Source organism: Lynx canadensis, chromosome D1 (genome assembly GCF_007474595.2).
Source record: "Lynx canadensis isolate LIC74 chromosome D1, mLynCan4.pri.v2, whole genome shotgun sequence".
NCBI classification, from domain to species: Eukaryota; Metazoa; Chordata; class Mammalia; order Carnivora; family Felidae; genus Lynx; species Lynx canadensis.
In genome coordinates this window covers 61,911,894-61,981,451 of record NC_044312.2, presented here as the reverse complement: position 1 = coordinate 61,981,451, position 69,558 = coordinate 61,911,894, and the positions used below count along the sequence as shown (strand labels likewise).

At 40.2% G+C, this 69,558-nt stretch overlaps 5 protein-coding genes and 1 pseudogene across 6 annotated transcripts in view; 3 read left to right on the top strand and 3 right to left on the bottom strand.

The window, feature by feature from the left end:
- Positions 1-6,933: 6,933 nt before the first annotated feature.
- Positions 6,934-7,898, bottom strand: LOC115526290 (olfactory receptor 51M1-like). The gene is given in 2 exon segments (XM_030333740.1): positions 6,934-7,283; positions 7,286-7,898. Coding segments are annotated over 2 exon segments (957 nt in total). The 5' UTR covers positions 7,893-7,898.
- Positions 7,899-28,617: 20,719 nt separating this feature from the next.
- Positions 28,618-29,565, top strand: LOC115525904 (olfactory receptor 51Q1-like). Its single transcript, XM_030333315.1, has one exon. The coding sequence runs from the start codon at positions 28,618-28,620 to the stop codon at positions 29,563-29,565; it is 948 nt and encodes a 315-aa protein (XP_030189175.1).
- A 2,081-nt stretch (positions 29,566-31,646) lies between these two features.
- LOC115525908 (olfactory receptor 51B5-like) lies at positions 31,647-62,413 on the top strand. Of its 2 annotated transcripts, none has more exons than XM_030333319.1 (3): positions 31,647-31,711; positions 47,548-47,628; positions 61,362-62,413. In XM_030333319.1, exons 2-3 carry the CDS (start codon positions 47,605-47,607, stop codon positions 61,767-61,769), a joined length of 432 nt encoding a protein of 143 aa, XP_030189179.1. In that variant the 5' UTR covers positions 31,647-31,711; positions 47,548-47,604; the 3' UTR covers positions 61,770-62,413. The 2 variants fall into 2 exon arrangements, 1 of the variants encoding a protein (XP_030189179.1); XR_003972488.1 differs by lacking the exon at positions 31,647-31,711 and adding an exon at positions 58,450-58,549 and having other exon boundaries at positions 47,546-47,628; positions 61,362-61,443.
- Positions 35,185-36,157, bottom strand: LOC115526289 (annotated as a pseudogene).
- LOC115525905 (olfactory receptor 51B6) lies at positions 42,839-43,777 on the bottom strand. The gene has a single exon (XM_030333317.1). The coding sequence runs from the start codon at positions 43,775-43,777 to the stop codon at positions 42,839-42,841; it is 939 nt and encodes a 312-aa protein (XP_030189177.1).
- A 6,242-nt stretch (positions 62,414-68,655) lies between the features above and the next one.
- LOC115525907 (olfactory receptor 51B2-like) overlaps positions 68,656-69,558 on the top strand; it is a 3,632-nt gene continuing 2,729 nt past the window's right edge. Inside the window, exon 1 of the mRNA XM_030333318.1 lies at positions 68,656-69,558. This exon is cut by the window's right edge and continues 20 nt beyond it. Within this exon, the coding sequence (XP_030189178.1) occupies positions 68,656-69,558 (903 nt within the window).

Below are 69,558 nucleotides of genomic sequence, written 5' to 3'. Positions count from 1 at the left end.
AGGGGAAAATATCATGGAACAGTAGCTCTAACCACAGACTGGCCATAATCCTGGAAGCTGCCCTATCCCATAACCCTCCTTGTAGACTTGCTAGATAAGAGGTACTAGAAAGGTCACTGGGTTGGCTGCCTCTATCCACCTTCAACACCTTACTGGTCCCTTGTTGTCTGTGGCTTCTTTCCCCAACCCTGTAGTTCTTCTCACTTCCTGTCCCAGCCTCTTCTGATTAAATCAGGATGCTCTGCTGCAATGGCACTTATATGCCTCTCTGTCCTCCCTTGGGTCTTAGGCCCTCAGAGGAAACTATTTAGATGGCTGTAGACCTGCAGACACCGAAGAGGGATCAGTATCTTCCCAGAACTTAGTCGTTGGGCACACCATTTTTCTTTCATGGAAACTTAGCAACTCGCAAGTACCACCATGAGATATTTCGGCAGATCAGATGATTCTTCATTCTCTTCTCCCACTAGCTGCTATTGTTACAAGAAAATTTACTGGTTGACCCTTCTGTGGTTTTTTTTCCCAGTCTAGCTTCCCTTTGAGACTCTCTTTCCTGCTAGGTAGTTATTCCTGCTCATTCATTCAGCAAATATATAGACACTGAAATCTTTGGGACATATACTTAGATGCAACGATCAATAATACATAATCTCTGTCTGCTTTTGAGAAAATGATTGTGTTTTGTAGGAGGCGGACTTGAAAAGGACTAACTCTTTATGACAGAGTAACAAACCAAAAAGATCCACAGGAAATATAAGTATTTAACAGATATTCTTTACTCTTTCACTGGATCCAGCATTCCAGATAGGGAAGGAAACATACAAAGGCTCAGAATTGTCACAAAACAAGATATTATAAAATTATGTGAATCTCAATGACCTGAAAAATGTGTTTCAGTTATATGAAAAATATGTATTTTACAAATAGAATGCTAGCTCTAAAGTCTTAAGAAGGCATTAGGATATTAAATAACATGATTGTAAAGAAATTTTTTGCACATGGGAGCATAGAATTGGTGCTGGTAAATGGGTTGTGCAATTTATTGTCATTAGCATGAATATAACTTTGATGAGTCTTGTTTTGTTGGTTGGTTCTCATTTTTTATTGAAGAGGAAGGCATGGTAGCTGAAAACATAGACACTACACAGGTATAGAAATTCTATGTATAAACTTAGTACTAAAGAAGTTCATATCTATAGCATAGACGTTAAGGAAGAACTAAGTAATTTTTTTTTACTTGAACTTCCTTCAGCAAAACAGGCCCTTGTCCCAAATAGACTGACCCAATCTGGAGAGAAGGTCTGCCATAACCATCTAGGAAAATTATACAGAGTTGTAATTGGGTCTTGGTCTAGGATGCAGGAGATATTTAACTAAGGAATGTTCCTTTCCTCTGGGAACCTCAAGCTCCTCATTTTAAAATGTCAAACACAAGAACATGTACTTCATAGCTTTGGTGTGAGAATTAAATAAAACACTGAGCATAAAAACTGTTAGCTTTCGGGGCATCTGGGTTTCTCAGTCGGTTAAGCATCTGCCTTTGGCTCAGGTCACGACCTCACAGTTCATGGGTTCAAGCCCTGTGTCAGGCTCTGTGCTGAGGGAATCCTGAGGGATTCTCTGTCTCCCTCTCTGTCTGCCCCTCCCCTGCTCACACTCTGTCTCTTTCTCAAAAATAAATAAAATACATTGTTAGCTTTTATCATCATTGCCATCATCAACATAATCACACATACATGCTCTTGTACTCTTTGTAAGACATTCTTTTCAGTTATAAAACTCAAATGTGTTTTTTTTTTGGAAACTTTGGGTAATAAAAAGATGGAGAAGTGCATAGAAAAAACACATATATCATAGCTTTTTTCCTATGGGTATAAATAGTTGTTGCACAGCAATTGCTTTTTACAGAAATATTTTAAATTTCTTAAATTTCATATTATGTTGAAAATAGTCCTCTCAGTATTTATGTATACTTTTTAATAGCCAACTAATATTTTATCAAATGAATATACTATAATTTATATAACATCCTCTTCCTAGATACTTGGGATGCTGTGAGGTTTTTTTTTTTCTCAAAATGAACAATGACACAATTAACGTGTAATATTCATTTATTTATTAATACAACAGATATTTATTGAGCACCAGTGTAGGTTCTAAAGATAGCTCTGTGACCACACAGAAAAATAGGTCCTTGTCCTCAGGGAATGCAAATTTCATTTACAATTATTTCAGTAGGATAGGTTTCTAGAAGGGGTGCTTCTGAGACACAGAGTATGAATGCATTTAAGTCTTTCAAGGCATCTTGCTTTCTGTAAAAGACAAATCAATTTATGCTCTCACACCAGTGTATGAAAATCCCTTCTTTCCCATGTGCTTGTCAGCACAGATCTTGATTATGAACTCTTTAATATTTGCTTATTAACAAGATTAAAATATGTTAATTTGAGTTTTAAGTTCCTATAAGATAGAAGTTTTCAACAATGTCATTATCTATATTTATTTCCTAATTGCAAAAAGAAGAAATTTAGTGGCCTGTTTGTTCATAAGTGGCAAAAATGGGACTCAAAGTCTAATCCAAATCCAAATCCTATGTTTTTTACACCTCATTCTGCTAACAGGATCCAGAGAAAACAAGTTTCCATTCCATATGGGGAAGCCCATTCTGAGTGTCAGAGCCAACATTCAGTAGTGTGGCCTCCCATGGAGACTTCAGTTAAAGCTCAGAATGGAACCTATGTTTAAGGAGCACTTGACTTTAGGACTGGAAAGACTCTAGTGCTCCATAGGGTCTCCCACGCCCAAACCACTGGGATTCCAATGGCCCTCTACTCACACACACACATGCACACATACAACACTACACAAACACAAGAGCTTTTACATCCAGTTTAGAGTTTGGTTCTTTTTGAAATTTCATTTTGTATTTTTGTTTGTATTTAAATAGGACACATTTTAATTTTAAAATATAAAGAATGATATAATAGCACCTGGGTGGCTCAGTTGGTTAAGCATCTGACTCTTGATTTTTGGCTCAGGTCATATCTCAGGGTTGTGGGTTCTAATCTCACATCAGGCTCTGTGATGAGTGTGGAGACTGCTCGGAATTTCTCTCTCTCCCTCTCTCTCTGTGCCTTCCTCACTTGTGCTGTCTCTCTCTCTCTCCCTCAAAATAAATAAGTAAATAATTTTTTTAAAAAAGAATGATATAATAACCACCTGAGTAAATATACATCTATATGCATACTTGTTTTTTTTTTAATGTTTATTTATTTTTGAGAGAGAGAGATACAGTGTGAGTGGGGGAGGAGCAGAGAGAGAAGGATACACAGAATCTGAAGCAGGCTCCAGGTTCTGAGCTGTCAGCTCAGAGCCCATCGTGGGGCTGGAACTCATGGACCATGAGACCATGACCTGAGCCGAAGTTGGAAGTTTAACCCATTGAGCCACCGAGGCTCCCCTATGTGTACCTGGTTTTAACAAATCTTAACATTTTGCTTATTTGCCTCACGTTCTTTTTCTAGATCGAATTAAAACCTTCCATGTAACACAGCTTACTTGATTTACTTCTTTCTTTTCCTGGAGCTGTTTTCTAGCATTTCCTATTTATCAATCTCAGCATAGTTTTTAATGCTTTTCCTGTGTACAGATATATACAGGATATACATTTGGTATTATCAAGTTTTTTTTCCCAATTTTGCTAACTTTATTGATAAAATATGGTGTTTTTTGTTATTTATTTTATTTTTCAAATTTCTTATGAAGATGAACATGTTTTCATATGTTTATTGGCATATTTGTTTTTTTTAATGTTTATTTATTTTTGAGAGAGAGAAAGCACAAGTGAGGAAGGGGCAGAGAGAGAGGGATTCAGGACCGGAAGCAGGCTCGAGGCTCTGCAATGACAGCAGAAAGCCTGATGTGGGGCTTGAACTCCAGAAGCACGAGATCATGATCTGAGCTGACATCAGACGCTTAATAGACTGAACTACCCAGGCGCCCCTGTCATATTCATTTTTTGTGTATATGCATTGCCGATTCATATCTTTGCTTAATTTCTTGTTGGATTCTCTGTTTTTTAAAATTTTTGCTAATTTATGGAGATTCTTTATATATTCTGAACCTTAAGCATCAGTTGCTCATATAGATATACATTGCAGATGAATCTCCTAGTTTGGTTTGTGTTGTCTCTTTGTTTCTGGTATATTCTGTTTTACTGTATTTTCATTGTTTGTCTATCTGTATATGTGTATCTACTTATCTATTCTCTTGTATTTTTTTTAAAAAGCTTCAAATTTTCCTTTTAACATTTATCTTTAATTGGATACATTTTTTATGTGTACTATAAGGTAAAGATCAAATTGTATCTTCCACATGGATAACAAATTTGGGTAGCACTGCTTATTAAATAACCCAAATTTACCTATTTTTATTTTTTAACATTATTTCAAGTGTTTATTTATTTTGGGAGGAGGGGCAGAGAGAGAGGGAGCGAATTTCAAGTAGGTTCTGCACTGTTAGCTCAGAGCCTGACATGGGGCTTGATCTCGCGAACCGTGAGATCATGACCTGAGCCAAAATCAAGAGTCAGACGGTTAACTGACTAAGTTACTCAGGTTCCCCCCCCCCAACTGTTTTTAATTTTAACTTTATCAAGTGCCATCATATCTGAGGTCTTTGTCTGGTCTGCTGCTATCACCATCTCTCCCATTTTGGCCAAGCAAACAGAAAAAAAAAAAAATTAATCGGAAACCAGTCTGACAGATATCAACCATGTGTGTACCATCCAAAGGAATGGTATAAACTAAAGAAAAAAAAGTGAAGAGGTAGGGGATGCTGTAATTTAAGGGCAGGAAAAATTACCTTGTGCGGAGGCAAGAATATGGGAAACTCTAGACTCTTAAGTCCATGGAAAGAAAGAGAAAATTGAGTTTATAATTTTTTTAATATTTTTTTTTTTTTAATGTTTTTATTTATTTTTGAGAGAGAGAGAGACAGAGTGTGAGCTGGGGAGGGGCAGAGAGAGATGGGAGAGAGGGAGACGCAGAATCCATAACAAGTTCAGCACAGAATCCACCCGTAGGGCTTGATCTCGTGAACCACAAGATCATGACCTGGCCTGAGGTTGGTTGGAAGCTCAACCGACTGAGCCACCCAGGCAACCCTTTAATGTTTATTTTTGAGAGGGAGAGAGAGAGAGAGAGAGAGAGAGAAAGCGCTTGCGCAAATGGGGGAGGGGCAGAGAGAGGGAGACACAGAATCTGAAGCAGGCTTCAGGCTCTGAGCTGTCAGCACAGAGCCCAACACAGACTCGAACCCACGACCATGAGATCATGACCTGAACCAAAGTCGGACACTTAACCAACTGAGCCACCCAGGCACCCCGAGAGAATTTAGTTTATTAAACAGACTCAGCAAGGTATCTGTTCAGGCCGTTCAGGAAGGAGGGGTGGTGGACTATATACAAGGTTTTCCATGCCTCAGGACTGTGAAGAGTAACTCTCAGTAAGCACTTCCAGGTCATGGTAACCTGTGGCATAGGAGGCTGGAGGCCCAGAGGGCCTGAATTGAGTGAAGCAGAGCTAGGATACTGATGAGGAACACCCTTTGATAAATGCCATCTAAGGGAATCCTCTTGGTCTTCCCGGGTGTGAAGAGAAACAGTTTCCCTAGAAAAGAAGTTCTCTTTCTCAGTTTCGAAACTCTGCTTATGCATTTATGTATCCAAAAATTAATGGTATTTTTTCATTGAGCATCTGTTCTCTGCCATTCATTGTATTTATGGAGATGTACTGGTTAACAAGACATGCATAATTCCTCCAGGGAGCTTAATTTAGAAATCCATTCTGGAAAAAGACAAAAAAAAAAAAAAAAAAAGGAAAAAAAAGAAAAAGAGAGAGATGGGGGAGGAGAAGGAGGAGGAACTAAGCTGGAGCATGAAGGAGCACATTATTATGTGACAGATGTTATGCTGGGAAATGCAGGGTTCTGAGGGAGCAGACACATGGAGCATCTACTTTGATGTTGGAGAGAGGGCCCTCAGGGAAATATCCATGAGGAAGCAACCCCAATGCTGAGACTCCAACATGAATCTCATTTAGTCAACGGTATGGGCAATCTTCTCTGCCAGTTTTAGGTTCACAATCTCCTGAGCGATGGGATCATGACTTACAAATGTTTGCGGTATTTTCCTTCATTGAAATTTTGCCGCATGTCATGTCATTGTGCAAGATCTCACAACCAAAGTGCCTAGGAACAAACACTGACTTCTGATTCCTGACAGTAAGTCCACAGGAAAGGTAAAATCAGAGATGTGAGGAGTCAGGAGTGGAGTCAAGGGCTTTTACTAGATGAACAGGATGAGGAGGGAGCACATCCACAGAAAGATTTGGAGGTGTTTTACCTAAATCAGCCATTAGGGAAGAGTGACAGGTTCTGATTCTTCCAATGTGACTAAAGAGTCCAAAGGACATGGCTTAACCAGTATAGAAAGTGAAGAGAAGGACTTTGACCAGGTAGAGAAGAGGGAAGCAGTCCCAAGGAACCATTAATGAAAGGTACTTTTCTTGAGGTTAATTTATCTCTTCTTTTCCAGGTTCTGTTCTGGATGCTTTTTAATGTACTTTTCCTTTTTAATTTTTGTTCTGTTTCATTTTTGTTTTAATATTTGTACATTGTTGATGACCCTCAACAGAATCTTCTGGGCCGTTTTTGGTGCTACCAAAACAGCAAGGTCTCATACGTAGGAGGAATTATAATTTAAGCAAGAGAACATCAGCACTCGTAACCCATAACTCAGGAAAGAAATCCATACGTATTTTAATTAGGGCAGTGGAAAAAAAACTTGGGGAACATGTGGGGTGATGGTAGGTTCTCAATGCTGTAAATCTTTGGCCTGATTTGGGAACTTCCCCTGGGCACCCTCTGGAATCTTTAGCTCCAAGACTTAGTACTGACCTTCCTAAGACTGAGGAGTTTGCTGATGACATGGCGGATCTCCTTGGTCTTAATACTGTATATGATTGGATTAAGCATGGGAGGCACAAAGAGATAGACATTGGCCATGAGAAGGTGGACAGCAAGTGGGACGTGCTTCCCAAAGCGGTGCACGAGGGACAGCCCCACCATAGGCACAAAGAATATCAGTACAGCACAGAGGTGTGAGGTACATGTTTGGAAGGCTCGGAGCTGCTCCTCTTGGGAGGCCAGTCTTGCCACGGTGTGCAGGATGACCCCATAAGACAGTGCGATGAGCACCAGGTCCAGCATCATAGTGAACACACCACTGCCAGCCCATACAGGTTGTTGAAGGTGGTATCTGTGCAAGCCAAGTGTATCACTTCCTGGTGTAGGCAGAAAGAATGGGAAAGGACTCGAGGCCCACAGTAGGGAAAAGTCTTCAGGAGGAGGACAAGGGGAACTAGGGCCACAGGTCCCCGGAAGATGACAGCCAGACCTGCCCTGATCACTCGCTGGCTAGTGATAATGACCGAGTACCTAAGGGGGTGGCAGATAGCCAAAAAGCGGTCAAAGGACATAATAAGGAGCACTGAGGACTCCATGAAGGAAAATGAGTGGATACAGAACATCTGGATCTGACAAGCCACAAAGTAGATACCATGAGATTTGAACCAAAAGATTCCCATAGTGGTGGGCAAGGTAGACACTGACAGTCCCAGGTCAGTGAAGGCCAGAAAAGAGAGTAGATAGTACATGGGTCTGTGCAGACGAGGGTTGGTCTTAATAACTATCAGAATGAAACAATTGCCTGAGATGGCCACAAGGTACATAAGGAAAAAGGGGATGAAAATCCAGTGTTCGATGGTGTCCAGTCCAGGAAAGCCAGTGAGGTAGAACATGGGACTAAACTGAGTAATGTTGGATAAGAGCATGAATTGAGGACTGAAGAGAGCTATCATTCCTCAGGGATGGAGCTGAAAATAAATGGATATTTCTGGTTATTAGTTCTTCCAGTCTCACTAACAATCACACAGAAGGAGAATCATGACCATCATCTTCTTTGCTATCATCTAGTTCACTATTATCAATTCTACCATTCTACTACCTTTAGTCTTTGATAGCACCACCTTCACCAGATTTTCTTCAGTATTTCTGCAATTTCTATTCCTTCTCAGCCTCCTTTGCTGGCTTCTCTTCATTGCTCATGCTTGAAATATAACCATTCCTATTCTGAGCAATTTTCTGGCCATACTCTATTGTTTCTCCTGGCAATATCATCACTCACATGATTTTATTTACTATCCATACATTGATAAATATCAAATATATAACCCAATAATTTTTATTTTTTATTTCTAGGCTCCTATCTAGCAGCATGTTGAGTGAGCATCTACATCTAGTTGTTTCAAAAGCATGCCAAAAATTCAACTTATAATCACTTCCCCCAGTAGGGTTTTCATTCATTATGTTTTCATTAACTCAGTATAGGAAATGTAGACTTCAGAAATAAGTTGAGGAAGAGACATATATTTGAGAGATATTAGTAAATAGGCTGGACAAAACCTAAGAAGTGAGTGTAGAGAGAAGTTTCTAGTATTGAGCCCTGGGCAAATCTGGCATTTAGAAGTAGAGGAGAGAGACTTCACTAAAATATTCTGAGGGAAAATAAAATCCCAGTTGCATCAGGCAAAAAACAGGAGATGGTGGTTTTGGGTGTAAGTTTCATGAGGGATTAATCAATTAAATATAATATCACTAAGGGGTCAAGGTAATAAGGACTGAGAAGTGACCAGAGGATTTAGGGACGAGGAAGTCATGGTTGATTGTGAGAGAGCATTTCCATGGAGTGGTTGGGAATCAAATCTGATTCTAGTGTTCAGATGAAGGAGGCAGTGTAGGATTCCAGGCAGAGATGAGACCCATTGGTTGTTCATAAATTCAAAGTGGAACTGGTCAGCATTCTTGTGTGTTTTTGACCACTGTGTTTATCTGCTCAAATGCAGAAGAGAAGTATGTGGAGAGTTGAAGTTAGGGTAGGCTTGTATGATGACAGTTCAGGGTCTATTAAAGGAGTAATTATGATGATGTGCTGTGGACACTGCACTGCGTAAAATGAAAAGTGAAGACATGAAGGAGTGAGAGATGGTGAAAAAGGACCAGCGATCTAGAGTGTGGGACGGGGTTGAGCTGCCAATTTAAGGTAAAGGACGCAATCGTTAAGAGGAGGTCAGGGCGCTGAAAGTGTGGCTGCTGATTGCATTAGGGGAGGGAATATTGGAACCATAAGAATTTAGTCTGGATCAGTAGTGGAAAGAGCAAAGTGAGTCAGTACTAAAATTTTAGCCAATAAAATGGGACTGGAAAGGGCTGTGGATGCAACCAGGAGGGGTTAGCGATGATGGTGCATGCTGCCAACCAGTGGAAAGAGTGCAGAGGAGGTGGTGAGAAGGAAACATGTTCTAGAAGACCAATGCCAGCCTTTCATCACTTTGACAAGGGGTGAAAGGATTATCCACGTGTATCCTCTCCATTGCTTCACCCCTAAGTTCACGACTCAACCAACCGTCCAACGGCTTTTTTTTTTTTTTAATTTAGCTAAAGCAAAGCTTTTAAAACTCCCAACGACCTCTAGGGGTGGAATTCAATGGCAACTTAGTCACACCTGATCTCTAGAGCTATTCTTCTTTTAAAGGCTCTCTCTTGGAATTCTTGATGACAGGATCTGCTGGTTCTCTTCTAATTTTTATGACAGCTCCTGTTCAGTCCCTCCCATCCATTGCACAAATGTTCATTTGTTCATGTTACTCAGGCTCCTGACGTTAAATACTTTCTCATTCGTTATGTAAGCTATTATTATTTTACTTATAGACTGATACCCCTAACTATTTATCTCTAGTCCGGACAGCTCTGCTACGCATCAGGCTCGAACTTCGGCCTTCCTGCTAGTCTCAAAATGGATGCCAGTTAAATCCAATACATCTAATCTTGAGCCCATCCTCTACCCTCTCCACACGTGATTCTCCTCCCATTTATACATTTTTGACAATATTGTTTAACACTTTCTAATCATCCAAGACAACATTTTGGAATGTATACTTTCCTTGGCCCTTTGCTTCTTCCCAGATCTATTTTTCTAACTATGTTAAGTAATTTTTACCTCCTAAATATCCCAGCAGTCTGTTGCTTTGTCTCCACGCCTGTGCTCACTGACATAGTTCTTAGTTCTCACCTCACCTGCTCACCTGACCTCTCTGTCGCTTAACTTGCATGCCTAACACCGACTCCCCTTGATCCATTCCCCGCTGGGGAATTGTCCTGGGGCTTGTTCAGAGAATGCTAACTCTCTGAGCTTCTGCACTGTTCCCAGTTCTTCCCAGCCCCCTTTCACCAGAATGCGGTTCACACTTGTGAAGAGCTATGGCGAGGGCTGCGGTTTGGTGAGTCTGTGCCCCAGTCAGACTCTGGGGGAGACTTAGCATCATCACATACATTTCTCATAACCATGAAATGTTCTGTCCCCACTACACAGAGAAAGGAACTAGAGCAAAGGTAAATGACTTCTCCAAGGCTTCCAGGTGAGCTAATGTCTGAGTGAGCATCTGAGCCCCTGTCTGCCGAATTCCAAGATGTGTGGTCTGAATATGTTAGAATATTCTGTAGCCGGGTCCTTCTGGCTTCGGCATCTTTCTCAACCGATCTTTTTTCTCTTGCAGTTGACAAATCCATGCAACTCTTTCTACAATTCTCTACAATTCCTTATTTGTATTTTTCTAGTTGCATTATTTAAAAAAATTTTTTAATGTTTATTTATTTTTGAGAGAGAGAGACAGAGCGTGTGGAGGGGAGGAGCAGAGAGAGAGAGGGAGACAGAGAATCCAAAGCAGGCACCAGACTCTGAGCTGTCAGCACAGAGCCTGACACGGGGCTTGAACCTACCAACGGTGAGATCAGGACCTAAGCCAGAGTCAAAGCTCAACTGACTGAGCCACCCAGGCACCCCTCTTGTTGATATTATTTACATTGCCGTATATCTTGCTTTCCTGAAAAAAAAATCTTGTTTTTATGGCCAGTGAACATTGGCTGATTCTTTAAAACAGCACAAATATCATTTCTCTGACAAATCTCTCTTGACTTTCTTGTGTAGAGTTAGGCAAATCTTTCTCGGTACTGACATAATACCTTTGCTACAGCACTGAAAGTGTAAATCACAGGGGCACCTGGGTGCCCTATTTTTTTAGGTTTATTTATTTATTTTGAGGGGGGAGGTAGGGGCAGAGAGAGGGGGAGAGAAAATCCCAAGCAGGCTCCTCACATCAGTGCAGAGCCTGATCCAGAGCATGATCTCATGAACTGCTCTTGAACCAGGAGGTCATGACCTGAGCCGAAATCCAGAGTTGGATGCTCAACTAACTGAGACATCCAGGTGCCCCGAGTGACAGATTCTTACTAATTTCATCTCAGCTCATGATCTCATGATCATGGTTCGTGAGATTGAGCCCCTGCCTGGACTCTGTGCTGGCAGAGTGGAGGCAGCTTGGAATTCTCTTTGCCTCTCTCTCTGCCCTTTTCTCTCTCTCTCTCTCTTAAAAATATATAAATAAACATTTAAAAAAGTGTAAATCACACACATACTTCCTTTATATATATATACATACATATATAACACACACTTATTTATACTTATCCTTATATATCCTTTATATATACATATATATTAAAGATAAGTATATACATGCTTATAAATACACTTATTTATACTATATGTAATATCTACTTATATGTTATGTATAAGTATATACAATTACAAATATGTATACTATAAATAACAGGGGTGACTGAGTGGCTCAGTCAGTTAAGCATTCGACTTCAGCTCAGATGATAATCTCATGGTTTCATGGGTTCGAGCCCCACATTGGGCTCTGTGCTGACAGCTCCAAGCCTGGAGCCTGCTTTGGATTCTGTCTCCTTTCTTAGTCCCTTCCCCACCCGCACTCATGCTCTGTCTCTCAAAAATAATTAAACGTTAAAGAAATTTTTTAAGTGTAAATTCCACACATACATCCTATATATATATATATATATATATATACACACACATATATTTATATACAAAAACAGAAACAAGTATATAGATACACTTATTTATACTTATATATAGTATCTACTTATATGTTACACATAAGTAACAATTACAATTACAAATATGTATACTATAACAAAAATAAGTATATTTACCTATACATATATACCTATATATACATACATATATAATAGGATATATTTTCTTCATAGATATATTCTTTATATATAAGTATACTTACAGATATTTATACTTACACCTACATACACATATTTCTTATATACCCTATATATGAAATATGTTATTTGTATCTTATATATACTCCTATATGTGTGCTGTTTGTGTGTGTTTAGAATTTATGACTCACTTTTTATACTGATGAGAGTGGAACTCTAAGAAAGACCCCAGGAGTGCAGAACAGTGCCTAACACATAGTAGGCACTGCTATATGCTTTTGCGTGAAAAACTAAATGAATAAGTGAATGAATTGAGTGCTCACCGCTTGTCCTGATTAGCTGTGCCTGGAGTTTGGTGTTGAGTGCTATTTTCACTGACTTCAGAATGATAAGGACAGGAAGGAGGCTCTGGGAGAAAGGAGGTCTATAGACAATGATAGGGCTGGGGTTATTTCTCCTGGAAAGGAAGTTCTGAGGAGTTTCTCTGAAAATGAAAGATAATTGTCCATGTTAAGAGAGAAACAGGTGTTTCTCCTTTAAAAAAATCTCCCCAAATTGCCACCTTCCTAAAGTGGCCCCCATTTCCATCTTGGCCTGAAAAGACCCAGGCCAGAGAGCCAACCGCATCCCCGTCCCCAGCCTACTCAAAAGAACTGGCAGGACTTCTGTCCTGAGGAAACAGATAAGCCCCTCTTGGCTTCTGTCCCAGCTCCCTGAACCAGATAGAGAGGTGGCCACTTGCTTCCCTGAGACTCACCCCACCCTCTTCCAGAGTGAGGAGAAACCAGAGCCCAAACTTTGATCCTCCCTTGGAGTGGGCCAAATCTTCCCATCTGAGGTGAGCACTCAGAGGCCCGAGGCTGCCTCCCACCCTGGCTTTGGCCTCCAGCCTGCATCCCTTCGGGGAAGAGAAATCCTGCTTTGTCCTGCGTGAAAGGGGTAACATCAGAGCCACTCTGGAAATTGAGGCCACCCCCACCCCAAAACAGAACCATGTGTCTGATAAAGGTTTTCGAGTAACTAAGGTTTTAAAAGACAAAAACAGAAACAACAAACAAAAGAACCCAGGAAGCCCATCTGTCAGCATACAGCCGTGGCTACTGACAATGTAACTATAGTATTCACAGCAGAGGCCGAAAGAAGAAATTCCTGAAAAGAGATTTTTCACTATGCAATGAACAGGTAGATCTCCACCTTACCTTTGTGTTCGAAATATTCTTTTGTTTCAACCTAATATTTGCTATGTAAAAAAACTGAGTTAGTTGTAGAGGCTACTGTTTCTTATGAGTAGGAGAATACCCAGATGGACTTGGACCTTATTTTTGAAGATACCTCACTTTTGAGCATTCCCACAAGGGTCAAATTCAATGTGTCAACGTGCCTTTTGTGACCAGGGTGGATGAGGACTTTGGAGGGGAGTGGGCGTATTCTGGATACTGGGGAAGCCATAAGTGTGTCTGTGTTAATAGAAAAGACTAGGGGCAAGATCCTTCTTGCCATGTTCACTGGTCCGGCACACAAAATGTACTTCAATCGGCACACATGTACAAAATGTACAAAATCTGAACTGAAGAAGCTAATGGCTGCTTGGTTGATGAGAAGACAGGGAGGAGTCTGTGGAGACCAGAGGGTTTATGATATCCATGATTTCCAGAAATAATCCAAGAAGGGCCTGGCCTGGGCACATCTGGGGAGCCAGGCAGCCCTTTCTCGTGGCCTCAGTAACATAATATTTATTGTAGATGGGCTTTCCTTTTCTCTAGAGAGGGCAGTCTCTGTTCCTTTCTCTGGCCCTGGTTCTTTGCCAAGGCTTTTGCTAGTGTCAGGAGTGGAAGAGTTTCTGGGAGATCATGGAGTCCAAGACTTCATTTTACAAATGCAAAACACTAAGGCCCAGTGTGCTGAACATACTTGTCTAAGGTCATTCAAGGATTCGGTGCAGGAGCTGGAATTAGAACTTAGGCCACATTTTCCCAGGGTCTCTGCTTTCCTGGACAACTCTACATCCCCGACTCCTTGCATTCTCTCTTTCTTCTCATATGACCCTCACCCCCACTGAAACCCTGGCTTAGGGCAGCAGTGGAGACTAACCTGCAGATGCTCGTTTTAAAAAAGTGAAGCTCAGGTGATCTGTACCGGGAGAGGAAGCGGGTAGGCAGAATGGCACCAGCATCAGTGTGACGCATCAGGCTGTACTGCCAGGGAAGGATTTATCCTCCTTCTTTCTCTGTGCATGTGAAGCACCATGGCACCAGCTGGGAGAAGCTGAGGACAAACAAAGAGTCCCCAGGGCTGGAAGCCCTGTGGGCAAGAGCCGACGCGACTCTCTCCCCTCTACCTCCCTCTCCTTCCATGAGTTCACCTGAGGCTGAAGAGCCCTCACTTTATAGGACTTAATCTCCAGGCTGCTGGATCTCCGCTGGCAGAAAAATGGTACAGCTTCATCCCCTTTTCCTGCTTTATGAAGAAACTGATCCCAGCCACCTGCTACCTCATCTGATCCCTCCCTGTGTTCATCAGAATGGTCCCACAGTTTGCCAGAGAGGCCGGACGTGGTGTATGAAGGCCACCCACGCAGCTGCCACATTGGCTCACATTGCTCACCTTCCTGGAAGCACCAGAGCCCCTAGCACTCCCATGTCCTCCCATTCTCGAAGTCATTTTCAGGCCCATTTACCTATTTCCTTTGATGAGATCATTCCTTCACTCTTTGTCTCTGCCGGACACTGCACCTTTGAGCCTAGAGGCTGGCCAGAGAAAAACCTTCCATACACACTCCCATCCCAAATGCATGCTCCAGCCCGTTTCTCAGGCTTTCCTGAGGCTCTCCACTCAAATCTGAATATGCGGACCCTACTTCAACAAGCCCTGACGCAAGGAGTCTTTTCCCCAACGTTCCCTCTCTTCTTGCCTTCTTCCCTCTTCTGGTAACAAATACCATCGTCTCAGAAAAGTCAGTTTGTGTTTCTTCCTCAGTCCAAGCTACAAAACCTGAATTGATTGATGTGGTCAGGTCGTATGCACACTTCTATTCCCATGGAACACACACACACACACACACACACACACACACACTTGGAGATTGGCATGAACAAGGTATTATAATAATGTAATCATAAGCAGGAGATGGTTGATCAGGTTTGCATGAGTGTGAACCCCCCAAATGGGACATATAGACCCAAAGTGAGGACAGAGACCCCTGAAGTTTATGACATGCCAGTGTGATCAGAATACACCTAGATAGAAGATGGCATCACCTCAGACGAGGTAAATAGCCAGTAGTTATGGACAGACTGTAGGCAGGCAGAGTTAGGGTGACAGGACAGGATGCAGAGAGCAGGTCATCTTTTGAAATTGTAGTTGATGAAGAGAGTTCTGGCTCAGACAACAGAGGGAGAGAGTTGAAAATCCTCAATTAGGTTTGTAGGAAATAAAATTCTTACCAGAAAAATTTGAGAATATTCTGCCTTTATTGAGAACATAATTTTGGTCATGTCCTAGAGGGAGCCAAGTTAGGGAACAATTGCTTCTGTTATTACCATCAGCAGCAACTATTGCTATTATTTGGGGGCCCCTATGACATATGAAATGATACAACAATCATATGGACAACCAAAGACATGGACGTAGCAATTATGGGAGTTTGGGTGCATAGCAACTAGCCCAACTGGGAGGCACAGGGAAGGCACTCCAACTGAGTTATGAAGACTAAGTAAGAATTAATCATGAGACAGGACTTTATAGCAAGGGAATGGCAGGAAGGAGGGGTATACGCTAAGGCATAGAGGTGAGGAAATTTTTCTGAGAACCATAAAATTCTCTAAAACTCAAATATAAAATTTGAGAGAAGTAATACCTTGGAATGAGACAGTAGATGTAGGCAGAGATAAGAGTCTGGAAGAATGTATGCATATTGATGATTGAGTTTAACAAAGCAAGGAATGACCTTGTATTTTTTTTTATGGAAGATATTGTTAGCAATATGTATAAAGTATTTAAAATCTGCACTGGCAACAGACATTATTTGGTGCACGGTGCTAGGTGAGAATAACTCCTAGCTTTTCACATGGTTAAATGATACTATGGAATGGATGGATAACCTTCCACTTATCTGGAGGCTTGCAATACTATTTGCCTTATATTTCTTGCTAGCATCTATATAATAGCTTTCTACTCTGCTTCCCTGAATTATACATAAATGAAGGACTAGCGCCCAAGGAATTGTCATTTTAAGAAATACAAAATGTTCTTAGGTCTTTTGTTTTATTTTTTTATATCACAGAAAAATCCTTTAGAATGAAGATTGAAATGACATTAACCATTCTTATCAATTTTCATTTGCTATGCATCTATTAAGTGTCTGCTCTGAAAAACCCTGAGCAAGGCCTTGCAGATACATAAGTTGACATGACATAGTTTTCTCTTTATGAAGATCGTATTTGGTAAAGAAAACAGATTGTGTTAAACACAGTTTACTGAACAGTTTGTCCCAGGCTGGGAAGGCAGAATTTGTTTCTGAAGGCTGGTGGCACCGAACAACAAAGGAATAGTTCTTGGGCAATCTCTGTCCCCTTGGGTAATGATGGTGTAGGGAGGCAAAATTTGCTGCCCCAAAATGTGTCTCTTTGGCGTGTGGATTATTTTAGGCTAATTATTTTTAAGAAACAGAAGGCTAAGGTTTCTTTTTGCTTCCCATTGACTGCCTAAAAGAATTTAGATAGGACACCTGTTCCAGGAAGAGAACTATTACCATAGACAACTACAGTATAATATGAACTAGGTGTGGTAGACAGGGAGGAACCTAGCAAAATCTGCTTGTTAAAATTATTCTGTCTCATTGTTTCTCTGAGGCCCAGCAAACATTTGTTTACCAAATTTTTACTCTTTTCATCTTCTTGTGAATTATCTCTCTCTCCTTTAAAGTCCCAAATCCCTGTCCCCTTCTCCATAGTTCTTGATGGTATAGTCCTCAATTGCTTGACTGACTCTCTATGGGTCTTTTATGCTTATGGAGCCCCCGTATATATGTAGTTAAATTTGAATTTCTTCTGTTTCATGATTTATTAATGATTAATCTGTTTCATGTCAGTTTAATTCTTAGACTAGCTAGAAGAATCTTGAATAGTAGAGTAAAATTTTTCCCCTCCCCAACAATGAAATCTTATGAATATAAAGTGAAGTGAATGTAGGTAGGTGATTCTTAGGGACGTGGTATATCAATATGTTGGTATGAGTCTAATCTTGAATGTATTTAGAATCCATTACTAAAGTATTGGGGCACCTGCGTGGCTCAGTAGGTTAAGAGGCTGACTCTTGGTTTTGGCTCAGGTCATGTTCTCACAGTTTGTGAGTTTGAGCCCCATGTTTGGCTCCACACTGACAACAGAGAGTCTGCTTGAGATTCCTTCTCTCTCCCTCTCTCTCTGCACCTCCCCTGCTCACTCTGTCTGTCTCTCTCTCAAAATAAATAAATAAACTTAAAAAAAAAGAAACCCTTACTAGAGTATCTAAATCCATTACTAAAAGTATCAATGTAAGAGTGTACCTATTTGTATGTGTGCTAGTGTGGCTTTCAGTGCATATAATATTATTTTCACATGTGCCTGTGTGTGTGTGTGTATGTGTGTGCATGTGTGAAAGATACAGAGACAGCTGTGTGTGTGTGTGTGTGTGTGTGCATGTGTGAAAGATACAGACAGAGACAGCTGTGTGTATGTGATAATATGACTGTCTTAGCTCACTCCCTATCCACAAGGAGAACAAGTAAGCCTACTCTGTACCAGAGATTGAGAAAGCCTGTGGGAGAGACAGGGATATATTGGATCCTAGCATGCTTTTCGGGATCCCAGTTATATTTAGGGGAGGTTCTACCCAGTATCAATACCTAGCTAACTGAGTCAGGCTTGGCGGGGTATGAGATTACTGTAGAACAGCCAGGTCAATATGCATCTTGTGGTTTTCCAATACAACCACCAGGGGGAGCCTTCAACCCCAAATGGGTTTAAATTCAAACCTTCCTTTCCCAACAGGTTAAGAAAATACATCTTCCAACTTCATTTTCCCACATCCTGTTGATCTCCCACAAAGTTCTGAGAAATGCCAGCTGGTGCATTCCTCCTCTGTCTCATGCATACAGACAACAGACATACCCAAACCCTATAACACACATAAAATCGTGAAAGTAATGGAGAGATATATTTTCTCTACTTTCTCAGATATTAAAGATAACCTCATAGGATGCAGATGTGTCTGAGTGCCTTTAGTCCCAGTTACATTGACCAAGCTTTGAATCCCCAGTCAGACCAGACACAGAACTAAAGGAAATCCTTTCTCAAGGTTTTTGGTTTCTCCAGACTCAGACTCACTTGGGTTGGGGGAGGGGTCTCTGTTGCAGAAAATGGCTGTAGCCTGAAGGGGAGCAGAATTTGTGGCTCCAAAATATTCCTCTTTGGCATAAGGCTTATTTTAAGCTGATCATTTTTAAGAAACAGCAAGGCTCAAGGGAGCTCTGAAAACCAACCAAGCAGAAGTTACCCTTTTGTAAGAGACATTTACATTTGTAAGGAAATCTCCATTTGTAAGGATGTCTCCCTCCATTACCAGGATGAGGAAAAGGACTAAACCTCTGGAAACTGGTCGTTGGGAAAGGCAAAGACCTAAATCTGAATAACAACCTTACCCTTGATCACTGTGCTTTTCCACTAGCCTCCCATAACTGGCTTCCCACCTCCCAACATCTTTTGTCTTTAGATGGATCTGGGATTTTAAATGGTGGCTTGAGACATTTTGGAGAGTTGCTCAGTTTTCCTAAGTCTTTCCCACGTATACGGGAGGTATGCATGTTATTAAACTTGTTTGTTTTTCTGTAGTTAATCTGCCTTTTATCATGGGGGAAGGAGGTGGTCCCAGCCATGAACCTAGAAGGGTAGAAAGAAAATTATTTTTCTGACCACACAAAGCACACCTTTTTCTGATCCAAGGTCCAGGCCTGGTGAGCAAGGCCCTCCTTAGATAAACATTTTTTGGTATGTGATTGGTAAGGGCTTTCCAGGCTGGAAAGACCTATGCATGTTGGGATTGTCAAAGGGATCCTGCAGTCTGGTCTGAGCCCATGAGAAAGCTTCTTGTTGGAATTTATATTTCCCATTGCCTTGCCTCCCTGGATGTCTGCATCTATGCAAGCATAGAAAGTCTAGAATGTTTTCATAGACGAAGGCTCCACATCTTCCTGTAGCAATCTTTTTAGTAAGTTCTTCTTTCCTCATATCCTGCCTCTCACCAGTCATTCCAAAGAAGAACGAATTTTCATCTTCACTGTGACAAATTTTTGGTGAGACCCCTGTTGAAAAGCCAAAAATCAATCCTTCTACCCTCACCCCTAGTTTGGGTTAAGGTCTACCTGGTATTTTTGTTTGTTTGTTTGTTTGGTCTGTCTCTGCTCATAGCCCATCTAGCTCAGGTAACTCAAACACTTGTCTCACCAAAACAAGCCTGACATTTCCCAAACTTTTCTCTAGGCCACTCTAATGAGAAAGCATAAGGCAAGCTCAGGGGTTAAGTACAAGCTAGCACTCCCTTCTCCCTGCCAGGTGGAATGTGTGTTATACTCCTGGGACACTCCTGGCTATCCAAGAACAACGGTAAGGGGTTTAAGGGCTTGCCATGGTGATGTGGGAAACAAAGGCAAATGAAAATTCCCTTACTGCCTACAGCCCATTGACAAGTCCTTGAAATAGGCAGAGTGACCTCCCTCTAGTAGCTCAGCTGCCTCCATGATGACACTTTGCTAAGGACAAAAAGGAATCTTGGCCCTGGTTTACTGACTTAGGGCCTTAACCTTGGTGATGCCACTTTGGGCCTCTGGTTTTCTTTTTAGCGTGCTAAAGGCAGTGAAGCTGGAAAAGATTAAATCACTTGCTTTTTGTCACATGGCTGGCATTAAATGAAGTGATGTGACTGAATTTCAAAGTCCTAAGAACTTTCATTTCTTCATGCCAACTTCCAAGAGGATGAGTTCATCCTCATTGGAAAACAGTCCAGTGGCTAGGACTGTTTGGAAAAAACAATATCAATTTCAGTCTCTCCCAGAAATGTAGTCTTGACAGGTCAGTCAGGAATTTTCTAATGGGCACCAAGAAGTCTGTCACATAGCACTCCCAACTCCCCAAAGGAAGCTGAGGTCAGCTGCGTGAGGAGACTACTCTACTCTTCCTCCTAAAGGAAAATGGCCTTGCCTGGAATAATTCTTTCTTTTCTTTTGCTTATGACTCTCCTTCCTATAAAAACCTTCCATTTTATTCACATCCTAGGAGCTCCCCTCTACTTGCTGGAGGGGGTGCTGCTGGATTCATGAATTATTTAATAAAGCTAATTAGATCTTCAAAATCACTCAGGTTTATAATTTTGTTTTTTAGCAAGTAAAATGTTTATAGTATACATCATTTTGGCAGCTGTTGTGACAATAATGTGTAACAAAGTGGTAATTTCTTTTTCTTTTTAAATGTTTATTTTTTGAGGGGAGAGAGAGAGCAGGGGAGGGGCAGAGAGAGAGGGGACAGAGGATCTGAAGCAGGCTCTGCACTGACAGCAGAGAGCCCAATATGGGGCTCAGACTCATGAACCATGAGATCATGATCTGAGCCTAAGTCAGATGCTTAACCAACTGAGCCACCCAGGTGCCCATGATAATTTCTGGAAAAAATAAAGTAGCTCTTCGTATCCTGAATTAACGCGAACTGCTCTACATATACTTTCTTATGGAGACTGAGAAAGAGTCAAACTCTTGCTGTCTCTGTGCTTCCTCATTCACAGCAATGAGGAAGGCTAAGGGCTAAATTTTCTTATCTATGTCATGCAGGTTTTATGCTATGTAGTCAGTGGGATGGTTACTAGTAGGCAAATGAGGAAGGAGGTGGACTATCTACTGGTGACAAAGGACCGGGCTGTGGCTCTGCTTCTTTGTAAGCACACATTATCACAGTATTGTCTAATAGGCTTTGCATTACCCCTCCTCCCACTTTTGAGGCTCAACTTCTAGGCTGATTTCAAAGTAACAGCATACTGCTTATTGGGGCCCTGCCTTTATCCAGGACCCCTCTGCTCCGATTTCTTCAGCTGGCCTCTGCCAGCAGCTTCACGTGGACTCTGATCCCAAGATTTACTCATCTTGGGATTAGATTTACTCATCGCTTAGTAACAACCATCACCACCTACCTGTGACCTTGAGTACTCACTTCAGGTAAGGTGCCTGATATGCTCCAAGAAGAATACTAGTTGTCAAAGTTGGAGAATAAAAGTATCTCTTTAGTCAAACTAGGGAAGTTGAACAGAGCACATTCATACACCCAGAAACATGCAGGCTTCCGTAGAGACATTCACGGAGACCCACAATTATGCATTTATCCTCCAAATATTTATTAAGAACCTACTATGTGCCAGGCACAAGGCTTTAGGACAGAGCAGTGGATAAATGGTAGGGTCTCTACTCTCATGAGCCTCAAAGTCTACAGAGGTATTTTTGTTACATCATCCCTGTTTAGACGCATTGAGTATAAAGCAAAGCTATGGAAACAAGAGAGTGGCCTTCTTTGAACTACTCAGCAGACTGACAGTTCTTATGAGAGCTTCCTAGCAGTAGATGGTCAGACCAAGCCTTCTCTGGTTTCTGGTCTACCCACATCTCTCTACTTGTAATTCCAGTACATAAAGAATATCCTCTCGTTCCAACAACCAGAATAGGAGAGGAGACACAAGACCTTTCAAAACCTATTTATTCTGTAGACACCAAAGGACAACAGAGAAAAGAGATGCCACAAGTGGCCTCCAATAGAATCTTGGAATGGTGACCATCTGTTCTTTTCAGTTTTGATGGGCTATATCCAGTTGTGCTCTCTGCCTCTAGCTTCAACCCAGAAGAGAGTCATTTTGAATGGTATTTGAAGAATATTCTTGAGTTTTCTCCTAGCTTAGAAGTGTTCTCTCAAAAAGTTTGACTGAAATTTACCCTTCATCTTCCATTAAGCTAACGCTGTTTGTCTTTTTCCCAATGTACCTCCACTTTGGATAAGACAAGATGAGGAATTTAGATGTGGATGAGATTAGAAATTTCAGGAAATATTTGGAAAGTATGAAAAAAATAAATGAGAATCCAACTAGAGAAAAATAAAATACTAAAATCAAAATATTATTGGATGGGATCCAGAGCAGATTGGACAGCATAGGAGAAAGGGTAACTGAACTCAAAGATGCATCAATATTAATTATCCAAACAGAAGCACTGAATGAAACAAAAAGATTTTTTTTTTTAATTAAAAGACTCCCAGAGATGGTAGATCAAGATGTCGACCACATGTGCAATTGGTGTATTAGAAGGGAAGAAGAGAGGAAAAAAAGATCAAAAATTTTTGAAGAATTATTGCCTGAAGTTTTTAAATATTATAACATAAAGGATACCCATGAATTCAGATGCTCAGCAAATATGGAGCAAGGTCAATTAAAGAAAACATACAGGTGAATGAATATTAAAAAACATACATTGCATACAAAGAAACTATGAAAAGAATGTTGTACAACTTTTCTTCAGAAAAAACAGGGGTCAAAGGAAAAAATGTGCGATTTCATTTGTGATGTGGTGGAGATAAAATCTCTTCATGTAGATTTTTAGTGAAAATTTACCTCAAAACCTAATGTAAAATAAACATTTTTAGGCTAAATAACAATTGAGATTAAGACTGTTTTCTCTCTATTGAATTCCTTAAAACACAATTGATATTAAACCAAAATAATAACAAAATATTGTGTAATTATCATATAAGTAGAGGTAAAGCATATCTGAACAGTGGTACAAAGATTAAATTAGGCTATACATGAAATTACATTATCATAGATAAAAAAGAAACATACCAACACTGGGTCAACACATTTCTGATTCTAAAACAGTGCAAAGATTTTGCTGAGGAAAGAAAATTACTACCTTATATTTTCCATCCATGAACAGTTTTTGTTTGTTTGTTTGTTTTGTTTGTTTGTTTTTAAGGTCTTAACAAATAATAGTAAGTGAATCCAGTAACAATAAAAAAAAGAATAAGACCTTAGCACATTCATTTGGAAGGTAGGGGGAAAAATTCTTAGCATTTTTTTTGTAGAATTCCATAGATTTTTCACATTTTTTTATAGAAATGCAAAAGATCTGGATTAGCTAAACACCTTACAAATAAAGAACAGTTTTGTACAGCTCATATACTACCTAATTTCAATACTTACTGTAAATCTTCAGTAAAAGAGTGCCAAATAATCATAATGAGAGACAAGCACATCAATAAAACAGATGAGAGAGTTCACAAAGAGATCTTCACATAACTCAATTATTGATATTTGACAAAGTCACCAACTATTTTTGTAAGAAAAAATAATATTTCAATAAATGGTGCTGGTCCATCTATATTTATACAAAAATAAAATTAGCTTTGACCTTATCTCATACCTTACACAAAAGTTCATTTAACACAGCAAAGACCTAGGTGTACATAATAAAATATATCCAAACTGTAAAACATCGAGGAGAAAATATAGGAAAAAAATCTTTATGATCTATTTTAAGAAAAAAAATGAATTAATAAATTAAACTTCATTAAAATTAACAAAATCTGCCCTTCACAAGACTCTGTTAAGGAAATAAAGTCAATCCAGAGATTGAAAAAAAAAATTATGTACATTTGAAAAAGGCTTGGATCCAGATTGAATACAGAATTCTTATACCTCAATAATGAGAAGACAGTCCAATGAAAGCAGGCAAACTTTTAATGTAAGTATTTTCACAGAAGATATGCTAATGTCTAAGAAGCATATGAAAAGATGATCAAATTATTAGTCATTAAGGAAATGCCAATTTAAACCACCATAAAATGACTTCTAGACACCAGGATGACTACAGTTAAGACAACTGATAGTATCATATGTTGTTATGGATGTGGAACACTTGGAACTCCCAGATGTTGCTTGTGGAAGAGTAAAATTCTTCAACAGTTTGGGAAACACTTGAGAGTTGGGGTGTGGAAGGACAGTGTGTTTCACTAAATAGCTCAAGATCTCTAGCTGGTGGATGAGAGTCCGAATTTGAATAAAGAGGTTTAGTGTCAGAGCTCACCTCTTTTCTAAAATGCAAGTCAATGGCATACTAGTCAAAATGTGTATTATTCAGTCTTTCGTAGTATCTGTTGGGAGAGAACTTATTTTGAAATAATACTATGGATTTGAAATATCATTAGAAATATATATCTCATCTTTCTTTGCTCCCTTTGCTTAAAAGTACTGATAACACATTTCCTTTGGCTTCCTTCTTACGCCTTAGTGTTTTGTCTACTCTTTCTGGGAAAAGTGTGTCATTTTGGTTTATGCGTTACCAAGATACAACAATGTTCCTGGCATTAAAGAGTTAAGTAAGATAGGTTTGCCAACATTTCTGAGAACAAACATGAGGATCCTCGAACAACGTTTAAGTTGCTAACAAGAACACATTCCTAATAATCTAATTTTCTTATCAAGATCTTGGTGCCATGCCTGCAGATTAGGAAAAAAGACAGATTGAAGAAAATAGTTAAAATAACTGCATCCTTGAAAGTAGGGAGACTAATAATAATGTTAATGATAATAATATTAGTAATAATAATAGTAATAATATAACAATGACTATTATAGCAGTCTGCTATTAGTACAATTAGTATTTATAGCTAATGATTATTTAGGCCTTGATAAGTACCAAGAAGTGTCTTCAGCACTTTCCCAAACAGGATGATTATCCTTGACATACTGAAAGTACAAAGAAAGTTTAAGTCACCAGACCAGAGTCACACAATTCGTGAGTATTAAAATTAGGGTTTGAATCCAAATAGCCTAACTTACAACCACTTAGGGAGGAAAATGCAATATTTGTGCTTCTTTTATTTTTTTTAATGTTTTTTTAACGTTTATTTATTTTTGAGACAGAGAGAGACAGAACATGAACGGGGGAGGGGCAGAGAGAGGGGAGACACAGAATCGGAAGCAGGCTCCAGGCTCCGAGCCATCAGCCCAGAGCCCGACACGGGGCTCGAACTCACGGAGCGCGAGATCGTGACCTGAGTCGAAGTCGGACGCTTAACCGACTGAGCCACCCAGGCGCCCCATGTGCTTCTTTTAAAAAAAGGAAGGATTACTGAGCATAATGGGGAAAAGGATATAAAAATTTTGAAAATATTTTGTAAAGAAAAATACTAATATTGTTGTGGTAGAGAATAAATTAAATTACCTCATCCTTAATTCTATCTTTTATCATTGCACTTTTCTGGCTCTAAGTTTATTTATCTTTATGATCAACAGTAAACAACAACAACAAACAAAACAAACAAAAAAAACAAAAAAACCCCACCACAGTGTGTAATGGAGAAGAGTGCTGGAAAGTTCCTGCTCCAGTGTTTCATTTGGTAAATACTTCATAAAAAGAATTTCCTCCCAATTTCTGTCAAAAGAATCTCAGAAATTCTCTTTCAGGTGTCTCTAGAGAAACTACACAGAGCTTTTTGTTTATTTGATTGGTTCGGTTTGGTCTTGAGTTTGCTCAGGTTGTTCTTGGAAAATCAGCTTGAAATGTGTATGCACCTCGTGTCCCTTAACTAGGTGTGGTCCACAGCATACTATGTCACACAAATCTTTCTTGTGTACCTTGGACTCTTGTGAGCCCCAAGGGCTACTTCTTTCCCAGAGGACCTATAGAAGTCTATACAAAGCTGAGCTTCTGCTCAGCAGGGAAAACAGTTCTATGGAAAAACCAAGGCATCTGGCTAACAGACACAGGTGATGTACATGGCCATGAATTACCAGAAAGGTGGGATAGAAAGTGAGGCTGAGCAGGAAGACTTATGGATATAAAGATACATGTCACTACCAAGCTGGAGGAAGGAAGGGTGAGACTCCCGGAGCTTGAGGGACATGAGCTAAAACTAGATTATGGTATTGTGCCAGGGCACAGATTGCTGATGGGAACTTTCTATGGGTAATGTTACTTCTGGAGAAAGGGCACCAAAACAAGAGTCTCTTAATGATGGCTTTCCGAGTGATAGTGGGGTCCAGAGCCAACAGCCAAGAAAGAATTCTTGAGATGTCTTTGGTGCACACAGGGTGATTTTATTAAAGCGTGGGATAGGACCTATGGGCAGAAAAAAGCTGTACTGGGGTTGTGAAGGGTGCCTGGTTATATACTATGGAGCTGGGGGAGATAAATTCAAGGGGAAGTTTCCAAAGCGATTTTCATATGCTAAAGAAGACTCACAGATTACTGGAGGTCTAGCTTTTGTTAAGCTAAGGTTGTTGTTTTTTTTCCCTCTGGCAAATCATTATCATTAAGACAGTAGGGAGTTCCTGGAGATTAGGCTATTGATAAGATTGCCTTTTTCTTGTAATTTACTAAGATGTTTGTAAACTGATGGAGACTCTATCAGTTGAACCATTTGTTTTCTTTCCTTTCCTTTGTTCTTGGGCAGCCAGGAGTGCCTGAGGAATGTCACACACATCCCACCTGGGTGTGTGTGGGACCTGTTGTTAGCTTCTACTTTGCCTTCAGCTTGCCTTATGCTCCCTCATCATGAATGTTGAAAAAGCTGCCAGAGCTCTGAAGCCATTATGGAGGCAGGGTAGCAATAGGTCAATAGGAAGAGATTCTGGTTTCCATAGCCCAGGATTTCCTCCATTCCTATTCTCTTCTGCTTCCTCAATCTGTCAGTCTTCCCAGTGGATAAGATAACACCTATGATCACCCTCAGTCGCAAGAGGATTCCCAAGTAATGGTTTCCATTTTTTTGGTGGTGGACAAAAAGAGCAAGATATTTTGAGTTTATCAAGAGCAAAGTTAGAGAAAACACAAAGGAAGGTTCACCATACAGCAATGTTTAAAACAAACAAAACAAAACAACAACAAAAAGATGAAATAGCTTATCCAAACCACTGTAAGAGAGGAAAAATAATTTTCCCTTTACCTTTCTAGGTTTTTGGCTGAGGACTCCTTATAATAAAAGATTAATGGAGACAAATGATTAAAATTTTAATAACATATATACCTCCAGTCTACCTGGACATACCCATAAAAGTGAGTAACTCCTTGAAATGGTCCAAACCATCACCTTGAATGCCTTCTTAGGATAAAGATGAAGAAAAATGTTGGGGGCTGGATGGGTAGGAGGAGGGCTTCTAGGGGAAGTTCCCAGGAAAAGCACAGTAAACAAGGGAATGGTTGTCATGCATAACAGTATGTCTTTGCAGCAGGAAGGTTGTAACGGTGTGTTATAAGCCATTGGAAAAGAATAGTTGTGGAGAAGAGATTGGTAAGAATTTCCAAAGATTTACTCCTTCTCCTCTTCCAGATCCTCTCTAAATGCAAATGTCTCTTACTGGTCAGCGTAAGGATCAGAAAGGTAACATCTACTCAGCTTTTGTTCTAGGTCTGCTGTTTATTTAGCAATAATCAACTCAAGATAATCGTTAAGCCAAACAGGCATATTTGGGGTGGCAGATTCTGCTCCCTTTCACATCCATCAATATGAACTTAAACAGCTTCCCAGAAATCTACTGGCTGATCCAATGGATCCAACTGCTTTATGCACCAAGAGGGTATTTTGCCTTATTCCAATGCTATTAGGCTGTTCCTGTGGAGATGTTCCTACTATTATTGTTGTATTCTTTCCAAGAAAGTGCTTCCTAGGCCTAGTCTTCTAATATAGGTTCTTTTGACAGACATCTGAGCACCCATGTTTGACCCATTTCGCTCATGGAAGGTCCTTTCCAACAGAGTCCTTGCAACCATATGGCCTCTAAAAGTTCTGTCTCAGGAATCCTAGGCTCTGAAGACAGGCATTATCTTTCCCCACTCTGTTACCTCAGTTCAAGTCTCTCTTTATAGTTCACTTGATTCAAAAGAGTCAATAAGCATATTGGAATCGTTTTTTTTTTACATTTATGGTCTCGGCTCTCTCTTTTTTCTCCTAGCCCCATGCCATCCAAAGGTGTCCTACAGTAATCTTCTTCTCCACAGTTATTCTTTCCAATGGCCATAATGTACCCTTATACCTTCTGCTGCAAAGGCATAACTGCCTTCTGGATGTATAAAGAAGTCTTTGGGTTAAAACTAATGAGAACTTCATGCTGTCAACTCAGTGGTTGACAAGAGATGGCAAGGTAAGAGCTAAAACAAGCAAAACCGATAAAACATTTGTAAACTCATTGCCCAGATAGCTCTCTTTCCCCAGGTCTTACTTGATTGATCTATCACAGAGTGACTTCGGATAGTCATAGACTATTTATTTCAATCCTTATGTTGTCCACTTTTCACAGATTTGGGAAAGAGCTCTGGTCTTGAGGCTGCCTCTTCCAGTCATGTTTCGGGTTACTAACTCCACTCAAGTCCCCTTCTTCTTCATCCTCATGGGCATCCCTGGCTTTGAGGTTTCCCATGGCTGGATTTCCATCCCCTTCTGTTGTCTCTACACGGTCTCCATTGTGGGCAATATCACCATCCTGGCTGTCATCAGGATAGAGCCCTCCCTACAAGAGCCCATGTACTTGTTCCTCTCTATTTTGGCTCTAACAGACCTGGGGCTTACCCTCACCACTTTGCCTACAGTCATGGGACTCCTCTGGTTTAATGCCTCAGAGATCAGCTTTGAGGCTTGTTTTGCCCAGTTCTTCTTCCTCCATGGATTCTCTTTTATGGAATCTTCCGTGTTGTTGGCCATGTCCTTTGACCGCTATGTGGCCATCTGCCGCCCCCTCCATTATGTCTCCATCCTTACCAACCGGGTCATCAGAAGAATAGGGATAGCCATCATTTTCCGCTGTGTTCTGACTGTTCTTCCTGCATTATTCCTACTGAAACGGCTTCCATTTTGTGGCTCCCACCATCTCTCCCACTCCTACTGCCTTCATCAAGACATGATTCGCCTGGTGTGTGCTGATACCACTATCAATAATTGGTATGGATTTGTTATAGCTCTGGTCTTTACTACGTTGGACCCCCTGCTCATTGTGGTCTCCTATGCACTCATTCTGAGAAGTGTCTTGAGAATCAGCTCCCAGGGTGAAAGTTTCCAGGCTCTCAATAACTGTCTGTCCCATATTCTGGCTGTTCTGGTCCTCTATGTGCCCTTGGTGGGACTTTCCATGACTCACCGCTTTGCCAAGCATGCCCCTCCAATTGTACATGTCATCCTGGCCAACATCTATCTCCTAGCACCTCCTGTGATGAACCCTATTATCTATAGTATTAAACCAAAACAGATCCGTCAAAGAATTTTTCACCTCGTTTCTCATAGACAATTGCACTAGAGCGTTGAGAAGTAGGTTTTGGGTATTATTGCTTATAAAAAGAACTTGGGTGAGGCACCTGGGTGGCTCAGTCAGTTGAGCGTTCTGACTCTTGATTTTGGCTCCGATCATGATGCCAAGGTCATGGGATCGAACCCTGATATGGGGCTCTGCACTGAGCATGGAGCCTGCTCAGTGCAGGCCTGCTTGAGATTCTCTCTCTCCCCTCTGCCCTTCTCCCCTGCTCTCTTGCTCTCTGTAAAATAATTATTTTTAAAATTAAAAGAAAAGAACTTGGGAAACTTGGAAAGTTTTTCGTTTGGGTGTCCAGTCATGTATGAATCACGAAGCAGGAATTGATGGTACATATATTATTATGCTCCCTGAATTTGTAACTTAAACTAAGCTGAAAACATCTACCCATTATGTAGCTGCCCCATTTACATGAGATTTTTGCCTGCCAAATTCCTCAAAGCTGTAATTCTTAGCTTCTTTTCTTTGCTTGAGTTTACTCATGAAATATTTAAATTCTTAATTCTATTTAACCAATAGTATTTTTATCTATCAGTTAACATGAGTTCATGTCTTCCCTGATTGTAACCATAGAGTCCTCTGTCAGACATGTTTTTCACTGCTTCTGGCTTTATCATCTTCTGCTCTCTCTGGGTAAAAGATTCTTTACAACCTAAATCTCATCTCCCTGGATCACATTGTTTGGGAAGTGATAATATGATCAATGCTCCTGAAAGACTCTCTTAGGCTTTGGTGGAATGAGTCATTTACAATTTCTTCTAGCCTGATTGTTTTCATAAAAGGTTTATATCATTGGTTTGGTCCCTGATGGAATATGTAGCTAAGAACAAATTCTTGCCATTGAACATGTTGAAAAAAGTGAGCAGGATATAACTGGAAAGCCAAGAGCTTTCCAACATCTGTAGTTTTTATTGTGTTTATTACACACCTGAAATTTACAATAATTGTAATGCTTAGTCCACTATTCTGGACATGCAGATTAGCACCAATGCGATTCCAGACCTCCCTTTGGAGAGCCATGGGAGCTGTGAGTGAGCTGGGGGCTCCCTTGGGAGCAAAGGGCCCAAGTGAAGCTTGGGTTACTTGTGAGGTGTAATTGAAAGAGGGCAGTTTCTCCTTGGTGAAGTAAAACTTTGGGAACTGTGTGACTTCTTTCTAACTGATGAGTAAGGGACTGGGAAATGCCTTGTCTTTGTCAAGATGGCAGAATGCTTACATATGTTAATGCATATAGTGTGTCAGTGTCTCTATTCTGATGTACCAGGGATGTCAGAAGAATTTTTTTTCATTGTAACTTCAAAAACCTCTGTCGAGGGGCCTCTGGGTGGCTCAGTCGGTTAAGTGTCTGACTTCCACTCAGGTCATGATCTCATGGTTCCTAAATTTGAGCCCCGTGTCAGGCTCCGTGCTGACAGGTCAGAGCCTGGACCCACTTCTGATTTTGTGTCTCCGTCTCACTCTGCCCCTTCCTCACTCATGCTCTCTCTGTCTCTCAAAAATGAATAAATGTTTAAAAAAAAATCAGGGCACCTGTATGGTTCAGTTGGTTAAGTGTCCAACTTCAGCTTGGGTCATGATCTTAGGGTTCATGAGTTCAAAGCCCCGCATTGGGCTCCATGCTGACAGCTCAGAGCCTGGAGCTGCTTTGGATTCTGTGTCTCCCTCTCTCTTTGCCCCCTCCCTGCTTTCACTCTGTCCTCTTTCTCTCTCTCTCTCTCACTCTCTCTCTCTCTCTAAAATAAATAAACATTAAAAAATATAAAAAAAAAACCACTGTGTGTTGAAAATGGTTTTATTCTACCTAACAGTGAAATAACTAAGACTCAGGGTTACGTGACTTTGCAAGTGCATGTGACAGAGCTTCTCTTCCATCTGAACTGTAAGGAGCCTTGAGGGATAGCCCTTTGCCCCATTCCTAGAGGCTGTATCCTGGTCTTTCACTATAGGGGCAGGAGGCAGTATTTGCAAAGCTTGGGAGGGGAATGGTTGGAGAGCAGAAGGCTTGTGCCTGAGAGATAAGACTCCAAGTCCAGGGAGGGGCTGAGCAATTGATTCCTGTTGTCTCATGGCTCAGATAGTACCCCCGCCTCAGACCTCTCAACCCTGCATGCATGGGACTCCTGCCTGGGGACAGGTAAGGATGAGTCACTAATGAAGAATGATTTCCCTGAACTAGGGTCCCAGGGGAACACCCTGGTTTCCTTTGAGACCTCCCCTGGGTTCCCTTTCTGACCCTCACCCCTGTCTCCCTGGCCCTCTCTCCTTTGTCTTCTACCTGTCTTTCACTCATTTTCTTTCCTATCTGTTCCACCGACCTTCTCTTCCTACTGGAGGCTTGTCTCTCCTCATCTTGTCCACTGGGCTCACCTCTAAGTCACTCGATCCTAAGCATAGAGCTGGACGAGCAACGTGTGTCTCTCAGGGGCCCTTGCGTCACCAGCTAGCCCTCACAAATAACTGATTGCTGGCTCCTCCGTGGCTGGTTGACTGACCCTAAGTCCCGCTCTAACTGGCACTTACTGGTGCTTCACTGTGTGTGATTCCCAGTGCTATTGATGAGCCTGGGCCCCCCTCTCCAGCTTATAGTCGTGCCTCTCTGGCCACAGTCAGGCTTTCATATCCCCTGAGAGGCAGGCAGAGACCCTCTAAGAATGGCTAGGGACATAATCTTCATCCTGCCTTCAAGCCAGTAGGTATGACATTATATGATGTTAGATGAATGACATCTATGACACTGTTGAGAATGTCGTTTGAAGTGGAGGTGATATCTGCACCAAACCCTGATACTCAAAGGTTCTATCTAAGATTTTTTAAAACATACTGCATAATGTATCAGGTTGTGTTAAATTCACATGAGGCATTTTATTGCAATGTTCAGCCTCACCAGTGCCTTATGTAACCAGAATAGTGTGAAGACAGTAGTCCGTCACACCTAGAGCCCTGTCAGGTGACAGGGTGACGTGTGTATCTCACTATGTTTTAATGTGTGAATATTCTTTATGGGAGAACTTCTTTGGCGTAGTAAAACCATATCCATGGCTGTGTATGAAGGAGAAGAAATTTGCTGACTGGTACCGCAGAATACTGGGTTGTTCTATCTCTATCTAAATGCATCTCTTCACGGTATTTTCTACCACATGCTTGATCTTATTCTTCCTTATTCCCCAAGGCGGGGGGTGGGTGGGTGGGTAAGATAATGCTGACAACTTATTGCTGGGATGGAACCAGACTGGCATAGTTTTGTCTTTGGCATTACCCTATGCTCTAATTTCATGGTTTCCATAGCTGGCAAACACCAATGATACTCTAATAACACTGCTCTCAAGGTGCAGAACTGTTACTCAGTGACCACCAGTCCTTCAGTTAGCTAGATACTTCCATGGACTTCTGATACATAGTAAAGACTTTATTTTCAATTGTGGCTCAGTTCCTGGCACTAATGATCTAAATGTCTATATAACTCCTTCCCAGATAAAGAAATGTTCTGGGGCACCTGCATGCTCAGTTGGTTAAGTGTCTGACTCTTGATTTCGGCTCAGGTCATGATCTCATGGTTTGCGAGTTTCAAGCCCCACATTGGGCTCTGCGCTGATAATGCAGACCTGCTTGGGATTTTCCCTGTCTCCCCTCTCTCCCTCTCTTGCTTTCCCTCCTCTGTTCACTCTTTCTCTCCTTCAAAGAATAAAAGGAAAAAAAAATATTCCTTGTCAGATGCAATCAACTATGGCTGGAATTCAAGGTTATTAAAAATACATTATTTTTGTAATTGGTTTTGAGTAGGCTGCTATGACAAGGAGGTGAAGAACCAGCCATAGCTTGAGAAACCCCCTTATAGACTCCTCTTCTGTATTTTTTTTCTCTTTTTTCTCTCCTTGGGTATCCTGTAGCTCTTAGGAAAACATGGAGACCCCAATGATTGAAAATTGTTCACTAAAAATCAAACATTTCATATATCTACATTCAAAAGAAAATCATCAATGGAAAGTTAGGGAAGTTGAGAAAGGTGTCTTATGAGGTTGGCCTCAGTGTACTCAGACTATGTGCCTGGGAAGGAACGGGCAGACCTTGTACACAGGAGACTTTGATTATTCACTTTCGGGAGTCTCCTGTCACATAGTGGTGTGCAAACAGCTTAGTGGGATGCCCCAAATACAGAGACTTCTATCTCTACCTCTACATGTAAACTGTCTATATATAATGATGCAGGATTAAAAAAAAATAGAGAGACACAGGAACATCATCCACTCCTCGTTTATTATTCAGTTTAATAAAGAACATTTTATTAAGCTCCTACTCTACTCAAAGCATTGTGCTTAAAGCTAGGTTACAGTGGTTTTCATAGTCCAGTAAGGGAGGAGGAAGAAGGAGGAAATTGCATGTGTGGCAGGTGCTCCTAAATACGAAGGTATGCTCATCCATGTGCCTGATACACACACATGGCACATTACATAGCTTGTAAATTGCACCAGAGCATTTGCCAGAGTCCCACATTTGCACATTTGGCTTGCCTCCATATTACCCAAAAATCTAGAGATTCTGGGAAGTTCTTCTTTGGCGATCAAGGGCAAGGGAATGTGCAGAAGACAGAAGTTCATTTATATTTGGCCCTGATTTCATCAGTCTTTAGGGAAATAATCTTACTCTATACAGGTTGCCTGTATAAGACTTGTTGAACTCTGGCAAATGTATTCCTTCCTCTTCTTATATTGAATCTAACTACCCTTCCTGCCACCATTAAGAATGAGACCTTATCTGAATCCCTCCTTACCCGATATGTGCGTGAAACATCCCTACAGCCTGCCATGAAACCTTTTCAACAACCCAGACCTTCTCCTGCTCCTAACACATGTGTTTCCTCTTTGTCTTTCTTCCTACATAATTGCACACATATAACCTACCCTTTGTTACCTTGGTTTTGCACACGTGAGGAATACATACCAAGTACCAATCAAGTCCAGTTCTACTCTGAATTAATTTCCTCTTGAGGCTCTGATTATATATAATTTCTGACTAGCACCTTTTCCTTTCGTCGGCATCATCATAATAAAACTTCTTCCCCTAGATCAGGAATTGATTTACTTGCTGATGTGAATGCACTTCACTACGTAAAAATAGAGCATTCCTATTTTACTTGTGCAGTTGCCTTCTTGGCGTACTGTGTTCAATAGCAACCATTTGGAAATTAGCTCAGAAAGACTCTGCTTCACTGATGACAAGTTCTAGAAAAGGCAGGTGGTGCACACATGGGACACAACAGATAAAAGTTAATGGTTGCAAGGTTGTAAGGATGTCCAGTCCATATGAAAAAACAACCAAGAACGGAATCTGTGTTCAATTTGTTGGACCATGCCACTCAGAGTCCATGAACCCAAAGTCACATCAGAGCTGCTGCAAGTTGAATGAGAGTTAAGTACAAAATGAATATCAATTGAGCTATGCTAAGCACCTTGCTCTTTGTTTAGTGTTTTACATGACTTATTTCCTTTCATCCTCATGGGAGAAAAAAGGGGAGTGGCAGAAAAAAAACAGTTGTATCTGAAATACTTTTTTCTGGCATTTGTACATTTATTTTAATGTCTTCCTTAGAAATTTATGACTGTCAAATTATTATGTTTTTAATCTCTCAGTCCTTTTCCAGACAGGAGAAAGTAAATACCATGTTCTTGATGGGAACTGGAGAATACTACTGTGAATCTGCTTAGTTTTAATACTACAGATGACAGGGTTCATAAAAGAAGGGAAAGGAAGTAGATGTAGCTATTTGTGATGTGTACTAGATGGGGAACATTTCTTCCCAAATCGGTAGATGAATGTCAAACCAAAACAGTGACATAGAAGACCAAGATACAGCAGATGTGGGAGGCACATTTGTTGAGTGCCTTGGACCCCTCCTCTCCAGATGCAATACTCATGACAGTTTTGAGAATCAAAATACAGAAGCAAAAGATTATCAGGCAGTCCATTAGGACCATAGAAAATACCATCACAATAGGATATAGGCAATTGAAGGTGATGTCAGCACAGGCTAATTTGATGACATCCTGGTGGAGGCAGAATGCATGAGAGAGGAAATGGGATCTGCAATAGGAAAACCAATCGAGAGGGAATATTGGAGGCAAGATGACTGTAAATCCCTTCATGAAAACCCCCACTCCAATCTTTATCATTTGGGTGTTGGTAAGAATGGAAGTATATCTCAGTGGGTTGTGGATGGCAACAAACTGATCATAGGCCTTGGCAAGCAAAATCCCAGACTGTATGACAGAGAAAGTGTGGATGAAGCAGGCTTGGCAAAAGCAGGAGCCATGGCTGATTTCCCTATGATGTGTCCACATCGCACACAGCACTGTAGGCATTGTAACTAGGGTCATCCCGAGGTCTGTGGTTGCCAGCATGGCTAAGAAATAGTACATGGGCTCGTGGAGGTTATGGCCAACCCTGATGAGAAATAGGAGAATGCCATTGCCATGAAGTATGGCAATCTAGATGACAGATAACGGGATAGAGATACAGCGGTGAGCCTTTTCCAGGCCACGAAGCCGGTCAGCAGAAAGGGTGGGGCACTGGTGTTGCGTTCCATAATGGGCATTACAGTAGGTGAATCTTCTGTTTAGGAAAGACCACGTTAGGTCTTCAGACATTCTTCTTTAGCCACTTCTACTTTTTTACTTCCTGTAGCTCTTCCCTAAACTGTAGTGACTCCAGAGAAATAAAACATTCTTTCTTAGGAAAGCCTTAGAGATGGGGGGAAAAAGTAATCCGATCAACAACTGCAAATCAGTGTTTAACATATGTGCCAGGCAATGTACTAGGCAGCATGGGTATAGTAGTTTATGAGATAGAACTGGTTCTTGTCCTTATAGCTTGAAGTAGATTCAGAGGTCATATGTTTTCACTCATATGTGGATCTTGAGAAACTTAACAGAAGACCATGGGGGAGGGGAAGGGGGAAAATAGCTACAAACAGAGAGGGAGGCAGGCAAATCATTAGAGACTCTTAAATACAAAGAACAAACTGAGGGTAGATAGAGGGGTGGGGGAGAGGGGAAAATGGATGATGGGCATTGAGGAGGGCACTTGTGGGGATGAGCACTGGGTGTTGTATATAAGCAAATTTGACAACAAATTATATTAAAAATAGATTCAGAGAATGAAAGAGGAATAACAGCAATATGAAAATTATAATAGAAGATTTACAGAACTCTGTGGGAGCATGGCTTACTTTATTAAATCTGGCAAGGTTTGGGCATGGTCAAAGAAAGCTTCCCAGAGCATGTAACATCTGACAGGTACATGGGAATCAGGTAAAAAGGAAGGGTATTTTCACCCTGAGGGAAAAGAAGAGGAGAAATTCCTGAGGCAAGAATGGGCTTGAAGAAATAATTTGTGCTCAATGCAGTTAGAGAACTCAAGATGGGAGTAACAAATGATTAGACTGTAGAGGTTTTATTGGTTTCAAAAAGTCATACCAAAGGGCTGCCTTGGTGGCCTTCTTGCCACAAAGTAAAGCTCAAAAACATTTAAGCATCTGTGCTAGGTAAATACTTCTATCAGTGTTGGGATAAGCTAGGACATGGGTAAATACCAGTATATCACCACGAGCATTAAGAAGAATATTCTAGAGTGAGTTCATCTCATATTTGTATGAAGCCTCTGAGACCTCCAGACTCACTTTCAGGTAATTCCTTAGCTGACATTCCAGCTCCTCCAATCTTTAGCCATGTAATTTGGGTAGACCCTTTCTACTCCCTCAGCCTGTGATCCTCCTCTGAAAAATAAATGAGAATTAAGTGTCCCTTGACCTGTGAGGACTAAATGCAGTATCATCCGGGAGTGGACTTTGTAAGTGGGGCGACACTGTGCCTCTGTGATGGGTTTGGGCTACGCTTAATCAGAAGGCCGTTCTGAATTTGTTTGGCAGAGGAAGGCCAGCGTCACTCACACTCAGGTATGCTGAGTCATTCCAATTTGCTCAAAACATTTGGAGAAGAGGTATAAGATAATAGGGATTTAAGAAGACTTAAGATGACAGTGACTGAGAATAGTTAGAGGCTAGTGAAGGTTCCTGGTGTCTGGGACAGGATGGGGGGTGGGTGGGAAAAGGGGAGGGGCACTTTGGTAAGCACCAACCAGGCTGAGGGAAGCCTGCAACCTTGGGCTTCACATGGAGTGGGGGTGAGGCGAACTTCGTCCCGGTAGAGCTGGGAGAAGCAGAATGTGAAAACCAAAACACAAAAAAAGAAACTTGGTTTTGGCAGGGATGGGTCTGAGTTGCCTATTGTCACAAGTCTAGCCAGGTCTCTTTCCTCTGACATGCTGAGACCCAGATGGGTGGAGGGAGCCAGACAGCGGGGGAAGACCCAGCTGGAGAGCATAACTGCTTCCTACCTATTATACAGCAGACGTGGCCTGGATGTGTGGCCAGTGTGCCTATTTTTTTTTTTTTTTAATTTTTTCAACGTTTATTTATTTTTGGGACAGAGAGAGACAGAGCATGAACGGGGGAGGGGCAGAGAGAGAGGGAGACACAGAATCGGAAACAGGCTCCAGGCTCCGAGCCATCAGCCCAGAGCCTGACGCGGGGCTCGAACTCACGGACCGCGAGATCGTGACCTGGCTGAAGTCGGACGCTTAACCGACTGCGCCACCCAGGCGCCCCGCCAGTGTGCCTATTTTTTTAATAGAATGTCCACAAACATCTTACTTTCCCCATTTTTCAATTAATTGGTAATTAGGATATGTACTCAATGACATAGTTTCGTGCTGTTGAAATAATTTTCCAGGCACAAAATGGAGCTCTCCTGCCCAGTGGTGCCACATCAGTAACACCAAACTTAGACAACTTTCAGTCCCTGTAAACACTGCACTTGACCATACATGCAGTGTATCCAGTCAGGCAGGCCCCAAACTCCAAGCCAACTCTGAGCTTTCTCACCCCACACAAGGCTGCCTAGGTGACTGCAGACAAGATATTTTCTCAAGATATTTGTCTCTTCCTTATTCTTTATTCTTTATTCTTCATCCTATAAAACACTTCTGCTTTCCCACCTCCTCTCCCATATTGCAGTTCTCCAGGTAGAGACTCCACTTCGTGACGTGTTAAATAAAGTTTGTTTGTGTCCCCTACATGGTCTTCTTTAATCATTTTTAACACTGCAAAGAACTGTAACTTGACAACACTTGCCTCATGACCTTGAAAAGTTTATACATCAACTCACGGGGGTGTCCACTCCTGGGGAGCCCTTAAGATCTTGGATTGATGAAAAACTGTTTCCCCAAACTAATCATTCTAATCCAAAAATGTGGCGGCTTCAAGAAGACACTCTGAGTCTCTCTTCTCTCATGTGACTTCTCACGGAGGAACACCATCCAGACTTTCACATAACAGACTTCACATTTGCCTTGCTTTTGGATCCTTCTCCCTTTTGTTTCTTTTCCCCAATCCCTGTCTGCTTTGTAACCTTTCTTCTTATCATCCGATTTTCTGACATCCTCTCTACTGTCTGACAATGTAATTTAGACCGAGCGATACCATCTGTTCTCATACATGGTGTGCAATAGTAGATGGAAATTAATGACCAAATTCTCATTATATGGCTCAGTGCATAATAGTTCTATTTTCCCAAGCCATGAACTGAAATTCTTGACTTTCATACCAGTGAATACTGGCTCTGAATGGCTTTCTACCCAAATCATCCAGCTTTTTCCCTTTTTACCAGCATCCCTTGCTGATAAAAATGGTGACCACCTTCCCCTACCCCAGCACCAGATCCACTATAGCTCTCTATCTGTGTGGGGTTTGAGATCCTGCAAATCTACAGTGCCTATAGCTCTTAAAGAAGGGAATGAACAAAGAAGCTCTACTCTGCCTTTAGTTACAGAATGTGCACACTTAGCTCCTGATGGATAATAGGCCCACTTCTGGGAATACGCAGCAATTTAAAGTAAAGTGTCTAATGTCAGATTCTGTAAAGTCTGCCTCTGCTTTAATCTGAGGCTGGTCTATTTGGCAAGTTTTTTTGTTTGTTTTGTTTTGTTTTGTTTTGTTTTTTTGTTCTGTTAGTCTATACCCATAGTCATTATAGTGCCTCCCTTCCTCAACCTGATTTAGGCTCTGGGTGGCGGGGTGGGGGGGTGGTGGTAAATACCTGGTGGCACTGACAGGGGTCAAGAGGAAGCTCATACGAATAGCTGAAGAGAGCAACAAGGGAAATAGATAATCTATCCCAGAGTTCTGAATTATTCTAGAGCTGTCTGCCTCTATTCCTATAGGTCTTTTGCTTTTTTCTTCCAAATTACATCTGCCTAGTAAGGAAGACAGATTTTGGCTTTTCTCTATTCCAAAAATCTGTAAGAAAAGATTATTTGGGAGCCCAGTTTTGAGGGGAGTCTTTGGGATATATTCTTATGCCTCATCACCTCTTGACTGACATATTGCTGCCTTTCTCTGTAAGTTTCATTAAACCAACTCTCTATACCCTACCCATGACCTGTTCCCTATGCTGAGCCTTCCAGGACAAGAAACACTGGAGCTTCTTATTGACCTGTTCATGAGTTTTTTGTGCATCGGTGCCATAGATGTGACCCTAGACCCCTAAGCCTGGCCAAAGTCTTGGCTTCAACACCTCCTCTTTAGATCATACCCAGAAGCCAAGCTTCAAGGAGCATTTGTTTCAGAAGGTCCTCCCCAAGGCCCATTTCTGCCTCCTCCCTTCTTTGTTCTCCCAGCTTTGGAGCTTTGGAACAGTGGTGCCCCAAGGTCTCAAGCTGTATCCTTGTTTGGGTTTAGCCTTGTCACCAGAAAGGTGATTAATTTTAAGCATCACATACTAGTAGGGAAGAAAAGTTAGAGAGGATGGCCTTTTTGCTTTTTTTTTTTTTTTTTTTTTTTTTTGAGAACTCCCAGGACTTTGCCTTTACAGTGAAACATATGTGGATAAAGGGACCAGAGCAGGGCATTAAATTGCTCTATTAGGAAAATTTCCCCACCCTAACTCCCTTGGCCCAGGTGTTCAACTGGGACCATTGTGATCCCAGAACTCTGCTCTGTTTCATAGAACTCACCTCCATCAAAAAGAAACTGACTTCCCAGTCCTATATTTCTTATGAGCTCTTTCTCAGATCTCTCCATACCATCTCTGCAACGTAAGGAAGGACAGAAAGGGAAGAGAGAAACTTTTGGAGGTGTCAATCAAATGCAGCCATTTGAAGACTTTCTAAAAGATATTGTTATCCTAATGCCCTTTATATTAGTCTGCTATGGAAGGCCCCAGGATCATTGGGCCTAGAGAGAAAGTCAAGAAAGATTTCCTTTGATGGAGTTTAGATCCCTCTGAGTTGATTCCCGAGAGTTCAGAGAAAGGATGCATCGTGGCATAAAAAGTTGTGAGCTTATGTATATTTTTGAGGGTGTTCCATGAGAATACAACTTAGATGCCCAAATATTGGAAGACATTACAGGGCATAATAACAGAGACATTCAGAGGACATGCAGATTCAGAAAAATAATCAGAAAAGCCGGGGTGCCTGGGTGGCTCAATCGACTGAGCATCCAACTCTTGATTTCAACTCAGGTCATGATCTCACAGTTCAGGTTCGTAGGTTTGAGCCCCGTTTAGAGCCCTGTGCTGACAGCATGGAGCCTGCTTAGGATTCTCGATCTCCCTCTCTCTCTGCCCCTCACTCCTCCCATGCACACATACTATCTCTCTCAAAATAAATAAATAAACATTAAAAAAATAGAAGAAGAACCAGCAAACCAACAGACACATAGAAACGTGGGTCACTTTAAGTTTTATTCATTTGATCAAAAACCTGTATTTTATTAAGGATTTTCCATGTGGCAGTTTCTATAATAGAGTAGGAAATAAGACCTATAATATCATTGTCCTCCTGGAGCACACTGTCTATAAACTATGAAAGGAGAGAGACAAATGTCATACAGACCAGATACACAGCTGAATTGAATAAAAATGAATGAATGAATGAATGAATGAATGAACAAAGAAACAGTCCATTGAGCTGATCTGGTAGAGATTATTTATGAACCTGGAAGCTGCTCTAAAGGTCTGGTTTCATGTTTGTTTTTTCCATGCTACTCAGAAATCCCAGGAGTTCTGGAAAATTCTTACCTTCGTATGAGCAAGAGTAGGAGCAGGAGTCCGAGACCACTTTGAATGTCAGCATGACAAAGCCCAGTGATAGGCTCCCTCTATGTGAAGGGAAGTGACTAGTCACTGGGTGGCACCTTGTATGATCCTAGCATTTCGTATTCAATCTTCTGTTCATAAGAACATCTTCTCTGATTCACTTTAAAACCTGTCACCTGAGTCATGTGTACTACTCTTCAGCTGGCCATAGGACCATGAACTCTTCCCCATGTCTAGACTGTGACCAAAATAAACTTTCATAGTTATTTGGAACCAGGAAAGACCATTTTCTTCTTGTCACAGGCATTGCCTCCCTCCTCCCCATTCACACGTATGACCAACTATTTGTCAATTCTGGTATTTTTAACATTCCTTCAGTCTAGTCTTATTATCTGTGGTATATTGCCAAGCTGGAACTTTAATACCATTTTAGTATTTGAAAATATATATCTCTACTCCCCTGTATCTAGAACTAGCTCATCAAGATAATGGTCATCTGGGTTAGGAATTATCTCTGTGTTATTATATTTTTACATATGTTTACATATATGTTATTAATAATAATAACATCTAATAAATATTTATCAAACATTTAACTGGACAGACTTACATATAGGTTCCCTAGAGTTGCCATATTGAACTGAGGATTGGGTAAGGCTCATCATTTCACTTAGTGCAGTTTTCTAGAAATAGCAACTATTTCCATATTAGCAAAAAAAAAAAATAGATGAATGCTTGAGATTAGGATCGTCATTGCTAAGTATATCAGAGCCAAGACATGCAGAACATTTGGAAAAACAATGGGCTTTGACTCAGTTAGAGACCAATGGTCTAGATCCAAGAATTGTGTGATCAGGTGTCTTATGCCCACTAAACAGGGTGAGTTACTTCTGAAAAGAATAAATCAGTTGGACACCTGAGAGATGTGCTTAATCATGTACGTATATTATGCCATTTGCTATCTAGCAATAAATGGGCTATGTGAAATGATATTCTGAATATCAGAGAGAGGTAGGTTTCCACTGACATGTCTTTCCCTAGTTGCTCCTAACAACAAAGCTGTCAGTTTGTCCAGGTTCCCCGAGTTATTCTTGGAGAGCAGTGAGTCAAATTTATGCTCTAGAGTTAGGCAGAGAGAATAAACGAATTATACCACTCTGGATCTGCTTGGTTTTAATGCTATATATAACAGGGTTCATAAAAGGGGGGAAAAGGAAGTAGATGTAGCTCATTGTGATGTGGACCACACGAGGAGCATGCTTTCCAAACCTATGAATAAATGTTAGACCAACTACAGTGACATAGAAGACCAGGATGCAGCAGATGTGAGAAATGCACGTATTGAGGGCCTTGGCCCTTTCTTCTCCAGAAGCAATGCCCATGACAGTCTTAAGGATCAAAAAGTAGGAGAAAAAGATGATAAGAAAGTCCAACAAGACCATTGCAAATACAACCACAACTGGATAGAGACGATTGAAGGTGATGTCAGCACAAGCTAACTTGATGACATCTTGGTGTAGACAGAAAGCATGAGAGAGTACATGGGATCGACAATAGGGAAACCAGTGAAGGCGGATAATTATTGGCATGATTGACAGACCAGCCCTTGTCAATACCCCCATCCCAATCTTCATTACCTTGGTGTTGGTAAGGATGGAAGTATATCTCAAGGGGTTGCGGATGGCAATGAAACGGTCATAGGCCATGGCAAGCAAAACACCAGACTCTACAATAGAAAGAGTGTGGATAAAGTAGGCCTGAGAGAAGCAGGCCTGATGGCCAATCTCTCTGTGATTCAACCATAGAACGCCCAGAACTGTGGGCATCGTGGTCAAAGTCACTCCAAGGTCTGTGGCTGCCAGCATAGCTAAGAAATAGTACATGGGCTCGTGAAGGTTATGATCATCCCTGATAAGAAAGAGAAGAGTGCCATTACCAAGAAGTATGGAGATGTAAACCCCTAATAATGGGATGGAGATCCAGTGGTGTGCCTTCTCCATGCCTGGGAAACCAGTAAGCAGAAACAGGGAGGTGGTGGTGTTGAGCCACATTGCAAGCCTTGCAAAGAAGAAAATGCTCCCTTCAGGTAATGCAGTAGAAGCTCTTCTGTAGAAGTTGCCCTTGAGTGTGCTACCTGTTCATAAGATGTTTATCAGTCTTGACTTCCAGTGATAGCAAGGATGATAATTTAGTCATTATTTGGAGATTTCTAGGTATGGGAGAATAGAGTGTATAAGGAACTCTATGTATTATTCATTGCTACTGTACAACATACAGGAAATACAGCAATGTCGACAGAATAGACCTAGTTGATGTCCTTATAAATTATATAACCGAGAAAATAAAGGCAAAATGCAAGAAGACATCAGTATATTTGAATAGTGCTATGATAGTGTTGGAACTTACAGTGTATTTTTCAATGTACTCTTTATCTTCACTTGTGATATTTCTCAGAAAGTATGAAACCTGAAAGATCAGTAGAGAATTAATTCCAAGACGAGCAAGTATGAACATCAATAGCAAAACAAATAAATAATCAATCAATCAATCAATCAGTCAATCAAATAGACTTAGTTGATTTGAGGGAATGATCAATACTCATTATGTCTGGAGGAAAAAACCTGAAGCTCTAGAGACTTTTGAAAAATGATATGATATCATATATCACATTTATCACAAAAATGATATGAGCAAATTATATGGTTTATCTCCAGAACACGTAGACATCAAAATCCATGTTGCTTAGCATCATAATTCTTTGGTTATTGATGTGATGTGCCTCAAAGAATTCAAAATTTTATAGTGTAGATACAAAAATGAGCAATAAAAAGGGGATTTAATGACAAACATTTGAGAGCACTATTTGTTAACAGCACAGATTACTGTTAACATATCACCTGTTTGGAGGTACAAAGATAGAAATCCATTATCTAGGCAAGTTCAAGAAGAAAATTTTTTACAAACTGTGGAGTGTGATGAGATTTAACAAAAGTGAGAAGGCTCTGTGACATTCAGATTTCAGGCATCACCTGGTATACGTAGCCAAACTCTAGGAGTAAAAAAAAAAAACATGCATTGGTGGCATCATTCAAAGAAAAGGAGAGCCACCTTCTACTCTGGTTGGTAGGGACTGTGTATCTCACATGCTTTGAAAAGAACATCTTGCTGTGAAGTTGATATATGAATCCTAGGACATCTTTTTGCCCATGAAAAAAGGTGTATAAGATTATTGAGTTTTTACCTCCAGAAGTATTTGTTATTCCAGCTCTGCTACTTTGTAACAATAATAATATTGGGAAAGTTATTTCATCTTGGGCTGTGGTTTCATGATCTTTAAATGGTACTGGCAGGGCGCCTGGGTGGCTCAGTCGGTTAAGCGTCCGACTTCAGCTCAGTCATGATCTCGCGGTCCGTGAGTTCAAGCCCCGCATTGGGCTATGTGCTGACCGCTCAGAGCCTGGAGCCTGTTTTGGATTCTGTGTCTCCCTCTCTCTCTCTGACCCTCCCCCATTCATGCTCTGTCTCTCTCTGTCTCAAAAATAAATAAATGTTAAAAAAAAATTAAATGGTACTGGCAATTTCTGTCTTGCCCAGTGATGCTCTTGACACAGGTTGTGAAAATGGAATGGGATTGCCAGTGAGAAAGTGCTTTGCAAGGGGTAAATTGTTCTTCACTTTTGAAGTTCTGGTGTTATTATTACGGAGAAGAGCCTCTTCACTCTCTTCCTGGTGGCTATGCACCATGATTATCCACTCACTCTGATTATCCACTTACTCTGAGACGTGTCAAGTTTTCTTAACAAGCCTGGGGAACCAATATAAGATGATGGGGGTTTTGAGGAGGCTGGGTATGGCTGTATCTGAAAATACTAAACTAGAGTTCACTTGAACAGTAGATAAAAGACGGTGTTTGGGGTGGAGAGAGAGAGGAGAGGAGGGTGGTGAGTGAGGGTGGGGACTTCTGCAAGCTGCGAAAGCCTGGAGCCCAGGGACTGGAGTAGGTTGAGGGAAAAGCAACTCTGTCTTCATAGGGGTAGGAGGAGGAATAGCTGACTGCTGCCTGTGAGTGAAAGGCTTGGACAATACTCAGCTTATGTGATGTTAAAGAAGCAGGAGTGGGGGCACCAGACAGGGGAGATAGCTTCAAAAAGGGAATGTAAGGAATACATCATTGCTGAGTTTCCGTTATGTATCAAGACACTAGGACACTACATGTGCCTCATTTTGGGGGGAGTGGGGGAGTAGAATCTTTATAGCAGTCTTTTTCCCCAGTCTGCAGTCATATTGGTTATGTGTCCAAGGTGATACAGTCAGCCAGTGGCACAGTCCTGTTTATGCACTGTGGATTAATTAGAAAGACTCTAGGAAGGGTGAAATCTATGTAGTAATTTCGAGTACAACCAAGCTTACTGCCTCTCTATTATGTATTCATACTGAAAATCTGAACATTTTTACTTAATTTGCTCAGAGTTATTTTTGTTGGACAGGAGGTTATCTGTAAATGTTGGGGGGTTAAAAATCTTAGACTTTTGCCTCATCCCTGCAGCCACCTATCATCTCCCAGAATCTTAGAGTGGACCTGGGTTTTCCTTGATGAGAAGCTAATTCCCAAAGTCTCAAACCCTGATACATGAACTGTGGGCTCTGTAAGACACCCCAGAGATCCTGCTCAGATTTTTATCTTTCACATGCTCCCGCAATTTCCCTTAGACTCTTTTCCTCCCCTTTTCCTGACACTTCCTCTATCATAAATACTTAATCTCTCCTCCTTTTTTTAAAATCTCCTAACCTTTCTCTGTTACCATTCTTTTCTGAATAGTTCACATTTATAATCCATTCTTCTATTTATTCTATCTGCAGAGCTCCGTTCTCAATACATACTTCTTAGCAGAATGCCTTGCACGTGATTTGTTTTCTTTTCTAGTCACTGAATGATTGGTTTGCTGACACAAACAAATTGATTTTCTGACCATCTTACATGCCTGATTTTGAGCAGGGTATCAAATCATCAAAGCATGTGGATTGCTTGGTACGCCCTCCTAAGTGGTTGATTGATTCTGAATACATTGTTGTGTATCCCCAGCGAGATGACCTGAGGGTTGTTTTTTATAAGGGATATGGAGAGAAAAAACTGTACCCTATCCTCAATTGAATGCCTATTGCCCTGGACTTTTCCAGGTGCTGAAGATACACAGCTATGCAAACAGCCGTCTCTAATCTAATGGCACACACTGCCCACACTCCATCCAAGATTAACTTTGACTTGGTTTAACAGTCTTGCATGGTAGGGACTATTCTCCAGGAAGTGTCTGAAGCTCTTATAATTGCAAAGCTACCCTTTCTCACACTTTTCAAGAGATTCTAACCCCGTCAGTTTTCTGGATTTCTAGGGGAAAAGTCCATGCAGAAAATCACAGGGCTAGAACAGAGGCCAGAGAGGCTACAGGTGCAGGCATGGGGAGAACAAGAATTAGAAATGCGTAATTTATCCCCAAGCTTACACCTACCATTTGGTTTGTTCCCATAAGTCTTCTTTGCCTCGTGTGTTCCATAATCTGTCTGGATTCTTGGCCTTCTTAGATACATCTGAGTAGGTAATCCTTAAAGAAATCAGATTTTATAGATGTTGGAGAGTCTTAAAGACCCGCATCTCTTCTCCACATACCCTTGACAGAGAATACTATCAGCTTCTCTTTGCCAAGAAATCAGCTCCCTATTTCCTGTCCTCTCTACTTTGATACCTGCAGTGAGATATCAGAGAGAAAATTCATTACATACCCTCACTGACCTGAATTTTTTTCTTTCATTCTTCATTCCATAGGCATGAATCTGCAACCCTGAGCCTTACTAAGGATTTAGTCATAATGCCATTCTTTTCATGGTCTGCACAAAATTCTGGCAGGTAGGAACATTGACTTCAGAAGCTTGTCTTCAGGGTCCATTCCTGATTTAGATCACTCATTGTTCCTCCCTCTCTGCACCCCTCCTTCCCTTTGTGCCTCCCTTTTTTCATCTTTTTTTATCTTTATTTGAATCCTTGACGTGGGGGATCTGGGGGTTTGAACAGCAGTCCCTAAGGTCTCTATGTCCTGGCTTTTACTTAAGCTCTGTTGCTAGGAGAGCGATTGGTTGTTTATACGTGTAGGCATATGGAAGGACAAGCAGACCAGCTAGGAATGCGGACTGAAACAGAGTTCTTGAGAAAGCATTTTCCCCACTTGTATGTGGGAACTCCCAACCCTTCTCCCTGAAATGAGGAATGAGTTCAAACTAGAGGAGAGCAGGACGTCACTTTGGTGAAGTGAGAGTTCTTCTCATCTTGTCGCCTTTCCCCTAATCTTGATGTCTGGATCAGAGCCCCATCTCAGAGAAGGGAGCTGCCCTCTCCAGTCCCCGATTTCCTCTTTTCCCTCCATCTACATCCTCCATCCCCATGTTCCCCATAAGAAGACAAAACAAGGATGGGAGTCACTTGTAATCAAATTGAGTTCAGATATGGAGGACAGGAACCATAATGCCAATTTTCTGGAAGCCAAAAGTCTTAATGTCTTTTCTCATACAAAAAGTGGCAATACAGTATACATGCGATTAAAAGCATGAATGCTGGGGCACCTGGGTGGCTCAGTTGGTTTAGTGCCTGATTCTTGATCTGGGCTCAGGTCATGATCTTGCAGTCATGGGATCAAGCCCCATGTTGAGTTCTGTGCTGACAGCATGGATTCTCTCCCTCTGCCTCTCTGTTGCTCTCTCTCTCTCTCTCAAAATAAATAAATATATATTTTAAAACATCTTGAATGCTGGAACTTGAGCACTTGGTTTACACTGTGACTCTGACTCTTGCTGTGCTGCTTTGACACTTTGAGAAATTAACCGCAGTGCACCTTATGTTCCATATCTCTAAAATGCATGTAATGATAATCACCATTGCATAAAGTTATTGTGAGGTCTAAATACAAATCACTTAGAATAGTACTTGACATATAATAAGCACTCAGTCAATGTCAGCTATTACTACCTCTGTCATAATTACACTTATTTTAATTATTTATATTTTGGATTAGATTCCCCCACTGAACAGTGAATTATTTGAGAAGTAAATTTCATCTTTGCAATTTAATGGTACATCGATATCCAAGTGATTATACTATAGAATCAATGTCATATTCCCCAGTTTCTGCTACTCAGGTAGATGATGTCACAGGCAATTTAATGATGTGTCCCTGATGAAGAGTAATTCTCATTTCCAAATTAAAACCACAAACTCAACATACACCATTCTACTTAGAAAAAAGTTTTAAAAAATTCACTGTGTTAGATTTTAGTCATAGATGTATAGATAGAGGATATACAGATAAACACACAGATGTATTCTTTTTTTTATTAAGCAAATTATGAGATTCAATTTAATTTAATTACAGACTAACTTACATTTATTTGATCCTGTAATTATTGCTACAATGAAAACAGTATTGGGGAAAATGTATAAACCTAAATAGACAATCAGAAAATAATTCAATGAGCATTTGTTTTAGTAAAAAACTTATTGAAGTAAATTTACATCAAGAAATATAGCTGAAGTATAAAGGTCTAACTCAATGAATTCATTGCAAAGTAAATTCACCATGGTAATTACCACCCATAACGAGAAACACACTTTTACCAGCACAGCAAAGCCCCTTTGGTGCCCTTATGCAGTCCAGCTACTTGATTATTTTACCCAGTTGTAACCTTTATGTAAGTGGAATCATACTCTGTGTGCTCCTTGTGTTTGGCATCTATGCTCCTCATTAGGTTTGTGAGAAATATCCATGTGTTTGCATGGAGCAGTAGAATGTTCATTTTTATTTCTGTATAGCACCCCATTGTATGTATATAGCCCATATTTACTTTTCTACTCTTAACAGTAAAATAGAATAGTGATAGCTTGGCTATTGCAGATACACTACCCTGATCATTCTGGTACATGTTCAATTGATCGTTGTGCACACGTACATATGAATTTCTGTTAGACTAATTAGGGATACAAGTCTTTGGAAAGACTATGTTCACCAATGGTAATAGATTCTGTCAGGTATTTTCTGAAGCGATTACATAATTTTATATTCCACTAGCAGTTCATGAGTCTCAACTGGTTCACATCTTTAATCACACTGGGTATTTTCAGGGTTTTTGTAAGTCAGTCTACTGAGTGTATTGTGGCTTCTCACTGTGGTTTTAATTCGCACTTCCCTGAGGACCAATAATGTCCACACATTTTTATATATTTATTGGTCAGTTGCCTCTTGTGAAGGACCTGTTTTAGTCTTTTGCCCGTTCTAAAAAGAGGGCTATCATTTTCTTATTGATTTTCAGGTGTTATTTATAAATTATTGATATGAGTCTTGTATCAAATATAAGTATGGCAAATATCTCTGCTACTCTACAGCTCATTTTTAAAATTCTCTTTATTATAATTTTTTCACAAAATAAGTTATTTTTAATGCAGATTTATTTATGGTTCTTATTTGTGTGTAATATGTAAGAAGATTTAAATCCCAAATTGGTGAATAAAAATCCCTCTGTTGTTTTACAATAGCTTTGTTTTAAGTTTACCACAAACTGAATTTTTTCTATGGTATAAAGTTGGGATCAAGAACCATTTTGGTGTCCATATTAATTTTGTTCCTTTGTTTAGGCCACATTCTGTTCTGATCCCAGAAAGACCTGTAGTTTGAGGTACCCTCTTGCACCCTTTCACATAGTCACAGCGTGGTTTTGTCAGCAGAAAGTCATGATTATCACCTCCAGTAGCTCTCTATCCAGAACACTTACATTCTTGTGGGGCAGTGAAATTTATACTTTCACAGATTGTCAAGACACCTGAAGGCTGAGTATGTTCCTGTCACGGGGTGGGTTCTCCAGAAGCAGATACAAAGCTGAGTTGGGGGTGAAGGTTGGTTATTAGAGGTTAGGCTTTGGAAAGAAAGGAAGAGACAGAATTTGTCAAAGGAAGAAATGGAACTGAGGTATGGGCTGACAAAGTGCCAGCCAACATAGCAAGAAACTGTGGAGCAAGTATTTATTACCCAACAGTATTACCTTGTGTGGGGGTTGAAATGGCCAGGCTTTTAAGACCTCTCTTCACTTTGTCACCTAAGAAATAAGGTCATGACCTTTGGCAAAATGGCACCCTGCAGCTGAGAGACTCTGTAGAAGCTGAGAGTTGGAGACTGTCTGGTGACCCCTCTCCCAGGGCTGGACAGCAAGTCTTTCCTTGAAGGGGAATCTAGCCTGCAGAGCAACATGTCTACAACAGCTTCCTTATTGATACCCTATATTTGGAGGTCATTTCCCAAGAATTTTCAGATTTATATCTCCTAGTCTAATCACTGTTTCCACCACTCCCAGACCAATGGACAGTTGGAGCATATTATCCAGGTATTGAAGGAATATCTCCAAGGGTCCACCAGCTCCCAGCAGCACGTGTGGGTTCTTAAGTTTCACAGGAGTATATACATAGAGTGTTTCATTGCAAGTTCAACATTAAAACAAACAAAACACACCTTATATTTAAGGGTGAGTATTTGTTTTCTTATCTTTTTATTTTTAAATACTTATTAACTCATAAGAAGTTGCAAAAATATATATCGGGAGATCCTGTGGAAGTTTTACCCAGTTTTCTCCAATAAAAACATCTAGCATAAATATAGTATAATGTCAAAAACCACAAATCGACAGTGGTATGATCCACAGAGATTATTTAAATATGCACTTATTTTTATATACACTCAACTTTTATGTATGTGCATACAGTTTTATGCAACTGTGTCACATCGCAGATTCTTATAAATACCACCACAGCCAACATACAAAACTGACTCATCTGTATGAGGCTACCTAATGCTACTCCTTTATAGACATACTCACTTCTCTTCCTTCCCCCCTCCCCTTGTTCTTAACCTTGGCCAGCTACTAATCTGTGTTCTGTATCTAAAATTTTGTTGTTTCAAGAAAATTACATAAATAGACTCAATTGGCTTTCTTGCTTCCCTCCCTCTCTCCGTCCTCCCTCCCTTTTTCTCTCTCTGCTCCTTCCTTCCTTCCTTCCCTTTCTCTCTCTCCCTCTCCCTCTCCCTCTCCCTCTATCTCTTTCTTTCTTCTTTCTTTCTTTCTTTCTTTCTTTCTTTCTTTCTTTCTTCTCTCCTCCCTTTGTTTATTTCTCTTTCTTTCTTTCTTTCTTTCTTTCTTTCTTTCTTTCTTTCTTTCTCCTTCTTTCTCTCTTTCTTTCTTTCTCTCTCTCTCTTTCTTTTTTTCTTTCTTTCCTTTCCCTTAGCAAAATTCTCTTAAAAGTATCCACTGGTTGCATGTATTAATAGTTTGTTTCCTTTCTTTGCTGAGCAGCAATTCATTGTATGGATTTGTCAGTTTGTTTAAGTATTCTGTGACTGGAGAGCATTTAGGTTATTTGCAGTTTTTAGCAATTATTTTTAAAAAGCTGCTATAAACATTTGAGCACAAGTTTTTGGGTTGGTGTATGTTTTTATTTTTTCTGAGATGAATACACAAAAGTACAACTGCTAGACCATAAGGTAAGTCATGGTTAGTTTTACAAGAAACTGCTAAGTGTTTGCCAGAGTGGCCGTACCACTTTCTGCTCCCACCAGCGGTGTCTGAATGCTCCAAATCCTCTGTATCTTTGACAGCATTTGGTGCCATTTTTCATGTAAGCCATTCTGAAATGCTTTAGTAATATCTGATTGCGGTTCTACTTTGCGTTTTACTAATAATTAATGATGTTGGCATCTTTTCATGAATTTATATGCCATTTATGCATTCCCTTCAGTGAGATGCTTGTTCATGTCTTCTGCTTATTTTCTGATTTTACTGTTAGATTTTTCTATATTGTGAAGTTTTGAGAGTTCTTAAAACATTCCATATACTAGGTCTTTGTCAGATATGTTGTTTGTAAATATTTTCTCGAAGTTTGTAGCTCACCTTTCCATTCTCTTAACAGAGTCTTTCCATGTCAAACATAACTCTTCACTTTGCCCTAGGCCCCAAAGATTTGCCCTTGTATTTTTCTAAAAGTTTTAGAGTATCACATTTTACACTTAAATTTATGGTCTATATTAATTTTGAATTAATTCTGTATAAAGTGGGAGTATTTCTCCCTCCACCCCCCTCCCCAGAGATGGCTAATTACTCCAACACTATTTTTAGATGAAGCTATCATTATTCCATTGAATTACTTTTGCAAGTTTGTCAGAAATCAATTCAAAAATGCCATTGGAGGGGTGCTTGGGTGGCTCAGTCGGTTGAGCATCTGAATCTTGATTTCAACTCAGGTCATGATCCTACGGTCTTGGGATCAAGCCCTGCATCAGGCTCTTCATTGAGCATGGAACCTGCTTGAGATTCTCTCTCTCTCTCTCTCTCTCTCTCTCTCTCTCTCTTGCTCTCTCCCCCTCTCCCTCCCTCCCTCTGCCTCTCTCCCCTGCTGTGTTCTCTCTCTCTCTAAAAAAGAAAAAACAAATGCCTTTGGAATTTTGATGCCTTTGGGCAGTATGGACATTTTAAAAATATTAATTCTTCCTACCCATGAACATGAAATATCCTTCCATTTATTTGTATCTTATTCAATTTATTTCATCAATGCCTTATAAATTTCAGTGTACAAATCTTTTACTTCCATGGTTAACTTTATTCCTAAGTATTTCATGGTTTTGGATGCTATTGTAAATGGTATTTTTTTTCTCTCTTGGATTTTTTTCAGATAGTTCATTGTTAGTATGGAGAAATGAAACTCAGTTTATTATGTTGATTTTGTACCCTGAAACCTGATTGAATTTGCTTATTATTTCTAATAGTTTTTGTAATGGAGTATTTAGGATTTTCTCTATATAAGATCATATCATTTGGAAACAGAGATAATATTATTTTTATCTTTCTAATTTGGATGCCTTTTAAACACTTTTCTTGCCAAACTGCTCATGTGGCACCACTAAAATTCCCAGACAACCAAAGAAATCTTGAGAAAGAAGAATAAAACCTAAAGCATCACACTTTATGATTTCAAACTTTATTACAAAGCTAGGGCAATCAAAAAAGTTTTACTGGCATGAAAACAGACATATAGACCAATAGAACAGAATCAACAGCCCAGAAATACACTCACACATATATGGCCAACTAGTATTTGACAAGAAAGGCAAGAATATTCAATGGGGAGAGTGGAAAGTCTCTTCAAGAAGTGGTGATGGGACTACTTGATAATCACATGCAAAATAATGAAGTTAAATCCCCATCTTACACACTCACACAAAGTAATTCAAAATGAATTAGACTTAAATGTAAGACCTAAAAGCATAAAACTGCTAAAAGAAAACATGGGAGAAAAGCTCCTTGACATTGTTCTCAGTGACAATATTTTGGATATGACACCAAAAGATCAAGTAACAAAAGCAAAAACAAGTGAGATGAGACTACATCAAACTAAAAAGCTTCTGTACAGCAAAACAAAACGAAAAACAACCAACAGAATGAAAAGGCAACCTATGGAATGGGAGAAAATATCTGCAAACCATAAATCTGATAAGAGCTTAATATCTAAAATATTTTAGGAACTCATACAACTCAGTAGCAAACAAAGCAAAAAAAAAAGCAAACAGTTTTTTGCAAAGCAAAACAACACAAAAAACCAAACAGTTCAATTAATAAATGGGCAGAAGACCTACATAGACATTTTCCCAAAGAAGACATATAAATGGCCAACAGGTACATGAAAATATGCCCAGCATCCCTCATCATCTGGGCAATTCAAATGAAAACCACAATGAGATATCTCCCTACACCTGTTAGAATGGCTTTTATCAAGAAGACAAGAGATAACAAATGTTGGTAAGGATGTGGAGAAAAGGGAACCCTTGTGTGCTGTTGATGGAAATGTCAATTGGTACAGCCACTATGGAAAACACAATGGAGGTTACTTTAAAAAAATTAAAAATAGACCTAACATATTATCCAGCATTTAACTTCTGGGTATATAGCTGAAGGAAATGAAATCACTATCTCAAGAGATATCTATACCTCCAAGATCATTGTAACATTATATGCAGTAACCAAGACATGGAAACAACCTAAGTGACTATCAACAGATGAATGGATAAAGAAAAACATATATATCAGGTTTTATTTTTTTTAAGTTAATTAATTAATTAATCAATTTTGAAAGAGATAGCATGTTCAGGGGAGGGGCAAGAGAGAGAGGGAGAGAGAGAGAATGCAAAGCAGGCTCCATACTGTTGGTGTAGAGCCTGACATGGGGTTCCAACCCACGAACCATGAGATCATTATCTGAGCTGAAATCAAGAGTCAGCTGCTTAACAGCTACTGTATACACATACATTTATGTGTATACATACACATATAATGGAATATTATTTAGTCATTAAAAGATATCCTGGCAACATGGATAAACTTTGAAGGCATTCTGCTAAGTGAAATTACGATAAGGTCAAATAGAGAAAGAAAAATATTGGATGATCTCACTTATATGTGGAATCTAAAAAAAATCAAAGTCAGAAAAAGAGTAAAATGGTGGTTGATAGGGGCTGGGAGTTGAGGGTCAGGAATGGGCTGATGTTGACCACAAGGACCTAACTTGCAGTTTTAAGATGAGTAAATTTGGGTGCTCGCTTCGGCAGCACATATACTAAGATGAGTAAATTTGGGGGATCAATGCACAGCACAATGACTATAGTTAACAATACTGTATTATGTACTTGAAAGTTGCTGATAGAGTAAATCTTAAATGTTCCCATCTCACACACACACACACACACACAAGTGGTAATTATGTGAGGTGATGGAGGTGTTTATTACCATTATTGTGTTAATCATTGTACAATATATATGCATATAATTTATCACATTGTATATCTTAAAACTCACACAATGTTGTTATGTCAGTTATATTCCCATAAAGCTGGGGAAATTTTTTACAAATAAAAACTAAAAGAAAATTAAAAAATCATTTGGGTATATCTAGGTCAGTTGATTTCTGGGTTTCCTATTCTGTTCCATATTTCTATATAGCTGTCCCTCCATCAATACCATTACCACCTTGATTACAAGAGCTATATACTAGGCCTTAACATTGAACAGAATTATTCTTCCCATTTATTATTTTTCAAAATTGTTTTAGCTATTTAGATCTCTTGTCTCCCATATATATTTTAGAATAAGCCTGTCTATGTCTGTAAAAAACAAAAAAAACTTTGCTGTGACTGCCAGGAATTGTACTAAACCTATGGATCAATTGGAAAGCAGGGAAATTGGTAAGCAGGGAAAATTGACCTGCTTACTATATTGAGTTTTCTGATCCATGAAGTACATCTCTCCATTCACACAGGTCTTCTTTGATATTGTTGATTGGAATTTTGTAACTTTTAGCATCCAGTCTTGTATAATTTTTATTAAGTTTATACCTTAATATACATTCAGTATTAAACAGGTTGGTTGTGTAATTTGTCCATGTTTACATTACTGGTGTCCTGGTTTTCTGGAGCTGCAATAACCAAGTACCACAGACTGCATGGCTTAGACAACAAAAGTTTATTGTCTCAGAGTTCTGGAAGCTCGATGCCCTGGATCAAGGCATTGGCAGGGTTGGTTTCATCTGAAGTCTCTCTTGCCTCATAGATGGCCATCTTCTCCCCGTGTCTTCACAAGGCTTTTCCTCTGTGCACTCTGTTGTCTGTCTCCATGCCCAAATTTCCTCTTCCTCTGAGGACACAAGTCAGATTGCATTAGGGCCCAGTCTAACAGTCTCATTTTAACTTAATAACCTCCTTAAAGGCATAGCTCCAAATGCAGTCACATTCTGAGGTACTGAGAGTTAGGACTTCAACATACGAATATTTTCAAGTTGACACAATTCAGCCTACCACATTTAGTAGCCAGCTGATGATTCTAAGAGTAGTCATTTGCATCTCAGATTTGCATTAAACATTGCTTTAATCCTAACAAAACATGGTAGAAACCCAAACAGATCTTTAGGGACAGGAAATTTGTTCATGAGTACTATATGTTTCTTTTCCTCTAAAACCAGTAACAGGGAAGATGGTTCCTGCCATGCATGGTCAAAGGAGAAACCACAGATATTATCATCCTTGGGGCTAAAGTGATGAGGCATGCACTGTGTTATAGGTATGTTCATGTCATTTCCAGCAAACAAAAATTCTGGCAATGTGAAGTCAATCAGGGAAAAACGAGGACTGAAGATTCATGTTAGTTACTAGAGGAGGCTGACTGACTTTTATATATTGACTCCAGTCTACCTAATTTTCCACTTTCAAGCTAGCTTTGAGATAAACCAAGCAGAAAATATAATTAATTCAAAAGCCTTAGGCTAATAAGATGCATTAAGTTTTCTCCTGAGATCAACTGGGAGAGATTTGACCTTTGAAGTAGATGTGGAGGATAAATGGTCTCCCATAGGTGATACCAAGGTCTGCTGGGGCCACAAAGACAAGCACTCTGATTTCTCACACATAAAGCTGCCACCTGAGGCTCTGTTAACCCCTTACCTGATTGGGAGAAGATGCTTTAAGACCTTGGAGAGATTAGTTAAATGTTCCATCTCCTTCGCAGGAGGGGTTAAGATAGAGAAAATGCTTTTTAAGAGCTACAGTGGCTGGAAAAGGGAAAACTCTGGGGAGGTGCTTTCTTCATTAATAGCCTCAACTGACTGCATCTCTTAACTGACTTTGAGAAGGAGCCATGTGATCTGAGTCCCCAGGCAGGACCCAAGAACCCCGTTCTTTATCCCTAACATCCAAGCGAGGCAGCATGTGAGTATGGGCAAACACCCAGCATATATAGGAAAGGGTACTAGGGCACTCCTCTATAAGCTTATCTAGAGAGAAAACAGAGGGAAGAAGAAGGAAAGGATTTTTATAGCTCATGGCTCTCTATGAGTGCACAGATCTCAGTGAATTTGGTAGCACTTGGAAAGGTATCTGGGCATATGAGACACCTGCCGTGCTCCATGGTATGGATATGGTTGGCCCTCTCACATGTCTCCTGTCCTTTCTAGGGGATGATCACAGAGGTACCTCTAATCCCACACTATATTGAAATGAGGTAGAGAATGGTTATAGCTGTAAATGGTAGAAGATTGCCTGAATTTAGTCAACTATATATTCTTCTTCTTAGTGCTATTCCAAATTTTCATAACCTCTTTCCTCTCCTATGGTCTTTACTCAGCTTTTGAATCATTCCTCAATGTTCTTCTCAGAAACTAAGAGAAGCTCCTAGCTGAAGACATGTGAATTTCTCATAGCACCAAGTACAAGTTAGATCTGAAAGGAATTCTTGGAAATAGAGAAGAGGAAACTGAATTGAAGGTTATTGGAAAAATAGAATGGTTCTCCTCCATTTTGAGTAGCTTTATTGTGATTTATATTACTGTGTTACATATTCTTTTACAATGAGAATTCTTCACTAAACTGCCTTAAGACATTGGGTTAAGATCATTGCTTAAGAGTCAGAGAAGTAAGGGGAATGAGGTTGTATTTAGAATACCTAAGAAGAGGAACACCTATGTGGGATTATCTTTGTATCCAGTGACTGAAAAATTAACAATACTCATTATATTTTCAGTAAACTCTAAATTTATGTATCTTAATCCTGAAGACAGAGTGTGGAGAATGAGAAATGATTCTGCCAATTTTATGTTGCTTAGTGTCAGCCCCAAAGGGCTAAATCCACATCTCATGCCCAGTTGTCTGGCACCACTTCATTGCTAGAAGCTTGCAGTTCAATCTCATCTGTACAGGTACAAGGTAAGAGGATGGTTTTCTTTGAAAACATCTTAAGGGTGGTGGTTTCCACTGGCAAAATAACTTCAAAGAAGCATACTTGAATGAGAATATCTGTTTTTAAGTTAGGAAAAAAGCTTGAACAAACTGTTCTGGTATGTAAAAAGAAAAAAAAAAGGACATCCATTTGCTCCAATTCAACCATATTTACTGATAACTCTTGATTTCCTTGTGAGTAAATATATGTCTTTCAGACTTACTCCATTGAGGAAATGACCTCACCATCCTTCCATTTGCTCAAGCCATAGATCACACACACAAAGAAATGAGCCAGTCTTATTTTGTTTCTCCCTCATTCCCATTTCCAATATATCAGCAAATCTTGGTACCACCTAAAAAATGTATCTATATCTGTTTAAATTTTCTTTATTTCCACTGCTTTCCTAGTCATAATCACCATCCCCAGCTTGGATTATTTTGATAGTGTTCTAACTACTATCCTTTCTTGGATCTTGCTTGATTATCCATTCCTCACAAAGCATTCCAACTGATAATTTAAGAATGCAGATTTCAGTATATCACTATGCCCTCCTCCACTGTGATTTTTACATTGTCCAATGTGTTTTCATCACATTTGTAGTAAAATAGAGTTCCAGTGTTGTCTATAAGGCCCTATGTTATCTATAAGGCCCTTGACCACCACCTGGGTCTCTGAAAGTACCTATTGTCTCTGTCTTGTTTGCTCCTACAGACATGCTAATTTTCCCTTTTAAATGGAAGAGTCTTCCTCCAGATCTTCATATGGCCAACCTTCATTGTTATTCAGGTTTTAGCTCAAATGTCACCTCCTCAGAGACAGATCATCCAAATTAATAAACTGTATGCAATATCATCCCAATCAATCTCTATTAAATAGTGCTGTTTTATTTTAAAATTGCACTTATATTTATCTAAATATTTCTTATTTATTTTCTAACCTAATTTTTGGCTTATAAAATCCATGACTTTGTCTTATTAGCATTTAATCCCAGTACTTAATATGCCATCCCTATCACATAGTGGATGCTGAAAACATATTGGGTGAATTAGTGTATATATGCATAATTGTATAAATGTATGTGTATGCATGTATATGTGTATGTATGTATACATGTATTTATATATAATTGATGTATGTATGTAATATGTGTGTATGTATACACAACATGTTTGGTACTTCACTAGGTGTTGAGTAAGGCAAATAAAACATAGTTTCTATATTCAAGTAGTCCATAATCTAGTAGCAGAAGAGACAATGAAATCGGGACATAACTCTTCCTTCCACTAACAGGCAACTCTGTTTAAGCAGCAGAAGGGCTCTCATTTATTACGGGTAGGACAGGTTCAGAAGCCCACAGCTGGATATAGAAGGAAGGAGATCAAGAAGGTGGATATTTCACACAAATGGAGAGCTTGAAAGGGGAGAAATCAGGTTTTAGGGAGTTACTAGGGTGGGTCCACAGAAAAATAATGGGGAGGGAGAAGGAAATTACATGGAAATAAGATAATTTTTTTTTTTTCAAACTGAAGGATAAAGTCAATGAGCCATGTCCTTGGCTTGCCTAAGTATTTATTCCAGCTCCAGGGTCTATAATTATCTAACTTAAAATTAGGCTATTGTAGTGATATTTAAAAGTTATGTAGTATCCAGGGGGAGGCTAATTAAAATGTAATGTTTGTTTTCCAACACAGATCCATGAATTGGGAAGGCACAGCACCTCTTCCTCATATCTGTCTGCTCCTTAGCAACAGTGGTAGTGGTACAGCTTTTCTTTCCATGCCTTTTTTTTCTCTTAGACCCCTGGAACTTTTGTTGAGAATTCAAAGTCACACATATACAGGATAATGTGAGTTAGGAATCACCATGAAGACAAGTATAGTTAGGTCAAGGTTGGGTTCCTTGAAATCCACAAAATAGGGCTTTTTCTGTGAAGCCTGAATAGTTGATATAGATGGTTTCTAAATGTAGTATGGATTAAACATTTCCTGGGGAGACTGTTAAAATGCAGATGACCATATGAAACACCAAGGATTTAATTAAGTAGTTAAGGGATGGTCCCAGGAATATGCAGTTAAGAACACAGAAGATACAACTTGTTTTGAGAATATGTTTTGAGAAACAATAGCTTATATTGATGTCATTATTACCTTTAAGAAAGAATTCTGAGACGATATAGTTGGAGGGATACCTTGAAAGTGGAGCTGTATTTCTGTGGTAATAACAGAAAAAAAAGACATGTCTTTGGATAAACCCGACGAGAGGCCGAACGGCAATTCCAGTTCCTTCCTGTTGACTGGTTTCCCAGGCTTGGAGGCAGCTCACCACTGGATTTCCACACCCTTCTTTTTCATCTACATCTCTGTCCTTTTAGGCAACAGCACCCTCCTCCTTCTCATTAAGGAAGATCACAATCTTCATGAACCTATGTACTATTTCCTGGCCATGCTAGCAGCCACAGACTTAGGGCTGACCTTGACCACGATGCCTACGGTGCTCAGAGTCCTCTGGTTGGATCACAGGGAGATTGGGAAAGTAGCCTGTTTTTCTCAAGCCTACTTTATACACTCACTTGCCTTTGTAGAGTCTGGTGTTTTGCTTGCTATGGCTTATGATCGTTTTATTGCCATTCGCAACCCCCTTAGATATACCTCCATACTCACTTATACTCAAGTGCTGAAAATTGGACTGGGAGTTCTGCTGAGGGGGTTTGTATCTGTTATCCCTCCAATTGTACCCCTTTATTTTTTTCCCTATTGCCATTCCCATGTCCTCTCTCATGCATTCTGCCTTCACCAGGATGTCATCAAACTGGCCTGTGCTGACACCACCTTCAATCGGCTGTATCCAGTTGTGCTTGTAGTCTTTATATTTGTGCTGGATTCTCTGATCATCCTCATCTCCTATGTATTGATACTCAAGAGTGTCCTGAGAATTGCCTCCAAAGAAGAGAGGGCCAAGGCCTTCAACACCTGTGTCTCCCATATCTGCTGTGTCCTGGTTTTCTATGTCACAGTCATTGGATTGTCTCTGATTCATCGGTTTGGGAAGCAGGTTCCACATATTGTCCACCTCACTATGAGCTATGTATATTTTCTTTTCCCTCCACTAATGAATCCTATAATCTATAGTGTCAAGACCAAGCAGATCCGGAGTGGCTTTCTTCGCCTTTTTGCTAACCATCATAGTCCCTCGCACAAAATGTAAGAAATCTGGGTTTTGGCAGTGGAGCAAAGAAATCTCATATCAAACACCCATGATCAAATCTCTTGGTAAAATAATTGCCAAAGTAGAGCTAAAAATTTCCCTATAGTACCTCTGTAAGCTCAGGTCTTTGGTCTAATCTAGTTTGTGCAATTCTTCTTAAAGAAAATTATTGTATATTTAATATCTGTTTGCCACTCAATTTTTGTGATAACAACACCATGGGTGTTTATAGTTGTGTCTATAATGTATTTATAATATGTACCTTTAGGGTTTTAGAAAGGTGGCAGATAGGAAAAGAGTTATAAGGGTATAAAATAATGAGTTGGTTTGCATGAAATAAAGTTTGGTCTGTTTATATCCAATGTCATTCCCATGAATTGCTCCACAGATATTCACACAAATTGTGGGAACCTGTGTGTCTGACCACTGATGTTCTGTAACTTTCCAGTAAAGAAGTATGAATTCTTCCTCACTCAGTGTTGTAATCACTTAACATCCCAACCATATCATTGATTCCTCCCCTCTCCATCAAATGACCATGAATTTGTCTCAAGAATTATAAGCTTGGGGAATGTGGGTGGCTCAGTCAGTTAAGTGTCTGACTTCAGCTCAGGCCATGATCTCACAGTTGGTGGGTTCGAGCCCCATGTCAGGCTGTGTGCTGACAGCCCATAGCCTGGAGCCTGCTTTGAATTCTGTGTCTCCCTCTCTCTCTGCCCCTCCCCACTTGTGTTCTGTCTCTCAAAAATAAATATTTAAAAAAATATTAAAAAAATAAGCTTGTATTTATTTCCCAAGGCACTGCTAACTTATGAAAAACTAGTTTGTGATAAGAGGAACAATGGATAAAAAAGAGGAAATAGACATAGTCAGTGTTCCCTTCCATCTTTGCCCCCATTCATATCCTACTATTCCACTGTTAGCTCTGATGTTGGTACCATCTCCAGAACATCTACCAATGGCTAACTGGTCTGTCTGAATGGAAGAAATGTTGTTTTTTTTTTCCTCCATCCTTTTATTATGAACAAAACTTGAGGGATTGAAGGAATAGATTTGCACATTTTGGTTGAGATTTTCTGATGAGTTGGGAAGAGAATGTGACTCAAGTCAAAATATCCTCCCAGGGTGGATGCTGTGTCTACATTACATTACATTACATTACATTACAACTGGGGCAAAGAAGGAAGTAGATGAGTCAGGAGAAAAAATATACAGAAGATGCTATTGATGTGATTGGTGCTTTGTCCATATCACTTTACAGAACTGTGTACCTACTCTTTGCCCCTTATGAGTGTTAGCTACTCATCACTCACATTTGCTGCTTACTTCAGGTTATTATTCTCAAGTCAACTGGAACTGCTTCACCAAGATTATGGCCCCTGCTCCCCAGGAAGCAGACCACAGGCAAATACCAACTCTTTCCTTTCTAAAGCGAAACTCCAGCTGGAACTATGTCCTTGATTATCTCCTTACCATGCCTACCCTTTTATTTTCTCTTGCTCCTTGATCAACAAATAGGAAAAAATTCCGAAGAAAAAGACTTCTCTGAATCTGTAGAATGCCTGAATGTTACCTTCATATATATCATGAATATTATGGGGTAGGAATAGGACTTAAAAACTGCATGACGCCAGAGCTGAGATCCATTGCCAGGTAAGGCCAGAGGAAAATATTTTCACTCAGAAAGTTAGATATTTTTACTAATGAAGCTGTCTCAATATCTTCAAAACACATAGTCTCATGAAGATTGAGCTCTGTGACCCACAAGAGACAGGCACTGATGGTGTGACCTTTGTCGGGAAACACTACATCAAAGAAAGGCTTTCACTACCTGAGATGGGAAGTCTTCCCAAATCAGAGAGATTATGCCTCTGGGATTCTGTACTTCACAGGCAGTATTGCAGGGAATATGAAAGGAATGAATAAGGTTTGGAAAACACATGCAGAGCAGAGCCATAATGGCCACTTAAGGAAATGGTGCCCCATCCACTTCCTCCCAGGGCCTTCAAACCTGGCTGTTTGGAGTGTTGGTTGATAAAGGCTAACAGCTGCTCCCATTCTCCAATGACTTGTCCTATGCCTCATGTTGGAAGTTATCCTGACTGGGGTGTCTTGCAGCAAGTGACCTCCATCTGTTCTAGAGGAAGTGGTGCTTCCAGAAATGGTTATACACAAGTGATGTGAAGTTCTATGGATGAGAGGGTAAATCTTCCTACTGATGAAACAGAGAGAATGCTGGAATTCTTGTTGTTTGTCTTACGTTCTCATTATTTGACCTCATTTTCAGCTCAAAATATGATTTTCCAAATCAAGTCACCCTTAAGTTTGCACTTGGCAAAGAGTTTTCAGGGAAAGGGAATTCAGACTCAAATCATTCTCAGAGACTGACTCCTACTAATTGTGACTTCTCAGATCCTACTGACTTTGAGAAAGACTTATGGGCTGAGGAGAGTTCAAGAGGAACTTAACTGAATCTGAAATGTCAGAAGCTAAATTGTGACCTGTATGGTTCACTACATTGCACCCATTCTCATTTTAATTTCTCGCAGTTGGGCTAGACTCCAGGACAAATTTAGGAGACGAGGCTAAGACAAGACAAGAGAGCTCATCAGATCCTTATCCATGCCAGAATGTGACTACAGCCCTTTCTACTCAAGTACAAATTATCAGGGGAAGTTAAGGATGGAAAGAACACCTTCTCCATCTCCACTACTTCAGTTCATTATTATTTATTATTATTACTATTCATTATTACTTAAAGTAAAATTTATTTTAAGTAAAATTCCTTATAACTTAAAGTAAAAGAAGATTTTTTTTTATTTGACTTATATTCCGAAGGCAAGAACTATTATCTCTGGATAAGACTTACTAAGAGAAAGATAAAAAGCCTACTGTTTAAAAGAATTCATCAGTAACTGCACTCATTTGTGAAATGATATCACTTTAAGAATGCACGTGTGAAGGGCGCCTAAGTGGCTCAATTGGTTAAGCATCCAACTTTGGCTCAGGTCATGATCTCGCAGTTGGTCAGTTCGAGCCCCACATCCCACTCTGTGCTGACAGCCCAGAGCCTAGATCCTGCTTCGGATTCTGTGTCTGCCTTTCTCTCTCTGTCTCTTCCCCACTTATGCTCACTCTGTCCCTCTCTCTCTAAAAGAAAAAAAATAATAAACATAAAAAAAGAATACATGTGTGAAATACTGTATAATAAGTCATCTCATTTGAAACCAAGGGGAGGTAATTGTCAGGGAATTATCAAACTTCACTTAAATTTCATGAGATTCCTTGTTCCTGGATTCAGGAATGACAAAGGCAAATGCAGTTTTGTTGGTATCTTCTCTGTTCAGGTAGAGATCAGAAAGGACAAAGGTGATTTGACAGCACGACTTCCATCTGCTAGAAGAAGCTATAATCCTGCTTTCTATCTGTAGCAAAAATGTGGGGTTACAGGACACAGCTCTGTGGGTCCTCCTACTTCCCCAGAGGAGGCCAGGAGAAGATATCTCAGAAACCTAATTATTCAGCAGCCAAAGGGACCCTGGGGAAGCATTTTCCTATACAAATAACTTTACCAATTAGTCCTAATAGCACTCTTCAAAGATAACATTTGCATCAGGTTCTATATCAAGACCACAGTTGCCTCTGCCCTTAATTCCTGGTGCCCCAGGTAAGGCTGGGATGACCATGAGAGAATGAGAGGGAGAGAATAGGGAAGAAAATAAAGATTGCTCTTCTTGGAGTACTCTTCCTTCACGTAGATGTTACAAGATGGTGAATAGAGAACTGAGGAAAACTATGTTTATCCATGGATTGTGTCCAGCGTAACAGATTCTAACAGAAATGTTCCCTAAAAAGAAAAACTCCCTAGAAAATACGGACTCTCTGAGATATGCAGTGCTTTTTTTGTTTTGTCTTGTTTTATTTTTAAATCGTGGGTGCATATACGCATAATCGAGAGATCCAGGTTGCTACCTAGACCTTTTTGGTAGCCCAGGGCTATCAATATTATTTTTCCTACAACAGGAATATTCTTTGGAAGAGGTGGGAAGAGGAAGAGGCTGCTGTTGGGAGTACAGGTGCAGGGCAGGGCCATCATGACATACACAGGTTCTGACATCACATCTTTTCCTCCTCTTCATGCTATTCTCTACGTTCAGTTTTCTTTCTCTCATATCTCCCTATGTTGCCTTTCTGTCCTCCCCTTCCTCTTCTTTGTGCTTTTTGCCTTCAGTAGTTTGATGAAGTCTCAGTTATAGGACAAAACTCTGTGTGTGTGTTCTTACTTCTGTGCCTAACCTTAAGAATTGCCATTCCTTTAAGATTTGGGGTGGTCACAGTGTAAGAGCTCCACTGGGGGTAAGACCCAGTCAGGACTGGTCAGGAATATCCACCTTTGAGAAAATATTAGAGTTTGGAGGGCCTGAGGGTGACCACATATGCAGGGTGTTGGTGAGTTATTGGTCACTCTTAATTGGACATTTGTTTGGTAAAGGCTGTGCTTCGATCAATCAGCTTACACATTAGCCAATTAGTATATCAGTAAGTAGTATTTGGAAGTCAATGCCAATACATAACTCAGTTTAATGTCAGCTTACCAGCCAGTTGTTGCATCACTGTGTTACAAATAAGACTACTAAAATTTCATTAATGACCGGATAATCTATGTCAAAATGTGTCTTTGCTTCCAGGAAGGCTGATACATTCCCATAGCAGTCAATAAAGAAAGCAATGTTAGCACTGGATTGAAAATACATCCATGTTGGGGCGCCTGGGTGGCGCAGTCGGTTAAGCGTCCGACTTCAGCCAGGTCACGATCTCGCGGTCTGTGAGTTCGAGCCCCGCGTCAGGCTCTGGGCTGATGGCTCGGAGCCTGGAGCCTGTTTCCGATTCTGTGTCTCCCTCTCTCTCTGCCCCTCACCCGTTCATGCTCTGTTTCTCTCTGTCCCAAAAATAAATAAAAAACGTTGAAAAAAATTTAAAAAAAAAGAAAATACATCCATGTTTCAATTGGGTGAGTTAATTAGAGCCCCTAGGTCTGAGACGCTAGTAATATGATGTAAAAGACAAAACATTTTGCATTAAGTTTTGTGCAGGAGCCTGGGTGATGCAGAAGAGACATATGGGACTTAGCTACAGGGAGAGAGCAAAGTGAGGAATAAGATTTAAACACACACACGCACAAACTGTAATGGACATAAGGAGGAGGGAATAGGAAGATGACAGGATGGAGATTACATCCAGCTGAATGTTAGGTGCAAGTGCAAGAGAGGCAGAAATCACCAGATGTGCCCAACCACAGCCAAATGAAATGAACTGAACCACGTATATGAGTGGAAAAGTAACTGTGTAATGTTAGCCACTGAGGCTTTATAGGACTTTGCCACGGGGCAATTTGTTTTAGATTGTCTAATTGACACATTAACTTTCATAGATTTTATATATTAGTTTAATATTTAATGCTACTGTTTTCATTTTCGATCGCTGTGCAGCAAATTCCCACAAACAGCTGCTTAACACAAGACTTGTTTATAATACCACAGTCCTCTAGGCCACAGTCTGGTAGGCTTGCCTGGGTCTCTTGTTAGGGTGTCCTGAAGCTATAGTCAAGGCAGTGGCCGGGCTGGGGTCTTGTATGAAGGTTCTAGGGAAGAATCCACTTCCAAACTAATTCATGTTGTTGGCAGAATATATTTCCTTATGGCAATAAGTCTGATGTCCCTAATTTTTTACAGGCTGTCAGGTGGGATCTCTCTCTGCTCCTAGAAGCTGCCTGAATTCCTCCCTATGTGGTCCCTTACATCTTCCAACTAGCAACTATCTGTCACATTCTTCTCAAACTTTGAAATACTTGGGGTTTCATTCCATCACTAGTCTGTGAAAAATCTTTGCTTTTAAGGGTATGATTAGATTAGGTCCACCCTGCATCTTCTTTTAATAATAGCTTATTTCATTTTAATGAGCTAAATATGATTACCTCAGGTAGAATTTAGGAATTGAAAAGAAATAGTCACTTCTAAGTTTCCATCTGTTGTCTTCAGCACCAAAAGCAATGCTTCCTTGAAGCAAAAAGTTTAGTAATATAACAGTCCCATGGGGTTAGGAGGTACCTGGACAAGCTTCAGGCACCCCTCTCAGGGGTTTCCTGAGTGAGTTGGTCCTGTGTGGTTGCATAATATACTTACCCACACAAATTATTATAGTGTGAGCTATAATTCAAGTATATATGGTATCATTGAAAGAGAGCTTATTTTTGTGACAAGACCATGAGGTTTGTGTCCCTAATGCCAAGTCAAGTCCCTCATATAGGTAGGTATCACCAATTCCTATTTGGAGAATCAGTGGACACATATTGTGAATGGCGGATCCAAAATGAAAAGACTGACTTCTTTCCTACACTATAAAATATGTTCACCATAGAGAGGAGAATAAACTAGATGACAGAAACAGAGATGGACAAAGATACAGATATAGATGGACTGCATTTTAGAGATGGTGGATTAAATACGATGTAGTATTAAAATTACTTTTGACTTTTTCCTTTTTATTCTTTTTAAATTTTTTTTGTTTATTTATTTTTGAGACAGAGAGAGACTGAGCATGAACAGGGGAGGGGCAGAGAGAGAGGGAGACACAGAATCGGAAAAAGGCTCTAGGCTCTGAGCTGTCAGCACAGAGCCCGATGCGGGGCTCAAACTCATGGACCGCGAGATCATGACCTGAGCTGAAGTCAGACACTTAACCGACTGAGCTACCCAGGCGCCCCTTTTTTTATTCTTTTTAATGTGACTACTAGAATATGTAAAATCACACATATGGCTCAAATTATATTCCTACTGCACAGGGTTGGTCTAGAGAGAACTTTTTTGTTTCTTCTCAGGGATCCACCATGTGGTCCAACATCAGTGCTGCCCCTTTTCTACTGACTGGCTTTCCAGGTCTGGGGATATTTCATCCTTGGATTTCCATCTCTTTCTTTGTCATTTATGTCTCCATACTCCTTGGCAATGGCACCATCCTCTACCTTATCAGAGAAGACCACACTCTCCACCAGCCGATGTACTACTTTGTGGCTCTGTTGGCAGCCACAGACCTTGGAGTGACTTTGACAACAATGCCCACCGTGCTTGGTGTTCTGTGGCTTGGTCACAGGGCAATCAGCCAAGGAGCCTGCTACTTTCAGGCCTATCTAATCCATTCACTCTCTATTGTGGAGTCTGGAGTCTTGCTTGTTATGGCCTATGATCGTTTCATTGCCATCCACAGTCCCCTGAGATACACCTCCTTCCTCACCAATGCTAGGGTGGTGAAGATAGGTCTGGGGGTTCTAATGAGGGGATTTATACTTATTGTGCCCGTAATCATCACCCTCTCTGGATTTCCCTACTGTGGATCCCATGTTCTCTCTCATGCTTTCTGCCTACACCAGGATGTGATCAAACTGGCCTGTGCTGACATCACCTTCAATAGACTCTATCCTATAGTGCTGGTCTCATTAACTGGCTTCTTGGACTCTGTGCTTATCCTGATCTCTTATATTCTAATCCTTAATACTGTCATGGGGATTGCCTCAGGTAAGGAGCAGGCTAAGGCTCTAAACACTTGTGTCTCCCATATTAGCTGTGTTCTGGTTTTTTATGTTACTGTTACTGGGTTGACCCTTATTCATCGATTTGGGAAATATGTGCCACATGTAGTTCATATTATCATGAGCTATATTTACTTCCTCTTCCCCCCATTTATGAATCCAATCATCTATAGTATTAAGACCAAGCAGATAAGGAATGGCATC

Bases quoted from the DNA above. Each gene is read 5' to 3' on its own strand.
- LOC115525904 (XM_030333315.1), top strand. From the start codon at position 28,618: ATGTTTCGGGTTACTAACTCCACTCAAGTCCCCTTCTTCTTCATCCTC.
- LOC115525905 (XM_030333317.1), bottom strand. From the start codon at position 43,777: ATGTGGCTCAACACCACCACCTCCCTGTTTCTGCTTACTGGTTTCCCA.
- LOC115525908 (XM_030333319.1), top strand. From the start codon at position 47,605: ATGGTCTGCACAAAATTCTGGCAG. The intron at 47,629-61,361 runs GTAGGAACATTG...TGCCTTCACCAG, and splicing joins TCTGCACAAAATTCTGGCAG to GATGTCATCAAACTGGCCTG.